The sequence below is a fragment of the Cibotium barometz genome, chromosome 45 (assembly GCF_041138505.1).
Source record: "Cibotium barometz isolate CiBa-2024 chromosome 45, ASM4113850v1, whole genome shotgun sequence".
Classification (NCBI taxonomy): domain Eukaryota; kingdom Viridiplantae; phylum Streptophyta; class Polypodiopsida; order Cyatheales; family Cibotiaceae; genus Cibotium; species Cibotium barometz.
In genome coordinates, this window is record NC_141090.1 from 11,012,470 (window position 1) to 11,073,793 (window position 61,324).

Genomic DNA, 61,324 nt, shown 5'->3' on the forward strand with positions numbered 1-61,324 from the left:
ACTATTCACCCTTGCACTCTCCTACAAAACCCTCACCCTTTGCTTTCTCCAATTCAATTTTTTTCTTTACACCTCCCTTGATTTCCTACCAATTTTCTCTCTTTTTTCACATATTGACCATTATTCTCACCCACGATTCTTTTCTTCCACTACTAACATCAACCCTCTTTCTTAACACTGCATTGTCTAGATATTTTTTGTCTTTGTGTTAGGTCCTTTAGAAACACATGATTTGGGAACTTGCAAGTTTCCAACCCTAAGCAAACTCGTGCTTCTTTTATATTCAAGCAAATATGCATGATTAAATGTCATAACTCACACGCATGACACACATATGACTAAAGCCACAAGACTTGATAGTTTGACAAAAAAGCGTACGAATTCTTAGCATTCTATCTTCTCTCTTTGTTGCTAACAGTAAGACATGACTCAACCTTGGCCTGGGCAGGCCTCCCGTTACTACCCAGAAAGTTGTGGATCAACTACTATTGAACCTAACCGATGCAAGCCCGACAAAAGGCCCAATAGGAAGGAATATACCACATGGTTGTAAGAAGAACCTGGTTTGCCACCACCACTCTGTTGGCTAAGGAAATCCTTGCTAAACTTCGTTATAGAAGCTTCTTCTAAATGCATAGAGGAAGAGGGGCTAGTTGCTACTCTAGGGAGATATCAATGCCTACCTGGCATCCAAGATAATGGACTGGAGTGCCCCTCGAGATCCACTAGGAAAACCTCAACTGGATACTAAGTTAGGGTGGGCAGAGAGCTAACCCAAAATCCACATGACTTGTGCCAGTTGATCTATGCTCCTAATGCACAACAGAAGATCTCTACTGCCTCTGCAACTCTATGAGGATTCCCCATATCTCCAAATAAGTATGCTATTGTGTCATAGAGAACTTTGAGTCTAGCAGTAGCTCCTCCTATGTACAAATGGGGAGAAGTAATCCCTGGAGCCTAGATTCCTGAGCTGAGAGAAAATTTCTCATAGCCTTATTGACAAATAGAAAGAGGTAAGGTGCTAGAGGGTAGCCTATTGGACCAAGCGAGAAAGAGGAAATTGTTCACTTCTAGCTCCTTGAATGACAACAACGTGACCGTGAGAGGGCGACTAAAGTCTGAAACACCATGGATCCACTCCTCCAGAAAACCTATTTGTTGGTACATCATGCCCTCTAGAAAGCCCTAGTCAACTCTATCACATAAGATTTCTCAAAATTAAAAAGAGCACAATGAGATCCTTGTAGTGGGTGTGCCAAGTGGAAACATACCCTTAGCCTAAGAGGTGGTGCCAATGGGTGTGTGTGTGTGCCATGAAGGGGCACAATACCTCTTTATATTTATGTATTATGTCGAGAAATGATATACAATAGTTATCTCTCTTCTACTTTTTTGATTCTTTTATCTTCTTGCATTGAGAGTCGTGTGAGTGAATATTCCCCCTATTGGGGATGTGGCCGCAACACATGGCGACCACGAAGATCCGGATTTCCATAGCTTTGGATTTGAAGGAGGCGGCAACGAAGCTATTCATTGCAATTCATGTTGATTGCAGTCCCGTATGTTGAGAGTTGTGGCATGCATACGTCACGAGATTGTGGAAGGACCAAGCCTTGCCATTGCAGACCACAGAGCTCACATACACTCGCAAAATAGAGGTGAATACAGTGATGATAAGTGTTGAGATATCGAGCTCATCTAGTGAGGTGGTGGACATTGATGACCCGCCTGGGGGATAGGCCCCACACTTACACCACTGGCATGGTTGGTGAGATCATGGGTGATATGCGACCAGTGGGATGACAGGTTGTGTGACAGCTATTCTAGAGACTGGCATAGTTATAGTGCCAGCTCATTTTTAGTTGGGTTCACACTATAGAGACCCCTAGTATGTATTTGGTTGAGTACCTTTCATATTGTGTGTACTCTTATCTTTGTATATGGTGTGTTGAGTGTTGAAGAAAAAGATTTTCAGCCTCTCACCTTGTGTGTTCTCCTCTAGGGTTTTGTGAGTGTGTGTATGCTTGCAAGAGCTCAAGCTCTCTTCTCCCCTGCATCTTTTCATGGTATCAGAGCTAGGTTCATGCTAAGGGCTGAGCTACAAGCAAGAGAAGCACAGGAAGCGGTATTAGGGTAATAGCTTCATCTACTCTTCCCTAATTGTGTTGGTGAGGCTACACCCTTGTCGGGAGCTCTACGGGAGGCACCGGCAAACGATCTCTGATTGAGGAGCTTTCTTCGCGGGAGTAAAGCTATAGGGAAATTATAAGGTCCTATTGGACAAAGTTTTTTGGGCCCCAAAAACGCATTTTTGAGCGCGTTACGATCTCCGTTTTTCAGAAAGCATGCGATTTTGAGCACAACAGGTAAGTCATCGATTCTCTGTAGAACTCTGTTTTAAGAACTGTAGGAAGACAGATTGGTTATGTAGACATTGTGTGTGCTGCAAGAAGGTCAAACAATTGCCATTGGGTGTATGTATGCACATTGAGGTCACTGGTTGTGACATTTGAGTGTAGTACAGTACCGCTGCAGAAAATATAGTAGTTTGTGCAGGACAAACCAGAGTGCTGTTCTGGTAAATTTGTGTGTCTGGCAAGATGTCAAATGATGGCATAAACCAGATTATTGCTGAGAATCTTGATAAGAACAACTTCCATGCTTGGAGATTCAGGTTGACAAATTTCCTTATGGGGGAAAGGGTTATTGGGACTACATAGAAGGTGAGCATGAAGAGGCACCGGAGATACTTGAGATCAATCCGACTGCTGTAGATGTGAAAGAGTTCAAGGAATGGAACCAAGGAGCCAGAAAAGTTATGTATTGGCTCTCTATCAGTATACAGGACACTATGATTGGGCACATATAGGATGCCAAGTCCCCCAAGGAGGCGTGGGACACCTTGGTAAAACTCTATGAAACGAATACCAAGGCACGAAAGATACAGTTGAAGAATGAACTTCATACTGTGGAGAAAAAGAGTATGTCTATGAAATGACTATGCATTGAAAGATCAAGGGTATTGTGGAATCCCTTACATCTATTAGCGTTTTAGTAGATGATGAGATGACAAGGTGGAAGTTTGTCTACGTGGTCTCGGGCCACAATACAAGGTGTTCAAGATGTCTATTCAGACTCGGGAAAACATTTCCAATTTCACAGATTTGGTGTCTATGTTGATTATAGAAGAGAAGAGCTTGGGTGTGAAGACCAAGTCTTCATAAAATAAAAACAGTTCAGAGCAACAGGCCTTCTACACAAGTTCAGGAAGAGGACGAGGTAGAGGAGGCCGTGGACGCGGCCAAGGAGGTGGCCGAACAGGTAATCTGAATTATGGCCAGTAGCAGTAATAACAACAGTCCCAGAATTCACAACAACAACAACACGCAGGTGGAAGAGAAAATTGGCAAAGGTAGCATAATGATACATGTGGATGCTTTTATTGTGGTAAGCCTGGACATGTGTAGGCAGATTGTTATAAGAAGCAGGCTGACATGCAAAATGGGAAATTGCAGCAAAACAACTATGCATCCTCGAGCAAAAATAATGAGTATAATGAAAGGTTGTTTGTTATGCAGCATGTCATTAATGCCATGTCTGAAAATGTTGAAGAAGCACATAAAGATGATCTATGGTACGTTGATTTAGGTGCTTCAAACCACATGACAAGTCATGGGGAGTGGTTCAAGGAGATGAAAAACCTTGAAAGACCAGGTTTTGTGGAAACAGGGGATGACACTGCTCATCCAATTACCCATGTTGGAGATGTGCCATTGTCTATGCAGGATGGCAAAGTGAAGTACCTTACAGATGTACTTCATGTTCCAAACATAACAAAGAATCTGGTTTCAGTTGGCCAGATGATTGAGAAGGGTTTGCAGGTTCGGTTTAACCCTGATGGTTGTTATGTTGAAGACTTTAAAGACAAGTGTAGGTTGGTTGCAAAAGGCAACGGAGTGGGTAGAATGTTTACATTGAATATAAACATGCTTGAAGTGAGTGCTGTGATGTTTGCAAATGGTTCAGGAACTGTTGCAGACACAGACATTTGGTATAAAAGAATTGGACATGTGAATGTGCAAAGAATGAAGTCTAAGTCTATGCAGACTAAAGGAATTGTGATAGGGCTGCCAAAGTTTAAAGTTGAAGGTATGTAGAAAATATGTGAAGCATGCCAATTTGGAAAGCAAACAAAGCATGTATTTCTACATAGCAAAAATGTGAGAAGAAATGCACTAGATGTTGTGCATTCAGATGTATGGGGTCCTATGAAGACCATGTCTATGGGAGGCTACAGGTATTATGTGACATTTATCGATGACCACACAAGGAAAGTGTGGGTATACTTCATGAAGGAGAAGGGTGAGGTGTTCACTCATTTTTAGAATTTCAGAGTTATGGTTGAAAAGCAAACAGGGAAATATGTAAAGTGCCTAAGGTTAGATGGAGGGGGAGAGTACTTCTCCAATGAGTTCTCTGAATTTTTGAAGAAGAATGGTATTCAGAGATAGTTTACATGTAGATACACTCCGCAGCAAAATGGAGTTGCTGATGAGCAGAAAAACAGGCACATTGCTGAGATTGCGTGAGCATTGATGGGAGAGAAGAATATGCTGCATAGCTATTGGGCTGAAGCTATTTCTACAATAGTTTACATCATGAACAGGACTCCAACTACAGCCATACATGATGTAACTCCAGAGGAGAGGTTTACTGGGGCAGAAAACCTGATTTGTCTCATCTGAAAGTCTTTGGATGCATTGTATATGTGCATGTGCCAAATGAGCTGAGAACTAAGCTGGATCCAAAAGTTGAAAAATGTGTGTTTATTGGGTATTCCCTTGAGCAAAAGGGATACAGATGTTATAACCCTGCTACACGTGAGTTGAGGGTAAGTAGGGATATTGTTTTTGATGAGATGAGCAGCTGGTATGCTGCTGAAAAAGAAGCTGTTGGGGCTTATGTGAGTGGAAATGTGGTTGCACAAAATACAAGTCAGCAATCACAGTCTTTGAGTGGACCAGGGAGTCCTTGTCTAGTGGTTCAGTTGATAGACCATGGAGTGGTAGGCTACGTTATAATACCAATCCTGCAAATGTGATTAGTACATCACATAAAGGCAAAGAGAAAGTGGTTGAGTCCCTTAGTATGCCTGACAATTCTGCAGGGCATTCTCATGTTGATGGAGAGTCTAATGGCTCAGAGATGAGCCTTGATGAGAGGAGCTTGGGATACCAGCTATGAGAACACCTGGTGTAAAGAAGGCTATGGAAGCCATGAGTGCAAAGCTATGAAGATCTAGGAGAGTGAAGAATCCTGTGCTGCAGAGGTTTACCTATGATGGTTATGTGGCACATCACTATGCATACATGGCAAAAGTTGTATAGGTTGCAGAGCCCACATGCATTGATGAGGCTGTTGGAAATGTGTGTTGGGAGAAAGCTATGGATGAGGAGATGGATGCACTATATGGAAATGAGACTTGGGATTTAGTGCAATTGCCTAAAGGCAAGAAAACCATTGGATGCAAGTGGGTGTACAAAGTAAAACATAACAATGATGGAAGCATAAGCAGGTACAAGGCTAGATTGGTAGCCAAAGGATATATGTAGACATATGGCATTGATTATGAGGAAACTTTCAGCCCAGTTGCCAATATGGCAACAATGAGAGTTGTGATACCATTGGCTGCATCAAAGCAATGGTCTTTACATCAAATGGATGTAAAGAATGCATTCTTGCATGGAGATTTGCAGGAAGAGGTGTATATGTTACAGCCACCTGGTTATGAGGATGCGAGTCACCTCGAGCAGCATGTTTGCAGGTGGAAGAAAGCCTTGTATGGCTTAAAACAAGCACCAACAGCATGGTCTGACAAGATTTTTGAATATATTATCACTATTGGCTTTCATGTAGCCAATGCAAATTTCTCGCTGTATGTGAGACACAGTGATAGAGGGGTTGTGCTTGTTGTCATCTGTGTAGATGACTTGATCCTTACGGGGGACCATCATGCAGAGATCTTTGATGTAAAGATCTTGCTTAGACAGAATTTTGAGATGAAGGATCTGGGGGAGTTCAGATATTTCTTGGGCATTGAGGTGATTAGGTCACCACATGGTATTGGATTACTGCAGAGATAGTATGGCTTGGACATGTTGTCCAAGTATGGTATGACAGGCTATAAGCCTATCTCAGTGCCATTGGATCAGAATGGCAAGTTGAGTGCACATTCAGGAGAGATTTGGAGGATCCTACTATGTATAGGCGCATAGTAGGAAGCTTGATCTACATGACGATCACCAGGTCAGATTTGAGCTATGCTCTTGGGTTGGTGAGTCAGTTTATGTAGGTTCCTTGGAAGTCGCATTTGGATGCATTGAGACGCATACTGAGGTATGTGAGGTCTACTTTGCATTGTGGACTATTTTATGAAACTGGGACAGAGATATGTGTACATGGGTACACAGATGCTGATTGGACTGGTAGTATCTCAGATAGAAGATCAACTAGAGGCTTCATGTTTTCTTTGGGGAGAGTTGCTGTGACTTGGAGCAGCAAGAAGCAGCCTATGGTTGCTCTATCCAGTACTATAGAGGCCGAGTACAGAGGTGCTGCTATGGCAGCATATGAGGTAGCTTGGTTGAGAAAGCTACTTGCAGATTGGGTCTATCAGTGGATAGACAAGTTGTCATTTTCTGTGACAACATTAGCAGTACATAGTTGGCTAGGAACCCAGGTTTTCATGCTCGCACGAAGCATATAGAGGTCCACTACCGTTTTGTCAGAGAGAAGGTTTTGGCGGCAGGAGACATTGACCTTGTTTATGTCAGCACACACAGGATCACGTCGCTGACATCTTCACCAAAGCATTGGGTACAGAGAAGCTCCGCAGATTCAGGGCTTTGCTTGGTGTACATAAGATGGAGTTGAGCTCGAGGGGGAGTGTTAAGATATCAAGCTCATCTAGTGAGGCGGTGGACACTGATGACCCGCCTAGGGGATAGGTCCCAAATTTACACCACTCGCATGGTTGGTGAGATCATGGGTGATATGCGGCCAGTGGGATGACAGGTTGTGTGACAGCCATTCTAGAGACTGGCATAGTTATAGCGCCAGCTCATTTTTAGTTGGGTTTACACTTTAGAGAACCCGAGTATGTATTTGGTTGAGTACCTTTCATATTGTGTGTACTCTTATGGTATCTTTGTATATGGTGTGTTGAGTGTTGAGTGTTGAGTGAAGAAGAATAAGATTTTCAGCCTCTCACCTTGTGTGTTCTCCTCTAGGGTTTTGTGAGTGTGTGTGTGCTTGCAAGAGCTCAAGCTCTCTTCTCCCCTGCATCTTTTCAAAGGCCATCCCGCCATTAGAGAGCGGATGGAGGAGCTTTCACTTGGTGTTCGATTCATTTTAGTATGTGTTTTTTCAATTGTCCTCGCAATGCACTCGAGATTTTGGGTAGATGCAAGTGGATGAGACCTGATGAGGCTAAATGAGGAAGTAAGTGATGAGATAGAAAAAGATGTGATTAGATGAGAATGGGAATACTTATGAAATGAATGTGGATTGATGTGTGGGTAATGTGGATTGATGTGGATGGATGTATGGAAGATGTGGATGGATATGTGGATAATGTGGGTGATGTGAATGGATATGTGGATAATGTGGGTGATGTGAATGGATGTGTGGATAATGTGGATTGATGTGTATGGATGTATTGATAATGTGGATTGATGTGTGGGTAATGTGGATTGATGTGGGTGGATGGATGTGTGGATAATGTGGGTGATGTGAATGGATGTGTGGATAATGTGGATTGATGTGGATGGATGTATAGATAATCTGGATTGACGTGTGGATTGATGTGAATGGATGTATGAAAGATGTGGATGGATGTGTGGATAATGTGGATTGATGTGGATGGTGGATGTATGGATGTGTAGATTGATGTGGATGGATGTATGGAGATGTGGATTGATGTGGTTGATGTGGGTGGACATAGGCTAATAATGGGCCAGGGTACTTTTTTCCTCTTTAGGAGTTTTATTTTCCCCTAAGCGTATATATACACTCTTATGAGTGTGTGTAAGTGACCTTATCATGTCACTGGTTTTTTGCACTGCAGCAGCATTTTGTGTATAAACAGGGCCACCCTTAATCTTCGACATCACATCTTCGAGCTCATTTGTTAACAACTTCAATAGTATCGTCAATGTTATCATTGATTTTTGCGTTCTTGCTAAGTAACATTTCCACACTCTAAACTTTGCTAGTTTTTAAATACACTTTATAGTTTCTTTGACATCGATTTATGCATTCTTGCTAAGTAATAATTCCACACTCTATACTACTCTACCATTTTTTATACACTTTGCATCTTCTTTGTCATCACTGATTTACTACCAGCAATCTCTATTGTATTCAATAGGGGCATTGACGATAGCTGCAGTAGTTAGGATATTTGCATTTTTATGTTAGAGATTAGTTATTTACAGGCTGAAATGATAGGCAGTGATGCATTTTGATGCTCTTTGTTGAGGATAACCTTGACATAACCAACTACCCCTTATCGTCGTATATGATGCATCATGTATTGGTTACCAAAAGGCTTTGGAATGTCATTATCAAGATTGAGGCACATCCTACCTTGCTAGCATAGGATAGTACAGGTACTTTAGATGATGACACTAGTTTAGATATAAATGTGGCATCTCCCTCCACACCTCCCATAGTGGGGAACAAGCCAAGTGGGATGGAGATCTCAAAAAGCAGCTTACATGTATTGATGAGGCCTATTTAGATAATTCTTTGGTCTCTATTCTTCTCATAACTTTACCAAATTTATATTAGGGTTTTGTATCCACACTTTGGCTCATGATGAAGGGTAACACCAATGTCCTTACATTTGATGAGTTGGTTGCAGTAGTGCTCTTATAAAGGAGAGCAATCATGGGAAAACCAAACTAGTATGCATCTACTGCTAGTCAAAAAGATAAAAGTAATCTTGGAAAAATCAAACTACTTTAATACTGAGAAGGGGGTGGGCCTCCATGTTTGGAACCATCAATCGTGTCAATAATCGTGATATGGCAACCACATTGAGGATCGTGCCCAACACAAAGAACTTATAGCCTTTGAAAGGGAGAAGTTGACTATGTTTAGAGATGCAAGATTTTCAATTGGCCAATGTTATGACCAATGGCATGGCTATGTTCTCTAAGGTGGCTGAAGAGCTCTCCCGAGGCACCATAAAAATATTGAAAGAATGGACTATGGCCATAGATTCCCATTTTCCTTACCAATAAAACTCTTGGGGTAACCCTGTGATAACCGCAAGGAATCTAGCCTCAACTACAACAATTTTTCCCCTCGACCATCGTTGGCACCTCCCACAAGACATTCGCGACCAAGGACCTCCCACCAAAGGACCTTATCAAGGCACTCTAACTCTGGGACCCATTCTTGAACATAGCATCCATGCCCCATGCTAATACTTTTCATGCTTGTCTTTGTTCTAATTGTCTTACCTTATCTTGTCTTTTTCATTGAGTCTCATTTTTTCTCAGTCCAGTCCTCTTTCCATCCATGAATCCCATTTCTAGTGTGTCTGCACCCTAATGTTAATGTGGGTTAAGACTAGGGTTTTAAAAATAGCTTGATGCTATGAGAGTCTAGCCTTAGGATTTTGCAAGAAATAATGCTATCATGGGGGTAAAACAATAAATAGATTGGTAGGTGCACCCTAATACTATTAGGATTGGAATGAATCCATTCTAGCTCCTAATGCAATTTAGGAACTATATATGTATATGAGAGAGGAAGACATTTATTCATATGGTACTACTATATATGAGAGAGGACGACATTTATTCATAAGATCTATGTATGCTCTATGCCATCTCAAAAAAAAAACATCCAATGCAAGTGACAGTTTTGCATAACAAGAAAAATTTAAGAGAGACAAATCTTATGATTATTATTTGTCAGGTATATCCAATTGTGAGAGTTTTTTCATACCTACCATTGTTGAAATCTTCATACCATCCATTCATCAATTAATCTTAGGACAAGGATGTAGGAGAAATTTATGTGTTATACACTATAACGCACCATTGTGTTACACCGAGTTGGTTGAGGAGGGGGTTTAGGCTTCATAGGTATTCTTAGATCAAGTGAGGGCATTGTAATTTCTATGTGATCTAGTATCCATACGTTATGTGTATCATGTGTTGAGGCCAATTATTTAGGTGGTATTAATACCTTGGGAGATATTTCTTTTAGGTAGGACTTGGTGGAAGGACTAAGATCATCTTTGAGTGCCTTCTTTGGTGGGCCAATCTTCCTAGGTGGCACACCCCCCATGTTTAGGCCACCTACCTTTGATTGAGAGAGATGGAGAGATTCACAAAACAAGAGAAACTCAAGTGCCTCATAAGTATCTATAAAGAGATGTACAACCCCTCTATGTGTAAGACATAATAGAGATTTAAGCTTACTTTGTAGATTTTTATGCTTGTTTAACTGGTGTTTGTACATGGTCAGCATTAATCCATTTACTTTATATTGATGATTAGTATTGCTATAACTAGGATCTCTACTTTGTTGTAAGAAAGCTCTCATCCACCCCATTGGAGAGTATCTCTCCCTACTATTGAGTGATATTTTAATAATCTACATAGAGAAAAATGACCATATATATTCCTTACAAAAGACATAAATCTAAAAGGGTTATGTAAGAGACTAGTACTACTAGCAAGTAACCAATAATTTAGTACATAAGAGACTAGTACTGACAAAGTAATCAATCATTTGGTACCATGCTACATAGAAATCAATGACCATACATATTCCTTACTCACAAAAGACATAAGGGATACGTAAGAGACCAATATTGATAAAATAAGCATCAATCCTTTAGTACCATGCTCGTGGGGTCTTGTTTTGGCCCACAGAGTGCTTTTGTAACTTACAAACTTTATTTTTAGAATCAAGAACCATAAATCACTATACCTCCTCCTTGGGGTTCCCATTAAGAAAAGCTGATTTTACATCCATTTTTTGGATAACATGCCACCCCCTTGCATTGTTAATATGCAAGGATAATGTAGATTGTGGTTAACCTAGTCGTAGAAGAAAAAAGTCAAAACCCTCAACCTATACAAAACCTTGTGCTGCCAATGCAAGGATGATGGGATTATGGTTAACCTAGTCATGCAAAAAGTCAAAATGCTTAACCTATACAAAATCTTTGGTAAACCAACCATACCTTGTACTTTTCCAAAGTACCATCATGCCTATATTTTTCCTTGTAAACCCAACCATACCTTGTAATTTTCCAAAGTACCATCATACCTACATTTTTCCTTGTAAACCCAACCATACCTTGTAATTTTTAAGTACTGTTATACTTAAACCTAATTAGTATGTATATCAGGGGTGATGCTAAGATCCATCTAATTTTGGATCCCCTTGTGCTTTAGCAAGGGTGATGGGCTCTTTAACCTTGATTACCTTTGAAATGAAAGCATAGTCAAGAAGATTCTCCTGAGTCTTCCCCCCTTACCTTCTGGATCTATAAACATCTTGAGGTGCATCCTTAATGGTGCCTAGTGGTTTTTCTCCATTCAAAAATTTCCTATATCTCTTAGGAAATGGCTCACCTTTTTTTGGCATAACATGCTCTACCTCTTCATCTTCAAAATATATATCCATTACCTCTTCATCTTCAAAATATATCTCCATTACCTCTTCATCTTCAAAATATATATCCATTACCTCTTCATCTTCAAAATATATCTCCATTAGAAATGGCATGGGTTGCCCTCGCCATTGGAATGCAAGGAAGACTATGGTGCATGTGGTGATTGCGTAAGGGTCATAGAGTCGATATCCCTTTTGACTCCATACTATAACCCTAGAAGATGTATCTATGGCCCTTGGTATCCAAATTTATTCTCAAAGCATTTTGAATAACATTCACACCCAATAACTTTATATCTTAAGGTTTCTTACCTAAGTAGGCATGTATTGGAATCATCCATTTGACAGCCTTTGTTGCACTCTCATTAAGAATGTACATAGCCATGTTAGTTATCTTAACCCAAAAAAGAATCAGGAAGATTTTTTTCATTAAGCATACTCCTTTTTATCTCTAATGATAGTGTGATTTTTCTGCAACCATTTTGTAGCAAAGTGTGAGTGATATAGAGCTACCGCTTTATGCCTCTCTTTCCTTGCAAAAACCTAAGAATTCATAAGACATAAATTGGTCTATTTTAAACTTCATCATTATATTTCCTACCTTATTTGTTGCTATTCATTCCTTAAGCTTTCCAAAAGCTAACTTTTCCCTAAGGAAATACATCCAAATCTTGCTATTGTAATATCAATGCAAAAAAATAGGAAGACCCTCCAAGTGTTATAGTGCTCATATTTCCACAGAGCATATGAATTAAAGAGAACCTTTGGCCCTAAAAGTGGCCTCTTGTTTTTTGGTGCTACTTACCCATGTAAGTTTCACATACATCTAGGCTATCAAAAATTGGGGGTGAATACTCAACTAGCTCAACTTTATTCATCTCTACATTAGTTTGCTTTTACTGAGATGCCCATGTCTCTCATGCGAAAGTTTATTTATACACAAACAAATTGGCCTGGACTATAAACACCAAAATCTCATATAAGTTGTTCCTTCGATTCCCCTTTGAAATGGCCTTATCATCCCCATCAAGCATGATTTCACCATTCTTGTCAAAGTGAACCCCCAAGTTACAATTCATGATACCGAAGCAGAAAAGAGGTTCCTTTTCATATCTGTAACCCAAAGAACATTTAAAAGACTTTATGCATAACCTTCTAGACATAACTGAAAAGTTACTTAAACATTTGATCGGGCATTTTGCATCATTACCCATTGCCACCATGATCCACATGCTTTAGGTATGAATAATAATCCTTATATAACTTGTCCCCATTATCAATGATCCAAGAATCACCATGTGCTATAATATTAATTGTTTCATTGCACACTTCCATGGTAGTAAACAACTCTATTTTTACAGCATGGTTGGATTGTTTCTTATTCTTGAGAGTCTCATTCTTAGTATCTGCCTGCTTTTTCTTGTATTCTTTGGCTATGTTCCCTTTCTTGTTATAATAAATTCATTTAATATCTTTTGATTTGAAGAGTTAGAATTCTTATCCTTCTTCTGCAACTCTGTATTTTCACCTCCTCATCCTGAAGATGCGAGTTAAACTCCTCAAATGTGAGAGGCATAGTCTTAACATTCAAAGATGCAATAAGATGACTATATTTAGGTAGAAACCCCCCTAGACAATGACGAAAAAGATTGGGAAGAGCATACTCATGTCGATTTAGCCATCTGATCCCAGTGATGATTGTGGTGAGAGAAACACCTCACCACTTTATCATCATTTAACTTCTGTTGTTGAAGATGATTTTTAGGGTTTTGAATCCTTGAGGGATTTCTAATCTCATACTGAATCTACAATAAAGCCCATGATTCTATAATTGTGGTTTAGCACACTATCTTCCACACTAGTGATGTTGATATAGAAAGCATCTACATTGCTTTTTTGCTACTACCATCAGAGCTCATATCGGGCCTTATAACATCATGACAAAGTGTCTAAGGGTAAATATATAGCCACTCCATGTGTGGGACCATTATATACCTACACCATGTGTGGGGACTATTATGAATAGACCTCTTTGTAGTCCAATCATGTGGGTAAAAGCCAGCAAAGTACATGCTGAAAGCTTTGCTCTAGACTTTGTGAAGGAGAAAAAGAGGGTGATTAACACAAGATTATGCCTAAAATTACACACATATCTAAGCAATGGTGATTCTCACTTTCTCCATCACTAAAAGGAGACATGGCTACACAAGATTCAAGACAAAGGAGATGTAAGAAGCAAGAAAGTTGAAGAGAGAGAGAAAAGAAGAAGCACTTCCCTTTTTCATGAGTTGTGCATTCCTCCAACCACACAAAACACCTTTTCTTGATTTTTTTTTCAAATGAAAAGAGACTCAAATATATCACATATCTTAAGGTTTTAAGGTGAGAATTTATTTTGCTTATATGGCTAAGGTTTTTATAACCAAAGTGAGGAGTAAAATGTGTATGGTATTTAACAAATTTGGTGGACTCGCTATATATGCCATCACTTACAAAGTGATGAAAAGATATAAAAATAAGCACATTACAAAGGCAAATTACCAATTTTTCATAATTATGTCGATGTAGAAATGCATCTTTTTAGCCTTTTGGTTCCAAAATTGGAGACTTTCTTCCCACACTTAGTTGGTGAGCATCCCCGTGAATCAAAATGTTGAAAGATGGTCTTCCATTATGAACATAGAAGTGCATACTAACACACACTTAGTTGGTGAGCATCCCCGTGAATCAAAATGTTGAAAGATGGTCTTCCATTATGAACATAGAAGTGCATACTAACACATATTCACATCTCCATCTACAAATCAGTTCTCACATACTCTCCAAACTCCTCAACAATCTCAATATCCTATCAAAACTCCTACCAATAAAAGATAAGGGCAATAATATCCTTCCACACTTTGCCCTAAAAAACAACCCAATTTGCATCATGAAAAGAGGAAATCAACTCCTTCTTAAGGCACCAACAAAAACCCATCAAAATTTTTCATTGAAGCGTAAACCCGCAAAAGATCTATCATCAAACTCACCTACCCATGTGCTCCACATTTCTTTGGTTTTTTTTAAATTTGAAGAAAAAAAACATACTATCTCAAATTATTCTTGTTAGCATGTATGGTGCAGCAATTTGGGCATAATAATCCTTGAAAATTTGTCCTCTTTCTCCCAAGTGCAAAGGTATTTGAAGTGTGCCAACCTTTAAAATTTCACAACCACGCATATGAATTTCCCTTTTGAAAGAGGATTTTCTTTTAAAATAATAATGTTAACAAGGTGAAAAATTCACAGGGCCTACCTACTATTGGTTAGTGGGTGAGAGTTGTGGAATTAGAAGAAAAGGTTATAGCAGTGCTATGATGCTAGTTTTGGAATGAGAATGTGAATTGAGGAGTGATCTGACCAATAGCAAAAGTTTGTTCCATGTATCATGTTTGTGGATATGTGGTTTATTTGGTCCAAGGCTGAGGTTTATATTGTGATGGGATTTTTGAGTAATTGTTTGTATCCCTTGCTTTGAAGAACGTTTTGTAAGCTTGTATATTGGGGATTTTGTTCATTGATGTGTATGTTGAAGTCACCAAGGATGATAGTGTGGGTGTTTGGATCTAGTGTGGATGTTATGTCATCTAAGAGTGTAATCCGTGTTTGTGCTCTTGCTTTGGGTGATTTGTATATGTAAATGATGTGTAGAGGGTATTGTGGTGAGGTAAAGAAGGAAGGTTGGAGGATTTCAATCTTTGTATTAAATACTTAATTGGATGATGCCAATGGTAATGTCCTGCTATGGTATATGGGCAAGCCATGACCGTTGTGGCACCATAAGTGATTGAACTATGGCCCAAGATAGTTTCTTACATCTCTTACAAGCATAGAATGTTTACGTTATTGTCATTGGTTCTATCTCATTGACGTGGACTTGCATTGAGACTATGTTTAAAGATTAATTATGTAGTGAAATGACTAGTTTTGTAATTTGAAAGCACTTTGTTTATGCATTTTATCTTGCCTCGGTTGAAAGCCTCTTGATCTCAACAAAAGCATTATTTTTTCAACTCTAATGTGGTTGTCGTTTACGGGGCTCACGAGGTGTAGGTGATTTGGGTCCTTCATTCAAGAAAGAGTGTTGTACACAAGGCCTGGGCTTTTACCTTGGATGGGTCAAATGCAAGTGCTATCATTGTCAACCCTTGTGACCTGTGTATTGTGTATGCTTTGCTTGGCTAGATTGTAAATTGGGTTTACCATGTTCTTTCCAACTTGTAATTTCTTTTTGATCTCGAATATCGGTGTCTAGCCTCGTCCAACATGCCTTGTGTAGAGGTGTTGATTCTATGCTCATTGCTTTTCTCCTATTGTTGTTGAATCAAAGCACTCAATCTAGTCTATTTTTTGCATTTTGTTTGTGTTGACTTCTTAGAATATTCCATCTACTCCATTAACTAAACTATCAGCACTATCGATGTTGCCAGCACGTAGCTCAACTATCATCCCTTTCTTGAGCTCAATGGTTGAGGCAAGACCTATAGTGGCTTGCGAGTCATCTAGCTTGACTAGATTTTTTGATCATGTCATATGTTTTTTATCTTGTGCAACAAGCACATATGTTGCTTCGTTGAGATTATTGAATGTAAGACGGTTATGATTTTTTTAAAAGATTGTTTGTGAAGAAGAGATAAGATATTGTATACATGTTTGGGGGCTTGTTTTGGAATATTGAATTGATGTATTGCAAATCATTGTCTGTGTGGATGGCGAGCCTAATTCTATTAAGTATGGCAATGAACTTGTCATCAGTTTGCCTCATTTTTGTTATAGCTTGTAGCATTGTATGTCTGTGTACCAATAAGAGGGTGCCAAGAAGCTAGAAATATCTTAGGATGTGCTAAATATCCAACTATCACAGGTTGGGCTTGCTTGATAGAGGTCTCCACAAAAGGTAACATCAAGATCCCTGAATGGTTCTCTTGTGATTGTGCTTTATCGCTCTTAGCCTTGTGTCAACAATAAGGCCAAGCATTCTATGGCCGATCAATAATGCTTCATTGAAGACAACTAGCTTTAAATTTTTGTATTGTTGTGATATCTGGGCTAGCTTCTCTGCCTGAAAGGCTTGAGCGTGTGTGCAAGCTAAGACGCATACACAATGCTAAATGGATCATTGTGCCACCAATGTTGAAAGTTGCTTGCATGTGTAAGCCATGATTAGGGTGTTGGGGAGGTCAACATCGCTTTCAATTATTTTGCTATAGTGTTGTATTAGGCCTTGCACTATAGTGTGCAGTGTGAATGTCTTGCATGTCCCTCCACCACCTATGAGAAAAAGATAGAGTGCTCTGCTTGGGTGAAGGTGCTTTCTAACATTATAATATCGTGTACTAGTCTTTGTTCATCATTGAGTGCTCGTATTAACGAGTGGTATTCTTTGTTCGGTAATGCTATGTTTTTTTATTGGGTTTGAATGTTGGTGCATGGCAACTTAGGGCTAAAGATGTCTAAGTGGAGATCATAGATGTAGGCTTCATTTGTTGTTGTGCTGGAAGAATTGATTATTGATAAGTCATTACTTTTGTCAAATGCAATGTTATTCTTTTTGAAAACCTTGATTTATTGGATGTGATCGTGTCCAAGTTGTCAATATACTTGTCCTTCCAAGAGCTGTTGGCAAGTAGCAACATTACTTTTGTCAAATGCAATGTTATTCTTTTTGAAAACCTTGATTTATTGGATGTGATCGTGTCCAAGTTGTCAATATACTTGTCCTTCCAAGAGTTGTTGGCAACATGTCTTCTCCACCAAAAAAAGGAATGTACAATAAACACATTTCATGGTAGTGCTTTTTTGGATCCTTGTAAAGCACTGAAATTGATAAACCTGATTACTCTAGGTTTTTTTCATTTCTTGTGGTGGTTGTTCAATGCTTTGCATAATCAGCAAGGCGCATATGCTCCTATGAGGATGGGCACCTAGCATACTTCATGACTATCATCAAAGAATATATTTGTGTATGTCTCATCAAGCCTTTTGCAAGGTTCATTTTTTATTTAAGAGTAAAGTTCTTAGTTCTGGGAAGTTTGTGTTGATAAACACAAATTCCCTTGAAGAACTATGCAATGGTAGGAATAATGTGATGTATGTTGCCTGATGTGATGTAAGTTGCCTACTGTGATATGAGATCTTATGCATTGATTAATGTGTTGCCAGTTTTCTTTGGCCATTCTATGGTTGGTGTTTCTCTTTGATTGTCGTTTTTCTTGAAGGAAGCCTAGGGAATCCAAAACAGCATGTTGTTTTGTGTTTCTTGTATGTTTTCTTGTGGGAGTGAGTTTGCACACTGCGGAGGTCTTCTTGTAGCTCATCTTTGTTGGTTGTTATGTGTGCATCAACAAATTGCACTATCTTGGCATCAAGCACAAGCCAATGTAAAGGGGCATCCTCAATTCTCAAAAATCCATGGTCATGCTAGCTTCCTTTGTGTTGAAATTCCATGACAAAGAAGTAATCGACTAGCTTGCCGCCGATAATGGAGTTATTGCATTTGAGCTCCTTTTTTAGAGCCTTGAATTTGTGCACATAATACCTTGTAGCTGTGTGATTGGATCAGCTCGCATGAGCTGCCACGTTGTGTGGGTAGTTGAGCTTGCTTGCTCACTGTTTGTGATGTGTAGATTGAGCTTAGCAACGCATTCTTATAGCGTCACCCATCTATTTTTAAGATTTTCCTTGTAGTCATGTGCGCAGTTGAGCTTTCTTGCTCACTATTTGTGATGTGTGGATTGAGATTAGCAATTCATTCTTGTAGTGTTGCCCACCCAATCTCTGTGCATGAAATAGTGAAGAAGAAGGTTGGATTTCCTAACTACCTTATCATCATGAAGACATTGCGCTTGAGCTTTGCCTTGTATTCAAAGGAAGTGAGCAAGCTCTCAAAGTCCCTATATCCAATTTTTGAAATAAGCATTTGCTCTATGTTTATGTCTTTTTGGACATCCCTTGCTTGTAGTTGTTTGTCCAAGAGATTCCCCTTGCGTGAAAGCACCATAGCGATTATTATCTTGATAGTTTTGAAGAAGAGGTTCCCAATGCTATGGGAAAATTTTCTATCCTTGTTCATTAGCTCCCTCTTTGCCACTTTCTGGTAGTTTTGATTTTCCAATTCATTGTACTTTATTTTCTCGCTAAAAAAAAGTGGGAAATAATAGCCCCTCTCACAATATTCATCATCAAATAAGCTGAGTGGGCTAAAACCCTCGCATGGAGCAACACTTGTGATTGAGCGAAATGGTCCACAACTTGCTGCATAGTGTAAATGTCATGCAAAAGAGTGTCGTCTCAATGGAATCAATGTCCTCATTGCTTTCATGCTCAAGTGTGTAGTTCGAAGCAACATCAAAAGTGCTTTCCCATATGTATTGGTTGAGACACCATGCTCTACATACATGGATGTTTTTGTTAGTTCATTAAACACAAGCATTGGGCGCACTATACCACTAACAAATGCATGGTTATACTCCATTTTGTACTTGATCTGAACCAGGATTAATGCTTGCTCGTCTACTATAAATTGAGGCAAGCACCCTTGGATCCTAGTAAGGTATGCCATTACATTGACTACACTCCCACGTAAGCCATATTGGCCTTCGTAGTTTAGCTTCTTGATTTATGCAAATAGAATGCGCATGGAACTCTGCATGCCTCAATTTCATTTAACTTTGAAACAATAAGAATTGTGTTATTAAAGGCAATGTTTCATGTCACACAAAGGGCTCGTGTACTAGTGTTATTTAGAGAATTCATGTAACTGTAGCACACCTTCCAACTTGCACCAATATGTTTGTCATGCACCCTTTTCAAAGCACAAAGGGTGTTGATACTAAGAGTAGTCAATGGATGCAAGTTCTTTTAAAAGAGTAAGACATGGCATGACGCACACGCAAAGCTCAATGTGTGCTATTTTTGCAAAGTATTTTTTGTGCGAGGAAGCCTTGCATGGACACTCGATCAAGTCTCTGAGAGGTTTGCACATATTTTATATCTCATATTATATTTGTTTACATGAGTGTAATCTATCACCAACTAAGCTAATATATTTAGCATCAACTTGTGGTGCAGTCTAGTTGTTTCTGGGGGTGGCTTCGAAAGCAATCCTTTTCCATTTTTCATTTCTCAAAATAGAAGCATAAGTGCTTATTTTTAATCAATCTTGACTTGTAGGTGTTTGGTAACATTGGAGATTACAAACATTAACAGCTTTTCCATGGAGTTGGTTTGTGCTGGTGGATGCAAAGGATCAAGGGTTAATTGATAGCCTTCAAATCCTCATTGCTTCTCCTACGATAAAATCTTTGAAATTGTTATGGGTCCTAGCCTCCAGGCCAAGATTACACTATGTTATGGTTCCATTGTGAATGTGTTTTTACAAGGTGTGGTGGTGGACAAGGTCTTGAACCTTCCATGACCATTTTTGGATTTGTATACCTCCAATTTAAACAACCTCAAATTTATGCTCATGGATGTAAAGAAGGTCGGTGTTTTCAGAGTAGACATCCAAGGCTGCATTTTTTACTATAAACATGAGTTTTAGTACGTGGCTTCTAGGACTACCTTTACTACTTGCCCAGGACTATCGCCTTCTTGTAATGTTTTGGATCACTTAATGTAAACTTTATGCTCATAATATTATCTTTTTGCTTCTTTTCTAGAACCTCTTGTGAAAGTTATGGAATTTTTTTAATTGCGTGTGCCACTTTGAGATCGAGTATCTTTTAGTAATGGATATGAATCAATTCCCAATAATGGAAAATGAGTAAAGTTCCATTTTAAAAATAGATAAGGCGTTTTATATAGCTAATCCTAATAACCATGATGTTTTTCTTGCGTTGTTATCAATATTCAAGTTCACTCTCTCACATCATGCATTAAAGGAACACATTTTAGATGTTGTTTATAATGGGTTGCTCAAATGTAATAATGTGGTGGTGAAGGTGTGGGGGAATTTTCTCCAAGTAGATTGTAGCTCACAAGTATCCACATCATCAATTGATAGATCCTTATTAAGAATGATTCGAGAAATGAGAGGGACATTGAAATTGTTGACCAATGAAGGTGGTTTAGATTATATGCCAAATTTTTGAGAAGTCTTGTTGCGTTCTCCTCTCTGTAATGGTGTTGAGTTAAGCACTCAAATTATCATTGGGCCTACTCACAAGCATGAAGATAGCAGCACACATACTTTGCTTATGATTGATACACAGGGTAGTATTTTTACCTATCCACTATAGATAGACGCTTTAAAAAGAGATGCATGTGGGATGAACAGAAAGTGTCTTTATTGAAAAGATTGCTTGCAAATTTCCCAAGCTTTGCTTTGATAGTTCATATTTTAGCACACTTCCCAATCTTTCTAGAATTGCAAAGAGAATTTTATTGTCAACAATTGACAAAGTGTTAGAAAGGCTCTTAAAGATGCCTATACCTCATCCACAAATCTATAATGTGAGAATTTTATTGTCAACAATTGACAAAGTGTTAGAAAGACTCTTAAAGATGCCTATACCTCATCCACAAATCTTAAAGATGCCTATACCTCATCCACAAATCTATAATGTTCTGCTTTGTGAGTTGGCACAAAAGATAGCTACAAACCGAAATAGCATCTAAGCGTAGGCCAAAATTAAGCACAAATAAATAGAATATCACTATCACAACCAACATAACTCACAATTTCTCTATCCACGGCGGATGTAGGCCCATCTACAATAGTTAGCTGAGCCACAATACCATCACTCTTGGTCTCACACTCTCGATCTTTACAAACAGTAAATGCAATAGTCGCACAATCAACTAGATTGCTCCTTTGGTTTGAGAATATATCTCTGATTTTATGTTTAGGGAAGAACACAATGTTGCATGAAAATGGCTCTGCCTTTACTATTAAATTTGTTGCATCTGCATGCAACGCAAGGGGAGATGTTCCATGATCATTTCTTACTTTCTTTTTGATACTTACACCCTCTATGTGTAAGAAATCACAGACATTGAAAGCCTCTGCAAATTTCTGAATAAAAGATTTAGACACAAGGGTAATAGTATGCTTAGATTTAGAGTCAACTAAATTAGCTTTTAAAAAGCGAGCATGTAATGCAATATGTACCATATTTGCATAAGACTTTTCCTTCAAATGAAAATCTAAAGTTGATAATGTCCGATAGCTTAAAAATAAGCAAAGAAGGAAAGAAGGAATGCTTGGTGATTCCAAGGCCAATTGAGAAGAGAGAATCTAAGAGAGCTTCTTGGTTGCTACAAGCTAGTGCATTCAAGGTTTCAAAAGGTAGAGGAATCTTCCTTGTGGCATGAGGTATAAGATGAGGCAAAATTTTTTTATCAATATTTTAAAAACAATGGGCTATTACAAGATGGGACAAAGTATTCCATCTTGTTTGAGGCATTTTCGTAGGGATTGATGGGAACCATACACTCATTAAAAGAAACTATGACTTAAGGCAAAGCTGAACCACTACTAGGCCTATCCACCTTTCCCTCTACTACAAGTCATCTAGACTAGTGTTTATTTGCAAAGTGTTATTTCTAATTTTAAATTGAAAAGAAACTATGACTCAAGGCAAAGCTAATCCACTACTAGGCCTATCCACTTTTCCCTCTACTAGTGTTTATTGTTGCAAAGTCTTATTTCTAATTTTAAAGATTTTATAAAAGAAGTTTATATATGTGGTTAAGGTTTTCCTCATTTTCATCCTCATGTGCATACATTTCTAAATCATTCATAGCTTTCCCTTGAAACTATAGACCTTTTTGGTTTGGCTATCTTCAATTGTCATTAAGGCATGATCTATGAGGGGGTAAACTTGACTTTGTTGATCTTCTAGAGACGATAAATCTAAAGAATCAATGTTGTCATTGAGAATCTCATTCAAGTTGGTGGATAGACTATTTTTCTCCTTTATATCTCCAATTTCTTTGACCACATAAGATGGAAATCTTGTTCATCACTAAACAATTTATTTGAATCGTCATTATAACATCCTTTGTGAAGAAGCAGACATATCATAATGAATCTTAGGGTTAGGAACCCCCTCCCCTCTTTGCATTTAGGAGTAGGAGAGGTGTTTCCACACTAGAAATAGTTCCATAGGTGTACAATCAAAATAGTATCATAGGTGTGCACTAGAAATAGTTCCATATGTGTACACTAGAAATAGTTCCATATGTGTACACTAGAAATAGCTCCATGGGTGTATGTTAGAAATTGTTCCATAGGTGTATGCTAGAAATAGTTCCATAGGTGTGTGAAAAACCTATCTTAGCCTAGGTTAGGAGCAGGAAACGTTGGTAAATTACTTCAATAATAATCTTAAAAATTTCACAAAAGAACACTTTGAAATAAACTCTCGTCAAGATTTTGTAGGAAGGTTCTAATAAGCCTAATAGATTACCTAAGGCATATTGCTAGCATGCTGGTATATTGCTTCAATGAGAAGTCATAAAATTTTGTAGTAAACTTTGGTCAAGAGTTCATAGGGATGAAGTAATAGGCCCAATGGATTACCTTAGGTCTTGCCCAAGAACCATCATAGTAATATACCTACAATTGTGGCGAGTGTCACAATCTCATGAAAAACAATCTTACATCCATACTAACTAAGGGCACTAAAATTTTGATGATGCAAGTAAAGCACGAGTTCCTCTTGTCAGATATACCTTTACTATCTACATTCCATTGTATGCTATTGCGGTGTTACTAAAACCAAGGTGGAGAGAGAGAGAGAGAGAGAGAGAGAGAGAGTATATTTATAAATTTGAGTATTGAAACATAATCACAAAAATTACTAATCATGAATAAATGAACAAAAAGAGATTATAAAATCTTTGATTATAAGAATTAAAATTACCTTCAGAGAAGTCGAAAGAGTTCGTGGCTTTGAGTAGCAAGTGGTGACACATGGGTGTTGTGGGGTCGTGATAATCTTTTTTTTGTGAGGTTTCTCGATAGTGCCACGGAAGTGTGTGCATAGTTCTCTTTGGGGTTTGGCCCCATGGGTGGCTCTTTTTTAATGGGAGCATGGATGGGTAATGAGGCCACTTCACATGGGAAAGGTGTTTCCACTTACTGCTTAGATTCCATGGACTCTTTTTTCGACTTTATGGGAACAAGGATAGGTTGGGCCACTACACATACTCTCTCTCTCTCTCTCTCTCTCTCTCTCTCTCTCACACACACACACACATATATACATACATATACACACGTACATACATACATACACACACACGTGTGTGTGTGTGTGTACATACATATATGTATATATATATGTATATATATATACATACATGTATATAATATACATATGTGTGTGTGTGTGTGTGTGTGTGTGTGTGTGTGTGTGTGTGTGTGTATGTGTGTACGTATGTATATGTATGTGTATGTATGTGGTTGTGTGTGTACACATATGTGTATATATATATGTATATCTATACATAGAGAGATATATATATGTATATACATAAATATAGAGGCATATATATGTATATATATATACATAAATATAGAGACATATATATGTATATATATATATATATACACATATATACATATACATATATACATATATGTATATGTATATATATGTATATATATGTATATATGTATATATATACACATATATACATATACATATATACATATATGTATACATGTATACATGTACTTTCTCTCTTTCTATAATATATATGTATACATGTATATGTATATATACACATATATACATATACATATATACATATATGTATACATGTACTTTCTCTCTTTCTATAATATATAGATATATATATATATACATATATATGAGAGAGAGAGAGAGAGAGAGAGAGAGAGAGAGACTCTCTATATATATATTTATAGAGAGAGAGAGAGAGGGCCTATGCAATAGCAAGACACTGAAAGTATTGCTATTGCATAGGTCCTCTCTCTCTCTCTCTCTCTCTCTCTCTCTCTCTCTCTCTCTATATATATATATATATATATATATATATATATATATGTATGTATATTAATATGTATATATACATATGTATATATGCATATATATACATACACACACATATATATAAGCCACCTTATGTTTACATCACAAGGTAATGGTGGGAACCCACCCACACCTCTTCCCCTAGCACTTCCTCCTTAAATATTACAAAAAGAGCGTTGACTCAATATTTTATATGTGGACATTATATATTGAGTCAACACTCTTTTTACCTTGGGTAGCCTACCATCCTTGAAAACAAGCATGAAAGGAGAAAAAACGACGTGGCATGTAAAGAAAAATGAATCATTAAAATCTTGTTAAATAACAAGATCCCTAAAAATAGCTCAAAAATCTTTCCTTTCAAAGCTCGCTCAATAATCTCAAGGCAATTGGTTGTGCTGATGTGACTGCTCCGTTGGTTTTTATGTTCTTGTATTGATGACTTCTCCAGGTGGTGGTTTTTATAAGTGTGGCGCTCATGACTGCTCCACTCATAGAGATCCATGACCGCTCCCTCATAGATCGCAACAGCATTGTCATAGCCCTAAGATCCACCGCTACCCTTGGGGTCCAAGAAGGAGGAACCGTTGTATGAGGGCAACATAAATTGTCTCGAGAATGCCTCGGCTCCTTTCGCTCATGAGCTCCTTGACGAGGGAACTCTCTCGTGGACTGTGATGGCGGCGTAGTTGACTCCATCCATCTCTTCACACTTGAGGGATCCATCAGAGCCAACTTCGAGAGGACCCTCGATTGCATCAAGCATGTAAGTCAACCTTTCACGAGCGTGGTGGGCTGGAAGTCTGTCGACCCTCCTTTGAACTGAGACTCTTCTTTCACCCTAAAGGAAGTTGGCTCCAAGTAAAACTTCTTGAGCTAGTATTTGTGAGGTTTGAAGGCAAACGAGTCTACAGCACCACCCTTAGTCACAGGGCACTAGTTAGCAATCCCGCTGCCCTTAGGGTTTGAGAAGGAGGAACCTCTGTATATGAGGGCACCAGGAATCTCACACCGCATCTCCTCACCCCACTGGTCTCCCACCCCGACACCTCGACTTCTCCCTCATCTCTAAGGCCCTACACATGGAAACAGAAGAAAAAAAGCAACAGCTCCACCGCGACACCTCGACTTCTCCCTCATCTCTAAGGCCGTTCTACACATGGAAGCAGAAGAAGAAAAAGCAACAACTCCACGATGAGAAGTCCAACAGCTTCACCCTCTTCACAGGCCCCCTCAAGAGCTCCCAAATAGGCGAAAGCATCTGCTTTGAGTTGTTTGATGAGGTAAGTGCAACCCTTGTGAAAGTTTTTCCTACTCTCTCCTTTATTTCTGTACCTAGTCTCTATGTGTGGTGAATGGCAAAATTCATGTGTGCATTAGAGGCAAAGAACAAGGTCAGTGGTGCAGGTTGGGCACTACTGGAAGCAACGGGTTTGGACGACTTCTACAACCTACCATGGTACCCCCAGGACGGGAGGATATCACCGAGGAGGCTATCTGTAACTACCAATAGAGCGGGCAATACACTCTGATTGGTGGCCACGCTAAATAGAGCTGTCACTCTAGAACGTTAGAAGCTATTTGAAGCTGCCCAAGGAGGAGACAAGAGGATATGGAGGATGAGACAATGCAGAACTACTTGTTGGAGCAGTCTGTCTCAAAGCTTCTTTATCAAGGCATCAATCTAGGAAGCTCTAAGACAAAGAGGGGGCTTCGTTCCTTAGGTTTGTGGCAACAAGGATTGTTCTAAAGAAGGAAATCACTCTCATTTTCTAGAAGATCCTGAAGTTGGTACTACGAATGAAGAACGGGCATAAAGTGAACTTGGCTGGAATGATGCCAGAAAGTATGAAACTATAGATGTGAAACATCCTAGAAAAGGATTAGACCACATATTGGTGTGGACAACACTCGGCCATCCTATTGCTCAGGATGATAGAGACATTCACTTGGGAGAGCTTACAATAGAAGCAAGATTACATTGAAGCTCTGACATCAAGAAAAAAGGGGGAAGACAAAAATAGAAAGACCGAGGGGAAAGACACTGAGAAAACAAAGAAGAAAAAGCAAAATGCTATAGCCAAGAAGCTGACTGAGAAGAAAGTCATGGAAGACATAAAAAGGAAGGCAAGGGAGCGCTCGGGTAGGTAGAAGAAATCAAGAAAGCTAAGAAAAATGTTCAAAGACAGTTGGAGGCAACAAAAAGGGAAAAAAGAGTCATGGAAGAAATTTCCCGAAGACTCCAAGAGGAGGCAGAGGAAATGCAAAAGAAAGCTAAGAGAAGAGACAAGAAAAGCTATAGTAGAAGCATGTAAAAAGACTCAGGAGGAAGCCAAGCAGAAAACCATAGAGAATGCTGAGTGGAAGGAGGAGGAACAAAAAGCTTAGGAGAAAGTGAAGAAGAAGGCAGAGGCAAAAGCCAAAAAAGGGAGGAAAGTTGCAGCTACCCTAGAAGCTGAGAAAGAAAAGGAATCGAATCCTTGTGCCTCACAATATATCTGCCTCTTCATAGACGATCACAAGGGCCTCAAGCAAAAAGAAACTAAGAAAAATCTTGGAAAAAAGGACCACTTCCTAGCCCCCTCTCTGAATTTCGCACAAACTACAAAGCATTTGAGGCAAAACATAAGCTTTGCAGTAGTGCACAACTCCTCAAGCATGCCCTCTTTAGGCTTAGTTATTTGATCAAACTGTCTCGATATAGCCACTTGCATGAGAAGCTTTGCCTACGCATTAGTATTGTTCATGATTTGGATGTTTTTTTGCAAGTTATGACTTTGGTAACGAGATCAAAGATAACTCGTGCACATCGACAGCAGTTATAGCTCTACATTAATTAGCGATCGTGAAACAATCACATGAGACTCGTCGCATCATCAACTTCAGTATCGCAAGCTAAAAAAGGTATTCCTATTTTTCTCTTTAATATTCGAACAAACTAATGGCCACTTTCAACAATAAAGGTATCTTTGGTCCACTTTCGATACCGAGTGTTATTTGGGAAATGGGGGAAGGGCGTGCTCCCTTATGTTTATAGAATTTCGGGAAGGGCTGTGCCAACTCCCCGCCATATTTTTATGTCTGGTTTTTTTTTCACTCGCACGAACAAAATTTGTATGACTTGAATGACGACGTGTAACTCAAATTCAAATGTGCTAACCAATTGTAATTATCCTTTTTGCGAGGTATTTCTTCAAGATCTCCATCGACCATAAGCGTAGACGTGTAATTCTTTGATAGTGGACGTGCCTCTAGCACCCTTTCCAAGTATGTTTACAGATTCATGTTCATTCGATCACTTCAACATATCTATAAGTAAAATTGCACGGTTGTATGTTTCTTAATTTTGAACTTGCCAATATGTCAATCAAAACCGCCAAACATTTGCTATAGGTAACATGGCAAACCGAAACTTGGGAAAGACACACCTACGAAAAAGACGTACTGCGAAAATTAGAACTTTGAGGAAAACAAAACAACTACTAATACCAAACGCTTCCACGTGGTGTAACATGAAGATGTTATTTGAGCAATGGCGTTCTAAGTGTGATATTGTTGCCAGCAACATTGCACTATGTCCTGTTGTGACAAGGCAACATCGTAGTGAAAGAGAAAGCTGCAAGACTAATGTGAAGCTAGCGATTGCACTATTATTGGATGTTGGAGACAAATACAATCTTAAAGCACACTGGTATGCTTGCTACAACTGTAAAAAGCATATGACTAGGCAAGCAAGTATAGTGCCCCTACTTCCGCATTACATTTGCGGGATGCTAACAGGCAACCAGCTACATACCCAACTTCTTAGCATCTTAGATGTGTCAATGAGCATCACTTCCACAGCGAATGCCATTGCAAGAGAAATTCTAGAGAGAGGATCTATACTAGACAAGTCCCTAATCTATTGCTCAACTGATTTCGACAAGGCTTGCATATCAAAAGACCTAGCCTCCGAACTAGTATACTTACATATAATATAGTGAACAATCCAATTATAAATAAGCATAAGAAACTAGAAGAACGTCCTCACATAAGACAAGGCATGTGTACTTTTGTCAGACGTTGTAACCAACATCATCAAGAATCGTGTGCAGGATGATCCTTTTCGCCAAACAGTGTATGTTCAAGCACACTCCTACGCTCGTACAGGTAGATAAGGCTACTCAAGCATCCTAGTTGTATTATTTAAGGAGGAAGTGCCAAGGGAAGAGGTGTGGGTGGGTGGTAGATGGGTTCCCACCTTTACCTCGTGATGTAAACATAAGGTGGCTTATATATATATATATATATATATATATATATAGAGAGAGAGAGAGAGAGAGAGAGAGAATTCACGTATAAGCAAGTAAAAAAAGTGGATGGGGGTTTGAACCTTAGCAGATCCACTACTAATCTTCACTTGAGCTCAATAGGTTGAGTAGTGGAGCTTCACTTTTGCTCCTCTTGGTGAGCTCCAACAAGCCCTAGTAGGCGCAATAGTGACCTGCAGTCTCCTCATCTTCAACCTTCATTGGAAAGCTCTAATCTACAACCAGAACCCCAATAACACTCGCAAATACCTACACTCCAACCAGTCAATCCTTTTTCTTTAATCTACATCTCAAGGCCCACTTGATCGTGGCCTCTATCACTATGGTTCATTCTAGGCTTCCTTCTAGGGGAATTATTAGTAGACAATGGTCCAAACGTTTAAAAAAGGTTCACATTTTAATACACTATCATTTAAAAGAATATATATAAGAGAATAGGTACTAAATAGTAATAATTATTTCAAATAACCAATGGAAAAAATAATAGATTAAGAATACAAAAGTTTAAATATAAATGTAAATGTAGATCTACATAGAATATGTATACATACACTCAGAAGAATATATGCATACATGCAAATAGTTGCAAACTGGATACAGTGGGCATACAAGATTCTCATTTTTATTATCTCAATTTTTAAATAATTACAAAATTTAAAGAAACCCTTATAGAATTTTGAAGTCTTGAAAAAACAGTCTTAGTAAACAATGTGGACTGATGTTAGTGCCTATCCTAATGTGTTGCTTTCACCTTAAAGAACTGTTTTTTGAGATACATACTCGTGCAAAATAACCTTATTGAAGCAAGGCAACATTTTTATGCTTTCTATAATATCTTCTCTAGTTGCCATGTCATCTAAGAAGCTTAATTAGCTTAATTTGATTTACATGTAAAGAATGTTAGATAATCATACTCTCATATTAAATAGGGAATTTAGAACCACACCCCCCCCCCCCACCCCCCACCCCTGCGCGGCTCAGAAATTCACATCATCAAAATTAGATGGTAGAAAAAGCTTGTCGAGGCTTTTGAAGGGTAGGTTAGGTGATTTGTCCTATAATTTCAATACTATTTCACATGTATGTCAAGGCAAACCTGTGCTATGTCTGCTCAGAGTCTCCATAAGTAAAGGTGGAGCATAAAGGGGGGTTCCATTATGCTCCTCAATGTCCTCGCAGAAGGAGAGAATTATTGTATCAATGGTCATTTCCACCACGGCAAAAAACAAGGATGCCACAACATACCCAATAGCCCAGCAAAACTGCAGCCCAAAAAAAGTATCAGATTTGTAAATAGAGCAAAAATTAGACCTAACCATCAATAAACTCTGCAACAATCATGAAGTCAGTGTTGGCTTAACTTTTGACCAAGTACTTAGATTCATGTTTAGCTCCCCCAATGAAAGCACATGAAACTTGTTAGCAAAACAAGCAACCAGAGCCTCTCTCTCTCTCTCTCTCTCTCTCTCTCCATCCGTGATTCGTCAGATTTGGACACCGGTATGTTAGGTGACATTTGCAAGTATCATCTTCAGTAGTATTAGCAGCACCTCATCAGCATGGTCAGCATGGCCACCAACATCAGCATCAGGACCATTCAGTAGCATCATTATCATCAACTAATGTGCACAAGGTACTGTCGGTTGGCAGCAGGCAGCCTGTCGGCTGGCTGCAGGACCTTGTGACAGCAGTCAGCCAAGGGGCTACAGGTTGGCAGCATGTGTGGGCAGGACCAGACGAAAGCACATCATTATAAGTCATCATTTTACCATGGTTTTGTCCAAGCAGCTGGCCGACAGCATTATATGCTGGCCGACTGGCATCCTAGCAACATATATAAGCAATGTAGTCATTTTCAGTATAAGATAAGTAAGTTCATCATCGTTTTCATCATGGCAGGTAATAGAGCATGAGCAGAAGGGCTAAGGGTCAGCCCATAGGCTGACCACAAGCCCTAAATCATGTATAAGCATCAGTAACCTTTTTGTACCATAGTAATACAAGAAAACCCTGAACACTAATCTCTCTCTTCTTCTCTCTCCTCTATGTCTTAATCATAAGTTAATTAGCAACAATGTTCTTAATCATGCTTAGGGCTATGGATCAATACAGCAAGGCTTCCGCGCATGCAACATTGGTATAAGATCATTCAGGCTTAGCCCACTAAGCTATGTCCCAAGGAAGGTGCAATGCAACCTAGCAGCCAAGGTATCTGACAGTGCATCCTCTCTCCATCCAAGTGAACCCTACAAGGCACAAAGATATGCATGTGAGGCCTCCAAAAACATCACGGTATCATCTGCTAGCTTCGAGTCCAATAATTCTTCCTCTATTTGTAGAGGCAAATTGAGGCCCGAGACTCCTAAGGTAGCCTGAATGAACCTGGTCATAGCCTCCGCTACTATGAGGTATAGTGTAAAGTCCTCCCCTAAATCTCCCTAAACACAACTGAGAACCAAGGCTAGTCCTAAACCAAATCATGAGATAACAAGCTAGCTCACCACCCAACCGTAGGTTCGTGTTGGCCCGAGCCTGAGAATAAGCCTCCACCATAGGTTCTATGCTTCGAACCACCCCCGAGCCAAGGGCTAAGGCTCCAATCCCACGAACCATGCCAGTTAGCACTAATTCTTCCTCTATTCGTAAAGGCAAACTGAGGCCGAGACCCCTGGGATAGCCCGAATGAACCATGCCCTAATGAACCTTCACCATGACTGTCCGTAATCTGTCGATGACTCGAATCCAATCATGTTGTCAATGGTAATCCTGGTCCATCATAGACCACAAAGCTCTATGAACAATAATAACCCAAGTCTAACTTATGTAGTGGTTACTACTGCTATAGATATTGTTTGGTCATAAATAGGTAGTATACTTGGTATTATTAACCATGAGCCGTAGCCGCCTGTATCAGTCTACTTCCTCTAATCGTAGGCTCCCCTAACCCTGCTGGATTAGACCACTAATCCTAAAGATAAGTACTAGGTACGTGACATACTTCCCCTCCTCAGACGTTTTCCCTCTTGGAAACAAAATCTCTCTAAGAAAGAAAACTGGGAAACCTATGCTACAAACTAGCAATTATCTCCCATGTCAAAGACATTCCCTATCTTGGAAATAAACAGGGGAAACTCAAACTACATCTAACAACTAACTCCATAATCTGGTTCACCATATTTACTCTTTCCACTCATAACTCTGCCATAAGAACTGATAAAATCTGCAGCCACTATCCCTACAACTATCTCAGCAGAACTAAAAACAAACCAACTCAAACCAAAGTGAGGAACACAACAATTCCTCAATCCAACTCTCGAGGAATCGGATAATCTAACATCACAGAGACAATTTTCGTAGCCAATTAAATTACCTATCCTATCATGACTAGGTAATTCCTCGTACCCAAGAGATAAAAATACCTTTCCTCTCTGAGAACCACAGACCTATCAGGTATCTCAACACTCATCATAAATGACCTCTAAAAGTGTTCCTATCAAGACCGTGTCCAAGCTAGAACACCCATGATATAACTCTCCTATTGTACCATATCCTCTGCCAAATGCACAACTGTAAAATTGGCTATACAGCAGGTCAATTCTTTCTAGGACTACACCCAAAACTACATCTTCAAGTTCTAATTCTCAAGGGAAACTTGGGTTGACACCCACACCAAACATAGCTGTTTCAATTTATCATAGACAAATCCTCACCAATCAAATGATCGCTTGGTGCTAAACATATGCAATGTTCCACTAGAACTGATGTATTGTCTCTACCACCTGACAGACAAAGAACATTTATCATGAGTAGGAACATTTATCATGAGTAGGAAGCTATCTAGGTCAAACTATGACTGCCTAGAGTATCCAGAAACTTCAAGTCCCAACTTAGCCTAGTGTATCAAGGTAATCGAGATGCAAGCGAACTCTGCCAACATCAACACTACTAGAACCACGTCGATCTAGAATAATTTCACAAGTCAATACCTCGCTATAGAGTTCTGGATAATAGCCATAAAAGCGGATAACCTCGACATCTGGCTCATCAGAAGCATGGCCCGTAAACGGTACATTTGCCACATCAAAGGTGTGGCTAATGAACTGGACATCTGCCATATCAGAGGCTAGTGCACTCACCCCATGAATTAGGTATCGCAATCCTGAGTCTTGGATAACTATCCCATCAAAAGCTAAAACATCTGCCTTGACGGAACCCGATAAACCCGCACATGTGATACATCCTAGCATCTCATACCACCAAAACATACCCCATATACGTCTTACAATCCATCACTCCTCAACTTCCGAGTCTTCCGAAAGATTTCATAAGGCTGCTAGCAATCATACAAACTGAATCTTCTTGGGTGAATAAATCTATTCAAGAACCTTGTTGATCTCAATATCAGCAAAATCTCATCTGAATCTGGATCTCTGCAAAATATATGCATGCGTGCCAAGATCCTCAGAACTATCTTTACCTAGCATCTAGCAAGGCATTACCGCTTTATCGAAACACATCTACAAAGCAAAGAAGCTTCACATCTAGCAAAGAATAACCACTTTATCCAAAACATAGAGAGACATGGCTCCACATGCAAGATCCATGGCATCCCATACCACCAGTACAGACCCATCGACCGTAAGCACAGAGTAGTCTCAAGGCCTCGAGTCCAAGTCTAAGGAGCTCTTCCCCACACTGACTCATAAAGTCACTTATATAGGCCTCCTATAAACCAGGAGCCATATATAGCACTTGTCTCATAAAACCTACTAACCCCCACTTAAGATGCCTAAACCCTAGGCTATGGTTAACCTAACCTGAAGCTCTTAACTGCCTTGGTACGTAACACAACCCCCTAGCCGGGCGGTTGTACAAGCTAGGCCAGAACGGGATGATGCAACGATGCTCGCAAGAGTTTGAGTATGTCGAGATCGTGGTGGAACAAGCCTACTCTGGTGTGTTTGGAGGACATTTCTCCGTAAACACCATCGCTAAGAAAGTCCTACTAGAAGGCTTGCAGTGACCTACATTGTTTGATGATGCGGCTAAGTTTGTGAAAGGATGTGATGAATGCCAATGGTCCATAATCACTCATGATAAGTATAGAACACCCTTGCATCCTATCATTTCTATACAGCCTTTTGAAAAATAAGGCATTGATTTTGTTGGACCAATCAGTACGACAGCTCTTGCAACACACATGCACACACACTATATCATAGCACCCACGGACCATTGTACCAAATGGGTTGAGGTCCATGTGACCAAAAAGGTCAATCAAAGTATATTAAGGAGTTGTTAGAAAGATCCAACATGATGAACTGTAAACCAGTTTCTACGCTCCAATGGATCGAAATCTTTTAGCTTTTACACAAGTGTTGACAATACTCTTTTCAAACAACCTCTTGAAAGTCAGAAATATGTGACAATTACTTGTCGTGGGCAAGTAACATTGATGATCGAAAGTCAATACCCACATATGTATTTTATATTGGTTCTCGATCTATTTCATTGGAAAACAAAAGGCAAGCAATTATGGCTTTATCTTCTACTGAAGCAGAGTACAATTCAGCCAAGAATTCAATGTGCAGATGTGTTTGGCTCAGACGATTACTTGGAGAGATCATGAATAATCAAGCAAGTCCGACTCCGATACTTTGTGACAGCCAAAGCTGTATTCAACTTGGAAAGAACCCAGTTTTTTATGCGAGGAAAAACATATTGAAGTTCATTATCATTTTGATCATGAAAAAGTTCAATCAAAAGAAGTGAAACTTGTCTATTTTTCTATAGAAGAACAAGTTGCGGATATTTTCACAAAGCCACTTGGAAACTCAAGTTTGAGTATTTCAAAGAAATGATGGGTGTAAAAGAAATTGAGTTGATCATTAAGGGGGAGATGTGAAAGAAATGTTCACTTATTTAGCACCTAGGACACAAACTCATTTGTTATCCTAAGGTTCATATATGGTGATTATAATAATGGATAGAGGATATGAACAGTTGTGGTTAGTCCAAAGATCAAGACCTTTGACATTCCATTTGAGGGCTATTTAAGCAAAGCCCAAGTCATTGATTTAGTACATTGTATACAGACAATTATTCTAGTTTGGTGCTTCTCAATTCTGATCTATGCTTGTTGTGATGATGCATATTTGGTGATCCCATTCATTCTAATTTGATGCTTCTCAATTCTGATCTATGCTTGTTGTGATGATGCATATTTGGTGATCCCATTCATTCTAATTTGATGCTTCTCAATTCTGATCTATGCTTGTTGTGATGATGCATATTTGGTGATCCCATTCATTCTAATTTGATACTTCTCAATTCTGATCTATGCTTGTTGTGATGATGCATATTTGATGATCCCATTCCATCACAAAACGCTAGATGAATAACGTGAGAGCTCAGAGTTTGCTCCACTTCCAAAGCCGGAAGACTGTGAGAACTTGATGCATGTCCTTATTACGACCATGGGTATTCTTCCTAAGAAGACGGGCACGAGGTACGCCACTTCAGATGTCAAGGAGATCGCATGTATCTACATACTAAGCACAAAAGCATACACCCGAATTCGAAGGTAGCCCTTATGATCAAGAGGTGGCAGCATGGGGATAGAGACGTTCTAGGAATGAAGAGTTGCATCTCTTCAAGGGAGGAAGTGAAGCCAAGCACATCTTAGAGGTAAACACTAAGGTGAAAGACCTTAGGGCACAATCCCGGAGCACTTCAATGCATATAATGTGCATGAGTGCTTTGTAAACTTTGAGAAAGCCAAAAGAACCCTTGACGGCAAGCTTGGAACATTCTACAATGGACCGACTAAAGTTACAGAAGTTAATTTTGCTCAACCTAGTGAAGGTCCAAAGAAAACAGTGTATAAGGAGAGGAGAAAGATCTTCATGGCTGAATTCCAAGGTTGCCTTGCGTTGAAGTACACAGCCATGAAGGGTGTGCCTCTTGAATGTCAAGCATACAATTCCTATTGTAGGAGTAAAGCCTTCACATCAATGAACCCCGAGGACTCCAAGACAGTCAAGGAAGAAATCAACAGGCTTCTGAAAGCAGGGCATATAGAATGGGTATCCCCCTGTAGTGATAGTGCCGGAAAAGAACATCAAGATCAAAGTTTGCGTTCACTACTACTATGAAGCCATCCCTTACCATTTATGGATTATATGCTTGAGCAAGTTGTAGGCAAGGAGGCTTATAGTTTCCCTAATGGATTTTCCGACTATAAGCAAGTGGAGATAGACCCAAAGAACGACATTTGCAACAAAATGGAGCATGTATGCATACAAAGTTATGCCGTTTGGCTTATCTGTTGTTGGGAATCAAGGTCTGACCTGCACGTGAACCCACTCCTAAAGTGAGGAAGTATGTGTGTGTGAACCATCTCTTCGAGGGGTATCAAATAATATCTAGATATTTGTGTGTGAATGACATAAGCAGTGATGTCAGGAGACAACCATTGTAACCTATAAGTTACTTTTACTTTCATAGAAATAATCAAGCAAGTGTCACATCAATTTGAGTCGTGTACTTCACCTCTCTCTAGTATCGAACTTGTCTTTTCTCTCTCCCTTTCTCTACTCTATGCAATGTAACAGCCATAGCCATTTTCATCTTCCAACCACCATAGCAGGGCTGAAATCCTACATTTGGTATCAGAGCCTTGAAGTCGTCATCTACTTGGCTGCCCACATCTCTGCACATATTCCTCAGCCTCTCCCCGCTTGCTGCTGTCCACCTAGCTGCGCATACCCGACTTCACTCCGTGAACCCGACTCTGCCAGCCACCATCGCAGCCCAACACTGCTACCCATCTACTCTGTGCACTACTCAGTAGCAACTTGACTACTGTTACGACCCTGTGTTCTTCTCTTGACCTTATGCAGGTGTGCATGGGAACAGGGCAGACAGTGTGAATGGCATCAGTTTGGGGCAATCTTTTATAAGGACCTTTTTCACAAGCCCATGTGGGGGGAGGGGACAAAGGTTTAAAAACCTCTAAAAATAAAAGGACCCCCCTTTGGGAAAGGAATCGTGGCCATATGCTATTATGGGTGCCCCATGCTCTTTTTGGGGGAAGTCAGCTGCGTCTTCTGGCGTGTGCGCTTTTTCCCAATAAAAAAAGGCAGGTGGCTGCAGAGATACGCTTCTGGATGGGTGAAAAGCAAGGTCGGCTGCAACTGCACATGGGGGGGCTTTTTTTGGCAAAGATGGGGCTGATCAGGCTGCAGCACACACGCCGCTCTCCCTCTCTCCTTGCAACGAACACGTGGGCTGGACTGTAGGAAGCAGGCTGCTCACGCTTGGGCTCTCTTTGCAAAAAGCAGGTGGCGCACAGAGCTGCAGGCAGGGTTTTGCTCTCTCTCTCTCTCTCTCTCCACCTCGCTTGGCACACGGGCGGGTTGGACTACAGGCGCACAGGGGCTGTCCATGCTCTCAGCACGTTTGCTCCCCTTATTGGCTACTATCGGGCTGGCTGCAGGAGGCGCACAGCCGACAGATATTCTCATGCCCTCTCTCTCTCTTGAAAGGAGGTGGGCTGTAGGAAGCGCAAGGCAGGACTGTTCTATCTCTCTCCCCCTCTCCCATGGTAAGCGGCGCAGGTCTGCAGGCCATTGCAGGAGGGGAAGTGCAAGGCTGAATAGGTCCCACAGAGCTCATATGGGGGATTATGGCTTTATATAGATCAGTTGCAGGACAGGTACGCACCCCGGAGGGGGTCTCTACTTTGGTTCACTCCACTATAGGAGTGAAGCAAGGTTGCCCGTTATCTCTTTCATTGTTTGGTATGTATGTGGATGAGGCTTCTGACTACATTGAGAGATTGGGGGACAGAGAAGCCCAGCTAGCAGGTACTTGGATCCCACTATTGTTATATGCTGATGATATTGTGTTGATCTCTAACTCCCCTGAGGGTATGCAGCGTCATATGGATGCTTTACATGAGTTTGCACATGATAGTGGATTGTCTGTCAACCTTGGCAAAACCAAGGTTATGGTGTTTAACACTACGCCACAGTGGGTTAGGCGATCAGCTCCCACATTTACATATGGGCAGGAGATTGTGGGGTATAAAGATGCATATACATATCTTGGGGTAGTATTCAGTGGGCCGGTGTTTTCGATGAGGAGAGCAGCAGAGACTAGATTGACTAGAGCACATGCAGCCCTGGGTGGTTTGGAGAGGATGTGTTCGCAGGTTCAATTTCAGGAACCTCGAACGAAACTTTGGCTTTTTGACACTCTAGTGACATCAGCTATGCTTTATGGAGTGCAGATATGGGGACCTTCAGTGGGCCATCACAGCGCAGGCGGGTGGAGAGGTATGGAGAGGCCTTTGGTATCTATGATTGCTAGGATTATTAGAGCCAAGGCCGTAGTACCTCATGAGATTATTCGAGCAGAGCTGGCGGCTGCCCCTCTGGTGATTGAGGCTCTTACGAGATCAGTCTCCTAGATATGCACGCCTCCCCCTTGAGTCCTCCCGACAGTTAGCTTTACAGGGAGACACGGCTTGTTGGTATGGACAGATGACATCTTGGTTCCAGGCACATGGTTTTAGCATGGACAGATTGCCTCCCTTCCAGTATTCTCTGGAGGCACCCTCTCTCACTCTCACACGGACAAAGATTACCAGACTCATCTGTCAGGATTTAGTTCAGCTGGACATTAGGAGGACATGGATACAGCCGACTGAGGAGCTGGGCACGAAGATGGCTTTCTACAGAGAGCACTTTCTTCAGCTCACAGCAGATGGTTTTGTGATCAGACCCAGTTACATGGATGTACACTTGTCTCATGCAGTACGATGTGCTATTGGTCAGATTCGCACATCCTCACACCAGCTTGAGATTGAGATTGGCCGATATAGAGGTATACCAGCTGAGGCCAGGATATGTTGAGTATGCCATGGGGAGCTAGAGACAGAGCTGCATTATATATGCCATTGTACTGCATACTATGAGATACGTGGTCGTTTCCACTATTTATTCAGAGAGGGTTTTGGACCACTTTCCAGAGTCATGAGGTACCAGGACCAGAGGTGTTTGGGATTGTTCTTGATTGAGCTGCGGAGATATAGAGATAGCCTGCTTAGGCGCACAGAGAGCCAGACTCAAAGGCACATTACAGACTTCTTTAGTCCAGCCATCACTGCACCAGATGGACCACAGCAGCAGCAGGACATGGATACCGCCCACACCAGCAGTACATTGATTGATCGTGCGATTGAGCTTGGGTGGTCCAGACGCCCACAACTACGGAGGAGGGCATCCCAGCATAGACAGAGGTTGCAGCGGCGGATTCGGATTATTCTTGCGAGACATGCAGGACACCCAGTCAGGGTGCTGACCACAGAGGATATTGAGGAGATCCGCCAGCGTCCAATGCGGCACATATTATGAGATGGAGGCACCTCCATAGTGTACCCCCCCGTCCCACATGATATTGTATCCCCTCACTGTACTCCACTCACCTCCATAGCGTAGCCCCCCCCTCCCTCACTATATTCACACCCTATAAGGGTTTCTGTTTATCTTCCAGTTCCAGTTTCATTTTCTAGGTGCCAGTAGTATCATCTTTATTTTTCATTTTCTGGTTTTTTATCCGGACATTGTATCAGATCCACCATGATGTAACTTTTTCGTCTCATAGGTCATTATGGCCTTTTGAAGACGTTAATATAACATTTCATTTCAGGTGAAGCACATTTTAAGGCAAGTTTCAGCCTTGAGTTAGTTTAGTGGGCTCCACATCATTAAAGGCATCTCATTGACTGTGTACCATGATATCTTCTGAAAACACTACAAGCCACAAAAGATCTCTTGAAAATTAGAGAAACTGCAGGTAGAACTTACCAAGACTGGGAATAGTGGAGAGGATACTTTATTGTGGCCTGACTTGTATCGAGAAGTTTCCAGCATGAAGAAGGCAAAGAGTGCAGACGCAAGACTCACACACACTTTGCCCAGAAATGCAATGACATTGCCAATCACATTCACTGTTCCTATTCTCAATATGTTGTTCAGTATAAGGGTTGTAGCCCTCACAGCAGCTCCACAAAAGCCTTTCCCCGTAATTGCAATCTGGACACACAACATTAAATCCATGGAATACCACAAGCGGATCAGGTTAATCAAAAAAGAAGATAGTGGTACGTTCAAATTATTCAGCCCCTGCATGTGTGCATGTGGTACATTCAAAATTATTCAGCCCCTGGATGTGTGCATGTGTGCATGTGTGCACACGCGTAAAGGGAGGGAAGGCAGGCTTACCACTATATATGCGTTTCGATTGATAAATTTGACAGTCCATTCTACACAACCAAGGCAACATTGCGCACAGCACCAAAACATGGTTAAGAGGCAACCCCCTGGGGCTGCCTCTAAGGCCCTGAGCTTGTTGCGAATGCCCTCCAAAATGAACCGAATGGTCTCAATAATAGCAACCACTAAAGAGCCTAGGGCCATGGATCCAAGGCTGTACCTCAGCACCCGCTTTCCAGAAGAGAAAACTGGAAAGAGAGGCATTGCCTGTACCAGCTCTAGTATCAGGTTAAAACAATTCCAGTTTTTTTTTACTTGGCACAATCACAAGTTAATCCTTTTGTGTGTTTTGAAACTGGACAAAGAGGCTCACCGAAGTGCGTCCTTGAGCCCAATAGTAAGAAGCAACAGCACCCGCAATTGTTGTGAGTGAGCATGCAATAATGAATTGTGTGGTCCAAAAGCATCCGAATACATGATATATAATAGCCAAAGCAATGTGCCGAGTAAAATTGAAATCATAGCCACAGCACCCCTCACATTTTACAGCCTGAGAAACAAGGTCATATGCACAGCAACCACCATTGCAATCGTTTTTCTTCACCGCTCCCGCACTGAAGATGTACAAGGCAGCTATAACCCAGTAGATGTAAAATACTGTAAGAACCACAAAAGGAAGAAAAGGGAAAACAAAGAGGCTAGGGATTGCACCAATTGCTTTTGTAGAAACCTGCAAGTGCATGGTAACTTCTTCAAATTAGCACTTTTTATGCCTTGGAAAATAATGTGAAAAATTATCGCAAATTGTGTGTGTGTGTGTGTCTGCATGCGCACGCATGAGTGCAAATGCATGCATTCCCACGTGTGTGTGGATATGTGCACGTGTATGTGGGCATGCGTGTTTGTGTGGGTGTGTGTGCATGGGGATCCATGTGCATGATATTGACATGTCAAAAGCCGGTACCTTTATTACTGCAATAGCAATAATGATCCGTTTGATAAGAACTAATGTAGTTATGACTATGATGAGAAAAATAACTGTCATAATGATTGCAACTGCCTTCAGGTGATTTTGCTCCTACAAACACACCATCAAAGCAACAGAATAAGCTTAGAAATCTATCTTACAAGAAGGAGTTAGTCGAATACACACACAATATTTGGTACCTACATATATACATATATAACCTATATACGTATGTGAGTATTCTTTCAGGTTTCAGCAAAAAGTAGCTACATTTACCACTTGACTCACCCATGGCTTTGAAATTTTAAACGATCAGAGGTTACAGCCTTCCATATTATTATGCATTTGTGTATATTGGTTTTTGAATATTGAAGAAAGAGAAAAAGATGATGGTAATCTGTCACAAGTAGCTTACAGTTGATGAAGCATTTAGCACATTTGCAGCCTGGTCACCAACTACAGCAGATACAGTATCGTGTCCTATCCAGCCCGCTGTAAAGAGACTGGTATATGTTAAAAACTCTCTCTCTCTCTCTCTCTCTCTCTCTCTCTCTCTCTCTCAGATGTCACATGGTTGTAACTTTGGTCTCATAGGTCACTTCGGCCTTTTGAAGACGTTAATATAACATTTCATTTCTCTCTCACAGGTACTCCCAGGTGGTACAGTGGATATCATCACACAGGATTGATATTGACAGATTACCACCCTTACAGTATGACCTAGCTGCACCACACAGATGCCTCTCTCAGACAGAGAGGAACAGAGTCATGAGACATGACATTTGGCAGGGCCACATACAGGAGACTTGGCTATCTCCCAGTCAGCCACTCCCGACGAAGATGCTCTACTACAGAGACCACTTCTTGAGCACCTCCACAGACGGCTTCATCCAGCGACCACGATACCTGGAGGTCCACTTATCACATGGAGCCAGAGTAGCCATTGGGCGACTAAGGGTCTCATCACACCAACTATGGATTAATGATCCAATTAGGGATCATTCTAATTATTTCCTTAAAGATAAGTTTTATCCCTTACAGCAGGAGGTCCAGGAGCAGCTGGCACATTTTCGCTCTGATCCAAGACGGATGTTCCAGACATTTACGGCATCCTCAGATCGGATGTATGACATATTGTACCCAGACTATGGGACTGGATGGAGTTAGGAGTAGATAACATATCATACTTGTATCACCCCTTCAGCATATAGAGATGCATTAGTAGCCCTAGTACTCCATCCACACCCTCTCATTTGTACACCACTATTGAGTCCCCTATGGTCGTATTGTCATACTTGTACATTTTATTCTCACTCCACATTTTCCTCTTGATGACCGGAGGAACATCATTGTACTGCTTGTTTGTCTCATAGGCCAATTTTGGCCTTTTGCAGACGTTAATATATCTTTCTTTCTTTCTTTCTCTCTCCCATGACAATGATATTCCATGGATACTTGTAATCATCTTTTGTTTCATAGGCCCATCGGGCCTTTTGTAAGATGTAAATATAACTTTCTTTCTTTCTCTCTCTCTCTCACGCATGATTAGGAGTAAGCCCTTATTGATGCCACATGTTATAGTATTGGTTGAGTTTGGACACCCCCTTCATTGATGTATACCATTTTATACCCCCAGTATGGTACAGGATGGAGCTAGCTAGGTTGCATATCATGATTGTATACTCCATGCATATAGCTTTGCATTCTCCTAGTAGTAGAGCTCCATCCCCTCCCCCACTCATTGTACTTATTGCACACCCAGATTCAGCTTTTTAGTTCAGTACTTTTTCATTTTGTTGGGATGACAGAGGATACCCCACACAAGTACACTGATTTGTCTCATAGGCCGAGTTCGGTCTTTTGGAAGACGTTAATCAAATCTCTCTCTCTCTCCATCCCCTGAGATGCTCATAAGTCAGCATCTTCGGTGGTAGTGGGCTCTTTGGTGCTGTCCACGTCTCCTGTATGTAGTGCTGCCATGTGTCCTGTCTCATCACATCAGCTAGAGATAGAGGCTGGGAGAGCGGCACGGGTTCCCAGAGCTGAGCGGATATGCAGATTGTGCCGCGAGGAGGTGGAGACTGAGGATCACTTTGTATGTAGATGTAGAGTCCACCAGGGGGTCAGAGATAGATATGCAGGATTGTTTGAGGAGCACTCTTCACTACATCAATTGATGGAGGCCTCGGACCAGCGACAGCTTGGCAGACTACTACTAGAGCTTCATAGTTCTCAAGAGAGACTCCTACAGACACCCGCTCCCACTAGGGGTGGGAGACAGTCCCACCTCACAGATTTCTTCCAGAGAGCTATGCCAGTGCCAGCTGATGTACCACGTGGGGTGACCGCACAGAGAGCAGAGGAATTGAGAGCCAAGAGGAGACCTAGATAGACTGGACATAGAGCACCCCGACTCCGTCACCGAGAGATAGCAGCTATCCGAATGAGACACCAGATGGAGACACAGGAGAGGCTAGCTCGCTTTCATTCAGGCTCAGGGTACATGTTCACGCCATTCACAGCCTCAGCATCGGCGATGTATGATATCTCCCTCTCATGGCACTGGATGGAGTTAGACATAGATCTGCATAGCATGCTTGTTCTACCCCTTTAGCATATAGAGATGCATCTTGCCTTAGCACTCCATCCACATCCCCACCCCCCCTTATATTGTTTGTATATGGGCTCCACCGATCCATGATGATTCACAGTTGTATCCAAACACATGCACACTTTTTCTTTTCTTTCTTTTCTTCCGATGACCGGAAGAACATAGTTGTATTATTTTTTGTCTCATAGGCCGACTTTGGCCTCTCGTAGACGTTAATATCTCTCTCTCTCTCTCTCTCTCTCTCTCTCTCTCTCTCTCTCTCTCTCTCTCTCTAGAGGGGCTACAGAGGCATTTGGATCCATTGCAGGCCTTTTTGCGAGGACCGGGACCTCACTGTGAACCTTGGGAAGACCAAGGTTATGATTTTTAATACCTCCCCGCAGTGGATAGGCAGATCCACACCGCAGTTTACATATAGTGGGGACCTTTTATGTATATCTTGCGATCACTTTTGCTGGACCGCAGTTCTCTATGCAGAATGCGGCCGAAACCAAATTGATGGGTGACTATGCAACCCTGGGCTCACTCAAGAGGCAATGCTCACAGTACAGCTTCATGAGCCGGGGACAAAGCTCTGGCTATTTGACACACTAGTCACACCTACAGTATTGTATGGAGCTCCCATATGGGGTCCCAAGTTGTGCCACAGGAGGAGACGAAGGGGGGAAGCCAACTGAGACAGATACGGAAGAGGTATATGATGGGTGGAAGCCAATGGAGAGGCCCCTAGTGATGTGATCTCGCATATGATTAGAGTAAGCCATCAGTGCCAACATGAGACTATGCAAACGGAGATGGGGCTGCACCGATTGTGACAGAGGCTCTATTCCAAACTATGATGTACTAGCACAGATTAAGGGAGCTCCCACCAAATGGATACCCCCAACTCGCCCTAGAGTCCTCGAGACAACTGGCACTAGACAGAGACACGCAATGCTGGTATGCACAGGTGAGCACTTGGTTCGGCATACGTGGCATGCAGATGGGGGCACTCCCCCCCGTTTCAGTACAACATAGAGGCCCCCTCCTTTGCTCGCAGCCGCACAGAGCTGAACAGGGACATCAGGAAGGACATTATGAGACTGGATACTCAAAGGACCTGGCATTCACCCGTTCAGCCCCTAGAGATGAAGATCACCCTCTATAGAGATCATCTTCTTCGCTTGACAGAGGACAGTTTCATGCTACATGGACACACACCGGTCATTTGGGTGCGATGTGCGATTGGACAAATCCACACCTCATCCCATTAGTTGAGAGTGGAGACAGCCAGATATGGGCAAGGGGCAGCTCCACCAGAAGACAGGATATGCCAGCTTTGTCATACAGAGGATGAGACAAAGGCCCACTATATATGCTGATGCCCTGTGTACTGTAAGACTAGGGGGAGGTTCCACAGCCTCTTCCGAGACGGATTTGGACCACTTTCCAAGATCGTGGATTTCCCAAACCAGAGATGCTTGTGGCTCTTCCTTCTGGAGCTCCGCAAACACAAGGAGTCCTTGTTACGGCCCAGATCTGCACACGCCCAAGGACCAGCACAAAGAACTCTCACTGACTTCTTCTAGATTAGGGCTCCGAGAGCAAATCCACCCACTACACTCGACCTCCAAGTTGATGTAAGAGCCCGGCTGAGAGGAGTGACACTAGATAGAGCCATCGAGCTATGTAGAAACCCCCCCCCCCCCCCCCCAACCACGTGCTCGCATCATCACAGAAGGATTAGAGCCTTCATTTCCCACCACCACTAGACTTTCTCCCGCCGGCTTAGCTTTACTACATTGGGTACCATGATGCAACGCCTTATACGGGATATTTTAGGGTGATGTGAGAGCCTAACGCTCTTTGTATTGGGACCAGCTTTGGCATTTCAGCTCTTGTTCCTTACTTTTATTTTTAGTACCCATGATGATGTATTCCATGGACATGATGTAATCTTTGGTCTCATAGGTCATTTTGGCCTTTTGTAGACGTTAATATAACTTTCTTTCTCTCTCTCTCTCTCTCTTACTAAGACTCAAAATAAAAGCTAAAAAACTTACACTAAACAATCAAAAGGAAGAGCAAAAATCTAAGCTACATCTTGATCTACTACTAATTAAAATATTGGTATAGATTTATTTTGCTAAATCTAAACCTAGGTTACACACACAATGATTAGGGGCTACATCTTGGAAGCATCTAGAACACAAATCGCTTAAAATATACTCGCTATTTTCTCTTAAAAATTTGAGCCGCCTTTTAAAGGCAATACGTCTAAGATAAAAGTCCACTAAGTAAACATGTGTCCACAAATTCATTTAATGCACAAGAGGAAATTCATTTGTAATACCTTAAATGTATAAAAGGAAATTCATACATGCAAGTTGTTTTTTGTTGTAGCTTCTTTACATTTCCATTCACATAGAAACAGTATGCGTGATGGTAGATCTTATTGATAAGCATAATTTTTTTAATAATCTTTAATGGTCCATAATACCTTGCTGCCAATTTCACAAATGGATGTTTCTCTACACTCGAGCCTTCTTTTCTCAATTTTCAAGAGAATATAATCACCTTCTTTAAATGATATATATTTTCAAGAGAATATAATCACCTTCTTTAAATGATATATATTTTCTATTCTTATTTGCATGTTTAAAATACTCCTCTTGAGATTGGTGTATTGCTTGACATACTTGTTGGAATATATTATCAAAAGTTCGTACAAAATCATCAGCTACGGGGATTCTATGAGAAAGGCGTGTAGTCGGAATGGGTAAAGCCTTTCCATAAATAATCTCAATGGTGCTCACCCATAATAGCTGGGTGAGGTGTGTTGCTGTAGGCAAATATCATAAAGTTTTGGTTATGGGAAACATACGCTCTAAGTAAATCCAGAATGGTGTGGACATCCCATCGGAGTTGATAATCCAATCCTTGAAGGAAAGTACCCAACTTCACCTTGTTTGATTTAAGTAACTGTAAGGCCAATTGAGTGACCTTGTTGGCATGCGTGACTACGGCCTACGAGAGCTGCCGCAAATCTCGAAACTCATCTTTGATACAATCGAGGTACTATGGTGGGAGCAACTGCATTTTGAGGTCAGCCTCAACACGTCCCATTGGTACTGTGCTATACCAGTGACCTGGTTTGTGTGCTGCCAGGACCAGTCATCCCACCAGATGCAGGCTTTTCCTCTCAAACGGCAGGCCACCAGCATCGTTTTACCCTCATCAAGCCTTAAAAGTAAGCAATAAATTAATGTAACCAGGAACAAATAGTATTCGGATCAATTTTACTATCATACTTACTGATAAACTCTCATACCTATTGAGTTGGATCTTCTCTGGTAGATGGTTGGCTGCAACCATTGGGCACAGGGTTTGTCAATTTTGATGGAGGATGGTGGGGATTTCCCTTCGGCATCGATCGTCTTCTATGCGGCAGCAAGCGTCGTCCTCCATTTTGCATTCAGCTAATTCCGTCCTACAGCATTTCTGCAGGGTGGTCTTGGACGCATCCTCAGCTCTAAAGCGCTCCTCCCTCTACTGCCGATCAACCTTGAACTCCAGCCAAAGCCGCTCAAGCTCCATGACCCATCTGTTTTCCCCACTGTTCTTGTGTTGATTCTTGGGGTTTAAGTTGCGAAAGCGATTGAGAAGGAATTGTTGGGCCAACTGTATGGGTACAAAAGATGCTAAAACGGTAGGGATACTGGTGAGTTGTTCTCCGCGGTTCGATATCCCAAAAAGCCTCCTCTAGAATTGATGATTCCCCCTCGTGACTCATGGTGGGTTGCTCAGAAATTCTGTGCTTAGCACCATTCAAAAGTCTTGTTAGTGGGCAGCGCTCCACTAACCTACTAGTGGGCGGCTCTTATACGGGAATTCTGCAAAGCCATTCACTAGAAAAAATATTACTAGCACTTGTCCTACACAACCTTAGATGAAAGCCAAAGCTCCGGTACCAGTGTTACATGCAGCATATTGCAAAAACTTTAATTAAGAAGGCGGGTGTTAACTGTGTGCAAGAGAATGATGAGGAATCTGAGATGAGAAGAGAGAGAGGAAAGAGTACACCCGATTTGAGTCCAAACTACCCACTTAAGGGCCCCCACCGGCAAGCAGTGTATTTTCTTTATTACAAGATTTATGTGCAGTACAATGGGCAAAACTTAGTGACAGACAGGCCCCTGCAAAACTTGGCATTGGTTAGACTTGCGGGCTGATTTTTGGCAGAAACTTGCTCACCCTTGGCTGAATGCGTTTCGGCCGGCTGCCTGTCGAGCCTTGAGAGACTGGTCGCTTTTGCTCCTGTGAGGTAGAGCACTGGCTGATCTCTGATTTTCTGTGCTTCAGCGTTTTGTCTTGCGTCAACTTGAAATGGGACGAAATGAGCCCAAACACCCTTTATTTAAGGTATCTGCATCCCCTTATGTTGCAGCCCCAGGACTAGCAATAATAATTGATAAAATTCCTTAATGCTGCATTTTTCCATGCTGCCGGCCAGCCAGCCCATGCCCCCAAATAGGCACCCATGTGTTCACACAGGCTGCCCAATTCCCCTTTGCTGTCCAACCCAACCCATGTGTGCTTGCCAAGCCCAGAATTTACCCTGTCAACCGGCAATGTGTCCTGTTTTGGTCCTAGACTGCTCTTGGCCTGATAAGCTATCCATACACTTGTAAAGCTGATAAATCCCAGTGGTTTGTATTTGTGTACAGGACAACATGCAGGGAAATGCACCTACTGTTCTAAGTGCACTCTCATCGCCACATGGCCATGTGGCACCCTAGTGCACTGGGTGCATTTGACATTCAATCACCTAGAAACATTAACTAACAAGGTCCTACAAGCTAGAGCTATGAATCTTGGCTTCTTACTCTTATGCAGCATAGAGATAAGCCTCGAATTACTTTTGGTACTCTATAAGAACCTCTTTTGGAGATAAAGAGAAACTAGGGTAGTATCTTGGCGTATCTTGAAGGCCAAGTAGGGGCATGGTCATATCTTGTTTCCATCCATTGTCTTGGCATGATGTCATGTCTCATTCACTAGGTTGTCAGGATAATTTTGCAGCCAATGACAGCTATACAGCATCTACACCATGAAATAAAGTACCGCATGTACAATTGGTGATGACCAAAACATTTTGGTATCAAATTCAAGTGACAATATTTTCTCATTGTAGGGCTCTCTCTACGAGTTAAAACAAGTCCTCAAAACATGATACATCAGTGAGAGGCTATGTCAGTAAAGTAGCCGCTAAGAGGATATTTGCCTAAATGTGTTCAGCAGCCATGTGATAAATTTGAAGGTCCCAATGCAGTAGAGGGGGTAAGGTCACTGCTGCATTAGTACCAGCCCAGTAGATGGATGGGATCCATCACCCCATGGATGCCAATCATCTCTTTGGACAACAACATGAAGCAGGCAGTCCGTGCAGCCATTTTAGGTGCCTATTTAATTAAAAGGGAAGAATAATGGGGCAAGAAAAGAGGGGGAAGACGTTTGTTTTTTTTTTTTTGAGGGGGTTGGGGGGGGGGGGGGTGCGTAAGTTGTTTTGCAAGAAGTGGAAGTAGGGAGCAAAGTCATCGTACCTTTGATGTAGAAAAATATAGTGACTCCGAGGGCAAGTATGTTCAAGAGGACAATAGTGATCCACGTCATTACTCCAACAAAATATCGAACAATAAGCAGCCATAGAACTGAGAGAATTAAAGGAGAGATTCCACCACAAACAACCAAAACTGGCCATGCTTTCCCCAAATCAGCTGCATACCTCTGTAGGTTTTAAAAAACACATAAACAAGGAAATAAGAGAGCCACAAGATTGGCATTCATTTATTTACATTAAAAAGATGACCAAGTGAAGAATTCAGCAGTTACCTTTATAACCGTAGAGGGGGCAGTAATGGCTTTGTGCAAAACTTGCACCAAAGGGTCTCCTTGGTTTATAGGCACTCCACCAAGATTCTGCCAATTTGCCAAGGGTGTAGCTGCAGCAGAAGCAGAGAATTGACAGCTCCAGAACACTGTTCATTAGGCACAGCTCAGAAAGGGGTACATTTATAAATACATTAAAATACGCAAGAGGTATATTTATGAATTCATTTACATATATAATGCGTGTGTGTATGTGTGTGAATGTACATGCGTGCATGTGCGTGTGCGAGTGCTCGCTCAAGCCTATACAGATGACTCTTTCTTCCTCCCAAAGAATGATCATAACAATTTAAGAGTTTTGATAGATGCTCTCCAACATGCTTATGGATCAGTTTGATGGATGGCATGATATGTCTTCAAACGTGATTGGTCATAGGGAAGATGATTGGCTCGTATTACAGCTACGAAAGTATACAGACTATTGCTTCCATCGCCATGGATTCATGCCCATGCAAATCGAGTGTGGAATATGAATACGCCTTTGCAGTGGCAGAAACAGAGAGTCTCTTTGTGGAGATGTTTGACTGGAGCTCTTTCAGTAGGGGAGATGTTAGCAAAAAGAAAGATAGCCAATTCTAAATGTATGACATGCACCTGCTATATGGAGACTCTTGTTCATTTTCTGTGGTCTTGTCCATCTACTAGACAATTCCTGCAGCGATTGTCTGATAAATTAAGAATCAGATTCCCTACAGTACGATTTTTTTGGATGTTTGGTCGTAGCACACAAAGGGTTCAGAATTACAAAGTTTCCCTTGCATGGGTGAGATATTGGGCTCTTTGGACTATCTCGATGGCACGTAATAACGTGGCTTTTAATCAGCCACACATGGAAAAGTATGTTTACTTTCGTCTATCTCTACGCCAATCCTTGCATGATAGTTGGAGTTTACACCAGATTGACCAGCAGCAGTGTGATGTGTTTTTCCACTGCTACTAGATGTACAATCTTAAGAGAAGCCTTGTACTGGGGCTTCTCTCTATAATATAAATATGAACAGTGTTTTAACCAAAAAAAAAAAAAGTGTGTGAGTGCATCAAAGCATACAAAAAAAGATAGAGCTACTCACAATTGCTACTTTCAAAGAGAACAGGGTAGCATGGTCCTTGCAAATATAGTGAACTATTTTTCTGACTGACTGTCAAATAGCTGAAATAGTCATAATTCTGGTTTTCCCACTGTTGCATGGTGAGATTTATGGGGCCCTCCGGGTAGTCACAGACCCACGTGAGTGAACCATTTGAAGGCGTCGGACATCCGTTCAAACATATACTTCTAGCCTTGATAAGGTTTATTGGGCTTCCATCAATCGCGCTCTCATAGACCTGATTGGGATTCTGCCAGTACCTCACATCAAAACTGCTCAAGTCCGGGTTCGCCTTTTTGTCTCCACACAAGTTTCCCTTGTAATCTAAACCATAAACCAGCCTGCATGTGTTTTTATGTGTAAGATGAAGTTTGTCAGAGGTAGTCAAAACATAACACATTCCTTTTTCCAGAGACAAAAGGAGAAAGAAAAACAAAGTTATATCATATTTCATCCTCAAATTGAGACCCTATAATGCACCAATGCTAAAGGAAGACATTTCTTTGATAAAACAACAAAATTTTTCCTTCTAATACAAATTAAGTGTCACCTTTAAGACCCCCAACTCCATGGATTTTATTTTTATTTTTTGCAAGAAAGAGACTTCTATTAAGCATGAATGAAACAATATAAATCATGGCTAAAAGTTGGAAAATGAAAAGTAAATCCTCATCCCAGAGTGTGTGGATTTTTATTTTTATTTTTGCAAGAAAGAGACTTCTGAATGAAACGATATAAATCACGGCTACAAGCCGGAAAATGAAAAGTAGATCCTCATCCCAAAGTGTAGGGTGATCTCAACAAATCTAGGGCATGGGCATTATGATGCTAAGAAAGTCCTATGGGAGTTTAAGAGAAGAGAAGACCATGATCTCACTCTCATAAACATAGCACACTTTGCTAGCACACCTTCATACAAGTCTATGTGCCCATAAGAGTGAACAATATCACTCCATATAGTGTAGATGCACTGAGCATCATATATCTGAATACCCTCTAAAATCTCTATGCATTTGGCTCTCCAAATTTACTAGGTTGTAATATTGGCAATGATCTCCCAAGTGGTTGTTAATCCCATTTTGGATTAACAAGTATGCTCCTCCAATTGAAGACATTAATAAGTGTCATGTAAAGGCACTATAAAAGTTGTACATTATGAGATATTGGCCACTCAAGGCCTTAGTTCAATAAGTTTTAGGTGCCCAAGTATGAGTAAGGACCAAATGTATATAAGGCATTTTCTCATAATGAATAGATACAATCTCCCTTTGTGCTATTGAGAGCTCTTCTTTGTGTCTTGAGAGAGATTGAGAGAGAGCATTCTAGCACTTGTGCCTCTTCTATGCTTGTATGTTACATGCTTGTGTTGGAGAGTGAGAGAGAGTGATTGCCTTATGCGACAATGCGAGCGACTCTACAGTGACAACGTGGAGGTGGAGCTTGGAGGTTTGGAGCTTAACAAGTGAGCTTGGAGGCCTCAAGGGACTCAAGTTCGAAGCATTGGTAGGTGCTCTACGACAGTAGTGTTCTATTGCTCTTCCCTTAGGTGAATGCATTAAGTAAAAGAGTGCACAGACCGGAAGCAAAGGAGCACTAGAGTGTGCTGAATAGAGAGTGCAAGAGAGAGAGATGCTGAATATACTGAAGCAAAACAGTCTCAAGCAAGAGACACTAGAAGTCTCATAAGTGAGGGAGCAAATATGTACAAGACTGAATGAGAAATGAGAGGCCACTACCTCCTATTTATAGGTGAGGTATGCTGGCCGCCGGGCTGGGGATGCTAATACTGGCCGACTGGTAAAATACCAAAAAGGGTGAGAAAAATCCCAAAAAAATAGGAGAAAAAGGGGTGGCCAGTCCACAATCAAGGGCCATACAAAAGAGACCAAATGGGAACCAGAAATGAGCAGAAACTAGGGATGAATGTGCTAACACTCCCTCTCAGCACCAGATGAGCAGAAACTAGGGATGAATGTGCTAACACCCCCTCTCAGCACCAGATGTTGAACAAACTCCAAGAAGCCGAAGATGAGGAGCCAAGGAAGCCTGAGAAACCGGCTTGGTGAACAAATCTGCAGCATTCTCCCCTGAAGGACAATACTCCAAACGCAAATCTCAAGCAAGAACCCGTTCACGAACATAGTGATACTGAATCTCAATGTGCTTCCTAAGAGCATGAAACACAGGGTTCTTGGCGATGGCGATGGCGATGGCGATGGCGATGGCGATGCAACTCTGATTGTCACACCAAAGAAGAGTAGATCCAGTGGGAGGACAACCGAGCTCCTCCAATAATCTCCGCAACCATATCGCCTCACATGTAGTATAACACACTGCATGGTACTCCGCCTCAGTAGAGGAAAGCGCCACAGTAGGCTGCTTTTTACTGCTCCATGAAATGGCTCCAGACCCGAGTGTAAAAACACAACCAATGGTCGAATGCCGAGTATCTGGATCTCCAACCTAGTCTGAATCAGACCATCCAGCAAGAGTGCATCCTTGGCCATAAAAGATGCCAAAGTCCAGAGTACCACGCAAGTACCGAAGAACTCTGAGAGCACACTGCCAATGCTACTGACGGGGTTTGGATGAGAAAGAACTCAATAAACTGACTACGAAACATATGTCCAATCGGGAGTAGGTCAACCACACCAAACAGCCAACGAGAACCCGATATTGTCCCTGATCAATCCCTGGAGAAGCATCAAGAAGAGAAAGCTTCTCACCAATATCCATAGGAGAAGATACTGGTCTGCACCCAGTCATCTGAAATCTGTCGAGAATCTCCCGTGTGTACTTCTGCTGAGAGAAGAAAATGCCGTTCGAGATCTGCCAAATCTCAAAGCCGAGAAAATAATGCAAGAGGCCCAGATCCGTCATCTCAAACTCTGTCTCCAAAGCATCCATGACAGAACGGATCCTCACAGAATATGAACCTTCATCACGGCTCACAACAACTTTGCCGGCCTGAGGATCATAAAGACGATATGCCTTGGACACAGTGCTGTATCCGAGAAAAGTCATGTTCTGAGACTTAAAGTCTCAACTTGGAGCGATGCTCCTTAGGCACATGAACATACGCCACACACCCAAATCTCAAACTATCTTGTAACACATGTTGGTCTCATAGACCCAATGGGTCTTTTGTAGATGTTAATAAAATCTTTCTTTCTCTCTCTCTCTCTATACCCTCTAGATGTTAATATACTCTCTCTCTCTCTCTCTCTCTCTCTCTCTCTCTCTCTCTCTCCCCCCAGCTCCAGGGACATAGTCCAGCACCATAGAGCGCCTCCGTCGCAGAAGGTTGACACTGACCCCACCTATTCGGCTTTTATAACGAGGATACCGCATGATTGGTTGGGTTGATTCCATTGTACATGGAGGACTCATGTAGTAAGTGGGTCTCAAACAGGCTATGGGTAATACTTAAACAGGGTATGGGTAATTTCATGATTATTATTCTTGGACCAATTAAAAACTCTTCAAATTACCTGGCTTGCATGCACACCCAGAATGTAAACGACAGTTCCGGAGGTTAGAGTAGCCAAAATATTAGAGTGGGAATATATGGCAACAATTTTCGCAACCAAAAAAATGTGAGAATTAAATTCAAAGCGAAACTATTTGCTGCTGAGAAACTCGACAATCTTCAAGGTAAGAGTAAGATCAATTTGCTGGAAAATAAAAGCTTGAATTATCAGAAATCAGAACGCTAGCATATGCATTGACAAGAGCAATGAGTGGCTAGGATTGAAAGCTTGGAATTTCAGAAAATGCCCAAAATTAGTTAAATTAATGGCTGCGAATACAGCTTGGAATTTCAGAAAATAGCTTCTTCTTTTTTTGTTTGAGAAAATGGGTACCTGCGGGGGTCTCCTTTGTTCCAGCCATAGCTAGAGTTGATGATCATGCCCACCCAGAAAGCGATGAAGATGAGGAGGGCGGGGAGGTTTCGGCAACGGCGATCCTCGTTGATCCGAGGCTTGTTATGGGCGGCCGGCGCTTCCACATTCAGGCCGCCCACGATGGCCCCCCCAGGTCCATACTGCTCCTTGCCCATGTCTCCCTCTCTCAAATCAAATAATATATTCACCCAATTTAAGCTTCCAAACCTGCCTTACCTGCTGTGTTTCTGCTTTTCCGCTGCTTTTTCTGCTACTTTTCCTGCCTTATCTGCTTTTCAGCTGCGCTTTCTGCTAAGCTTCATATGCATCTGCTGATCCCTAGTTAAGAATCTGCAAATTAGCTACATTCTGGCATGCAGATCTGATTGATTAATTGGTTGATTGACTGACTGAGATTGATAGGCTCTAATTTGGCTCATTCTCACCACAACTAAGCTTATCACTGTAAGCCCAATTATTATGCGCCATGTATTTGTGATCACGTCGATTCGATTATTTATTTATATTGCTGAGCAGAGATGAAGGTTACATTGGATAACACTTATATATGATTATATCATCTTTATGTTGCATGTGACCCCCATTGTGTACCACGTCCCAGACCTTAGTGCATATATCATGTGAATCTTGTTGTGTAAGGGGGACCAAGAAAAAAGTAGTTCCAGGTTGCCTTAGGGCCCTTACACATCTCTCTCGCCGCATCGTGCCACGCCGTGGCGTGGGTTGTATAGGGGAGATCCCCCACGAGAAGACAAGCAAGTGAAATGCAGGACAGATGCTTACTTCTCCTTTTGACAAGTGGAGAATCTATTTGTAAAGACCTTAACCAAGACCAAATCATTTGAGATCCTTGAATTATACTTGTTCAATCTAGTGTGAAAATTCATTTACAAGAAGAAAAAATACATGTTTACGCTATCAAAAAGATCACTAAAGCACATAAAAGGGCGTCTTTATACCTTGTCAATCTTGTGAGCTTGCATTTCATGCTCACTTGCATGAAACTCTAAACTTTCACAAGTATCTAACACATAATGCAATTCATATAAATTTTTAAAAGCCAAGCTACTTACGCCTGGATTATAAACCAACCCTCAAAAAAGTGAGAGAACTTTTTATAAACTGCAAGGTCCTTGGAAGTTACAATATAACAATGTAAAAAAATGTGCACAACCTTTTGGAAGCAACTTTTGTACATCGTCCAACTCCAAGACTTCTTTTGACGAGAAAAAGTGCCTCTCGTGATATAGTCCATGATGGTTTTACTAGAACCCCACAAGACAACTTGGATACAAGTGTTTTAAGCATTTCCTTGCCTTCAACATTCAACAAACCAACCTAACCTAAAGATGGGATGTGACATACAACAACCTTCCTTTTCTCATACGCCATGGAGAAGAACTTAATCATATGCAAGGAGAGAAAAGCTTTTCACTTGTGCGCGTGCTGTATAACCTAACACAATGCTATGTCCATATTCTTTGCTAAGAAAAACATTTTCTTTTTTAGAAAGATTTTCCAAATTAAAGTGTGTTCCCTCCATTTTTCTTTCCGTCCTTCTCTTTCCTGGTGAGAGTAAAACTCTAATAAAAAAAATCGCACACACTCAAGTGCATGCATGCATGTGTGCAAGTGTGTGAGAGGGAAAAAACATTTGCAAGCTTCCAACAATATCTTGCGAGTTTTTGAATTTATAGTTGTTTTTTCAAGGCATTGTCACTAGGTTATGGTGGAGTTTATAATCGATTACTCTCTCTCTCTCTCTCTCTCTCTCTCTCTCTCTCTCTCTCTCTCTCTCTCTCTCTCTCTCTCTCTCTCTCTCTCTCTCTCTCTCTCTCTCTCTCTCTCTCTCTAAATCACACACCATAGTGCATGTTGGCTTGCAATAAGTTGTGATAAAGCTTTGCATGGTGAGGGCTTTCATTGTCTTTTATTATTCAAATCTCGCACCACAGAAAGCCTTTACCAAACCCAACATGCTCAAAAAGATGTTTGAGGCCCACAACATCCCACCCCCACTACACTGAGACTAGCTTGTGCCATCACACACACACATACACACACGTCACCATTATATTATTAAAAAATCCTAGTGCATAACTTCAGACTTTTGACATAACAAATAGGCTAAAAAGGCCCAAATATAGTTAAAAACTTTTTTTCCAAGTGCAGAATTTCATGCTTTTGACATCATAAGTATGTGTTAGCTTTTGAGGTCATAAAACTCATCTAAAGATACTTAAGTTTGCTATCGTTTTTACCATATTTGGCCATTTTGAGTCCATTTATAATATCAAAAGTTTTAAATTTCACACTTACAATTTTTTCATAAAATAATGATGACTTATGTGTGTATGTGTGTTTAAAAAAGGTATGGAAAGCCCTCAAAAGCAGCCGCCTAGTACTGGCTTCTAAGTGCTCTTGATACTTATGTTTATATAATCAACTTTACCATATTTAGGTCTTCTAAGCCCAAGCTCAAATTAAAGTTGTGATTGTGATCACAAATTTAATGAAAGAGTTCTACTAGTACATCAAGGCTTATATAAAAACTTATAGTGTTGAGTTGGGTGAAAATACATTTCAACCACACATGGATGCATTGACAAGGTATAAGGATAAAAGTAAATCATGAGTGCAAGTATGTGAGGGGTCTTGCAACACTAATTAAAAAGTAAAATTAATATGTGTAGGAGTATTAAAATGTTCAAAACCAAACTAATTAATGAAAGTTTAGATATTAAGAGAGTGACATGCATAAAAACCTTAACAATTGTTTGTGTGCATAAGCATAGGGCTTGTATGACTAATTTTAAGGTAAAAATAGCCTTTCAAATAATGTGTATTAGAGTAATAACTTGTAAGGTAGGAGTTTGTATATTGATTGCTAAAGGTTGAGGCAACACAATAAAGTCCATAATGTAAATGTGAATGTGGTGGGTATGTATAAACCCCCATCTTTAAATTGAGGTGGTCCTCCCCAAAACAACCAAGAGCTTGAGCCATAACCTAAGGGCAAGTATCACACAAGCATGCTAGTAGTGCAAAGGCAATAGGTATGTATAAACCCCCATCTTTTAAACTAAGATGGTCCTCCTCAAAGTAACCAAGAGCTTGAGCCATAACCTAAGGGCAAGTAGCACACACAAGCATACTAGTGGTGGAGAGGGTTACAAGGAGAGCTAATGGATAAATACGGTAGAACTACAAGGAGCTAATGGTTAAAGAAGGTGGAACTACAAGGAGATGAGAGGTGAAAGCAAAAGGATAAGGTGGAATAATGTAAAAAATTAATGATTAAAGAAGGTGGAACTACAAGGAGATGAGAGGAGAAAGAAAGCAAAAGGATAAGGTGGAATAATGTAAAAAATTAATGGTTAAAGAAGGTGGAACTACAAGGAGATGAGAGGAGAAAGCAAAGGATAAGGTGGAATCATGCAAAAATTAAGTGTGATGCTAGCAATTAAGCATGAAGATAATTTCCAATTTAGTGCCAATTGGGATAACTTTGTTAGTAGTAGTCCATTCATAAAATGATGCAAGATGGTATGCCTTTTACACATTGTCACAAGTTGGTAGAGCCTCTATACACATAAATGAGTTGGTGATAATAAAGGTGGCAATAGAAGGTCATAAAAGCGTAAAGCACATATTAGTGGGATATAAAACGAGGAAAAGATCAAAATGAATGAAAGATTATACAAACAAACATAAATTAAAGAAAAATAAACCAAGAAAATATATGAAGATTACACCTTAAATAGATCAAGAGCTCAATAACACGCAAGGCCATCCAATTTATTTTAGGTGAGAAAACGCATTGGTAACTTCAAATCTTGGATACATATGGGCATAACAACATTATCTTCGTGGACTCTCCTTTTGTCACCAACCAATACAAGTTTCTTTTTGCCTTGTCATGCCTAATATTTAGGCATTTTTTCTTTCTTTCTCATTTATATGTTTACATCATGTTTACAATTCCATTTATACACCTTGTTTTGGTGATGTGAAGACTCTATTAGGAAAAGGTGTGCTTAAGCCCTTTGTTTTTTTAAACTCAAAGTTTTTTTGGTCTTCTTCCCTTATGCAAGAGGTAATTGTTCTTGGGGAGAAAATTGTTTAGGGAAAGTTCATGGGGTCATCTAGCAATAGAAGGGTGGAAGTTTATTTTATAATTTCTAAAAAATAAAGTTGATTTCATGTAGTTATGTTTTGATTAGCATTTATTGTTTAAGTAGAGATATTATCTATAATAGAAAATTAATCGCCAATCAATCCAAGTTTGAAGATTTGTTATTGTAACTTTGTTTTTTTTTTAAATTAGATTTGTTGTAGGTATGTTTTGATTAGCATTGTAATTGTTGTTTGTAATAAAAAATACTACATAGTGGTGAGACACCATTTTGCAAAAGGGATATTTGTAACCAGTTCAAATTAAGTCCGTTTTTATGGCTGGTCACATGTGGGCTCATTGATTGAGAGTTGGGAGGGGGAATTGCCACATTGTCTCACCAACGAGCACACCAATCTCAGTAGCCTTAGACATGCATAGCAACAATTAGCACACCAATCTCTGCAAGCTCAGACATGTACGGCAACAATTATGTTTGGTGTAAATATTATTTTGATTAGCATTTATTATTTATATAAGTGTAGTTATTGTTTGTAATAAAAATACTACATATTAGCAAGACACCCTTTTGCAAAAAGAATCTTTGCAACTTGTTTTAATCAAGGCACTTTTTATTGGTTAATCGCCCATGGGCTCACTGATGGGGGGAGGAGTTACCACACTCTCACCTACGACCACACCAAAGTTTGTAACCTGAGACCTACACGGCGGCAAACAATGATGGCATTCTAATGTAGCAAGCAGATTGGTTTCTCACTACACTACAACACCATAGCCATTTATATGGTAGGGATGTGTAAATGTAGGCTAATAATGGGTCAGGGAACTTTTTCCCTCCTTTGGAGTCCCCCCCCCTCTGTGAGTGTGTGTACACACTCTTAAGAGCCCGTGTGTGGTGGTGTTGGAAATTGGATGGGGGGCCAAGTTCAAGGAAGTCACCTTTCCCCATTGTGTTCACTCCAATGTGCACTTAACTTTAAGGCTTCCACAACCATTCAGAGCCCACAACCTTAAGGTGATATAAACCTCCGGTCTATCCATTTCGTGAAAATTTCTTAGTGCTACACTTTGGCACCACTTTTCTCAACGCCCCCCCCCCCCCCCCTTTGGCACCAACTTATCCACTTTTTCTTAGCATAGAGGTTGAACTTTGTCCATGTTGCCATGGCTCAAAGGCTCAACTTGGCTACTCTTTCATGGCTTAGAAGTTACACTTCAACCCATGGGTCTGATACCATGTTGGAAATTGGGTGGGGTGCCAAGTCCTAGGAGGTCACCCCCATGACAATGCGCACTTGGAGGTTTTCACAAATTGGTCCAGCTATCTAGATCCTAAACCTCCATTCTGTGGAAATCTCCTAGTTCTACACTTTCGCACCAGCTTTCTCAACGTAAGTGACCTTATCATGTCATTTAACTGTACTTCACTCATTCTCATCAATCTACATGTTGTGCTTCTCTCTATCTCTAATTGCTTACTACATCTATGTGTCTGTCGTTGCTACCTTTGTCTTGGGGATGGACATTTTCCAAGCGTAAACCTCCAGTGGATTTTTGGGTGAGCATTTTCTAGCGCACTTTTTGGGAATCACGCGAGTGGATTCCAAAAAGATTCCCTCCCCTTCCATCAAGAGAGAGAGGGGCGAAGAGACTTAGAGAGAGACTCATAACATAATTATTTGAGAGGGAGAGGGCGAGAGAGAGCCAGAGGGAGTGAAAAAGAGAAAAACATGACAACATCACATCCTCTACATCGAGGTTATTGCTTCAAATTGAAAATAAAACCAAGTTTATTCATGTACAACTTCCAAATACAAAAATGTGAAAACCATCATCTTTATTACTATGGGCCTCACTTGTCCTCTAGGGTGAAGGCACAAAGTAAGCGAATGGTGTGAAGGCACAAAGTAAGCAAATGGTGTGAAGGCACAAAGTAAGCAAATGGCGTTCGTACCCTTCTGCACTTCCTTTAGCAAGACACGCTTAGATGATTCATGAATAAAACCATGGGCTCGTCCACATCGCAATTAAGCCCACCACTTTGGTCTTCACTTGAGAAATAGCATCATCATTACCAGGAAGTGGAAAGGATGTGAGACCTTTCCATGCTTATGCACCATCTATGGTCTTTTGCTTGACCTCCACATTGGTGGCCTCCCTCGCAATACGCGCAGCAACAACTTCAATGCTAATGTTTGATGAGGCTCGCAAATAATATGAAGGATTGTTTAGGGTGGTGTACTGTACTAAAAAGGCTTTGTGTGCACCATCTACGGTCTTCTACTTGACCTCCACATTGGTGGCCTCCCTCGCGATATGCGCAGTAACAACTTCAATGCTAATATTTGATGAGGCCAT

General features: G+C 40.8%; 1 protein-coding gene across 1 annotated transcript; it reads right to left on the bottom strand.

Annotated features, from left to right (window-relative positions):
- Window positions 1–29,904: 29,904 nt before the first annotated feature.
- Window positions 29,905–55,441, bottom strand: LOC147612425 (Plasma-membrane choline transporter family protein). Its single transcript, XM_086783027.1, has 10 exons — window positions 54,790–55,441; window positions 50,909–51,267; window positions 49,782–49,927; window positions 49,493–49,676; window positions 41,715–41,791; window positions 41,297–41,410; window positions 40,706–41,062; window positions 40,342–40,599; window positions 39,925–40,152; window positions 29,905–30,315 (listed from the first exon to the last, which is right to left on the bottom strand). Exons 1-10 carry the CDS (start codon window positions 54,984–54,986, stop codon window positions 30,139–30,141), a joined length of 2,097 nt encoding a protein of 698 aa, XP_086639153.1. The 5' UTR covers window positions 54,987–55,441; the 3' UTR covers window positions 29,905–30,138.
- Between the last annotated feature and the right edge of the window lie 5,883 nt (window positions 55,442–61,324).

What these genes read in the sequence shown, in the direction of transcription:
- LOC147612425 (XM_086783027.1), bottom strand. Translation starts at nt 54,986, where the DNA reads ATGGGCAAGGAGCAGTATGGACCTGGGGGGGCCATCGTGGGCGGCCTG. An exon ending in TATATTTTTCTACATCAAAG is followed by an intron (nt 41,792 to 49,492) that starts GTACGATGACTT and finishes GTCTCTTTACAG; the next exon opens with CGGGCTGGATAGGACACGAT. An exon ending in TTGCTATTGCAGTAATAAAG is followed by an intron (nt 41,063 to 41,296) that starts GTACCGGCTTTT and finishes ATGCACTTGCAG; the next exon opens with GTTTCTACAAAAGCAATTGG.